Consider the following 60,948-nt stretch of genomic DNA (forward strand, 5'->3'; position numbering starts at 1 on the left):
AACCACTACCATTGGAGAATATCAACTTAGATCTGCACTGATTGGCTCCACTGTGACTCGTGGACTGAAAACTTCAGTGCAAATTAGCTTTTAATATTCATGCATTGCTGCTGTGTGTGAACATACCTTTGCAGCCAAATCACAGCTAAATTAAAGGAGAACTCCAGCAGATGTAGCATCCCAGAGAAAACGTCTTTAAAACAGTATGTCCATAAATTTGCCTGTTTGTCGTTTCCGATAAACACGAAAAGGAACTTTCACTTTCACAAATCTTTTAGGTAATGTAGAAAACACCTTCACAGTATCAGATGTAGTCAGTGGGTCCTTTGTGCGAATTTGGGCATTACAAAAATCCCTGCTCCGGAAGGTTGTGCTTCGGGGTCTTTGCTGATGCTGGAAATTTTTGTTTGTGGTAAACGATCGTTGATCTGTGCCTCTGCATTTACCATATTTTTGAGCAGAAAGTTAAATCTAAACTGAGATGAGCCTGCCCCTAACAAAAACAGAGGAACATAAAAACGTGTTACCATTATTCTTCCTTTGTGTTCCTTTTCTACTATTCATATTCTATTGTGTAAATGCAACACTGCTTTCTGCTTGACATCAACACAAGTGCAGATTATCAGCATACTTGTGATATTAATTGTTTTCCCAACACGCACAAGACAAGAGGATAGACTAATACAACTAGAGCTTACTTAATTAAAATTTAATTAAAATACAAGGAGTAGACAACTGTCAACCACAGTTGCATTTGGTGTTTTACCACAGGATGGCGATATTGGACAGATAAGTGATCTGGTTGGTTGGTTTGGTTGGTTTTAGATAACGTGCAGGACATGCATAAGGGGCTAGAGGTTTTATCATCTGATCAGCAGAATTAAATGTGGATAACCAAGTGAAAAGCAGCAAATGTCTGTTAACTTCTATTTAAATAAAACCATTGAGTTGCCCTTGATCAAGGCTCTTCAGATCAGGTCAGAGTGTGGTTGAACTGGGCAGCCTCCAGGTGTGAATGTGTCTAACTGTGGAAATGTGGTCCTAAAAAAAAGAAGAGGCCTCTTAGTGATTTTCCCTAGAAAATATACTTTAAAAAAACATACGCGGTTCCTTGAATTTGTAGAAGCAATCTACTAAGCTATTTACTAAGCATCAGTAAATATTTGAGTAAAATCAAGATCTCTGCTTGTTTGTCTGTTTCTCTAACCAGAGACCCACTGTTAGATGACAAGATGTCTGCATTTACATTTCTTTACAAACTTTACAGCTGTGGTATAGTTTTATTCACCTCCTGGAAAATGTGGCAAACATCATTTTATTTCAGCATCTTCTGACATTTATGAAAGACACCTGAACGGTTTGTCCTTTTCAAGAGATAAAATGGAAGGCATCACTCCTAGGTGTGTGTGTGTGTGTGTGTGTGTGTGTGTGTGTGTGTGTGTGTGTGCCAGGGTGGGCTGACTGTTCCAGCGGAAACTATAAATAAACAATGTGTCCAAACGCCCAGCATGGCGTTCAGGACCCAGATGAAAGAAAGTGCATCTCTGCTTCTCCTGTGGGTGCCTGCCGATCTATCTCTCCCACTTCTTGTGCATCCATGTTTCCCGGCCTGACTCTCCGCCTCGTGCGCCACAGAAACACAGCAGGGAAGGCGTGCTTGAAGGCTTTTCTGAAGTTGTTGCCCATGAAAGCATAAACCAGAGGGTTGATGGAAGAGTTGGAGTAAGACATGCAGTGACCCCAAATCTTTAGCTGTGAAGGTGAAATTTAAGACGCAGTTAGATGAACTGCATCAATCTGTGTCACAGTTGTTGAAGCAAGAGTGTCAAATGTTTCTCCCATTTCCTGATACATTCCCATTCAAATAAAATCACTGTCAATTTACAAAAATGTATTATTTTAATGTAAGTATTTCCTGGCAGTATGTAGATGTGGTCAAAAAGTGAGTCACATCATGTTGACTTTGAAAAAGGGACCAACTTTATTGACAAAACAAATATAATCTGGTTATAATGAGCAGTTATTTTAGGATAAGTATGGCTGAAAGTCTCAAGATTGAATTTAAATCTCATTTCAAATCTGTGTTTTTCAGCTATAGTCTATTTGTTGACCAGAGAATTTACCCAGATTCCCCTGAAAAGACTGTAACAAGGTGTTTATGGTGTGTGTGTTTAGATTTGCCTGAAAAGAAACAAAGAAGTAGTGAATTGCATTGCAAGGGCGGAATATTAGTGCAGAACAGTTTTGTCTGCATATCTCAATGATTTATTTGAACCTGGCAAAGGTGGTAGAGCAAACTCTATGCTCAAATGCAAGTATCTGCCTAAAAACATACTCCACTACAAGTACAAGGTGCACAATAAATTCTTTCTTCCAGTACAAAAGTATATGCTCCAAAATGTCCTTAAATACAAAGCTCTTAACATGAATGTGGAAGTCTTGTTCACTTTAATTTGACAAACTCTCAAAGATAAAAATTGATAAAAGATAAGTCATGGTAATTCGCTAAAAAATTGTACCAAAGTTACACAGCAATTTGGTGTAGAATAAAAGAGCTTCAAACAGATTTCAAGCAACTAATGTACTGACAGGTGATAAATCTATAAAAATACATTATCATTTATTAGGTAATTAGATTTTGTATTACGCATCCACACCTGCAAAAAGTAACTAGTAAATAAAGTTGTAAATTGAATATACTCAATTAAAGTATTAAAATTTTAAAAAGTACAATACTTGAAAAATGTATTTAGTTACTAGCTCTGGTAATTGGTCACATCCCTACATCAACCACCACAATCGACAGCACAGTCTCATTTAGTTAACCACCATGGAGTGTAAGTCACCTTGTATAGAACATAACTGCGGAGGCCAAAAGCTTGCAGGAGGATGCAGACTTGGATCGGGCCCCAGCAGATAAGAAAGAGGGCCACCATCACCACCACCATCCGGGAGACCCGCGCCCGCATTGATGCTGCACGCTCTGTCTGAGCCTGGAGCTGAGGTTAGGGAGACTTTGCAATGTCTTTGCAATTAGCGGAAATGTGAGCCCCCATATTCACGCTGGGGATTTAATGAGTGACAAATAACTGCTGTAAAAAGAGAAGCTACAGTATAAGTCCACATCTCACCTGGAAGCTGCTGTCAATGGGATGCACACTGGGTTGACGTATGCGCTTGAGCATGAAGGTGTAGCAGGCAGTGATGGTGAGCAGGGGCAGCAAGTAGACGGCAAGGAAGCTGTAGATGATGAAGGCTCGCCGGAGGTGGACGGAGGGAAAGACCTCACTGCAGTAAATCTGAGGTCCAAACCAGTATCCGGCCTCCAGACGCTGGTACACAGCTACAGGGACTGACAACAGCAAAGAGCCTGGAGACGGCAACATGACGCAACTGAGTGAATTGGAGCACGATGCTCATCAGTGATCTCACCTGTTGTCGCTGGATGCTGACTCACAAATTAAGTAACATGATTATTTGAACTCTCCACTTTTTTCACACAGTAACATAGAAATTCTGTGTAGTCTTAAGGTAAGTACAGGATATAGTATTAGGGAATGTTTCTGTGACTGACAGGTACCTCAGTGCATCACACTGGGTTTTGCTCTGTGCTGAGGACAGAATATGCATTGTTTGACTTCAGAAAACTCACTAAGTTGCAAAAAGAATAAAACCAAAGTCCAGAACATTATTTCAGAAACTCAGACATTACGGTTTTTTTTTCCACGGTTTTGTGGCCTCACATGATAGTGAGGCCACAAAAGCCAAGAGAGAAAGGTGTATAAAGAATAAGTACAGTAAGTTACTGAAAGAAGATCTAGTTTGATGATTAGCTTTCTGCAGTTTACCAGCTTCATTTTAATGCCACAAATAATCCAAACCATAGAGGTTACTGAAAGATTAACAGAAGCAATACGTTTTTTTTCACCTGCTCATTGCAGGTGTGTGTGCGTGTGTGTGTGTATGTCTGTGATACCTATCCAGATAGTAACAGAGATGGCCAGTGCCATGCGGGGGGTGCGGTGTCGCAGTGACTGCAGAGGACAGACAGTCACATAGCAGCGGTCGACACTCATCGCTGACAGAGTGATACATGTTGCCTGAGCTGTCACCTGAAATACACGTGGTAGGTTTGTTTCTGTTCATTTTACTGCACAAAGACAAAATTCTTTTTTTTCTTCCTACACAATATTTACTGTACATTATACTTTTAAGCTCAAAAAAAACACTTGGATAGGTTGTATTTCCTCCAGTAAGTTGCATTTCCTCCAGTATCTCTTCAGCAATTCCAGGCCAGTGTCTGTGTGCGTGCGTGCGTGCGTGCGTGCGTGCGTGTGTGTGTGTGTGCGTGTGTGTGTGTGTGTGTGTACCTGCTGAAGGTAGTTCACCAGTCTGCACATAAACTCTCCAAAGATCCAGCTGGGCAGTGGGTAAAGTGTAGCAGTGAAGGGCACACAGCAGACCAGGAACAAGATATCGGTCGTTGCCAGGTTTACTGGGGGAGGAGCATTAACTCATAAACCGGGAAATGTCATTTATAGCATGTGAATGTTCAAGAAGTGTGTGCAGTCTTGGCCTTTAAAAGGTAGTACAGCAGAGGCATAGTTCTTTAAATTGTTATAAAGGTTACATTAAATACATTAAATACATTTATTTATTTCTTTTTTCCAGTGATATAAGGACACAATAGAAAAGATGTTACCTATGTAAAAGTTAGTGACGGTCTTCATCTGCTGGTGCTTGGTGACCACATGGATGACCAGCGAGTTCCCGACCAGACCGATCAGCATGATGAGGCTGAAGAAAGTGGGGACCAGCCAGGCGTCGACCATCACCGGGGGCGTCTGTCCCTCAGCAGCCACGGACTTGTTGCATTCAGCACAGCCAAGACTCTGATTGGCTGCTGATTCCACCATCACTTTCATAAATCCAAGCCACGAGTATTTCTGTGGTGCACATACATAACATGTGTTTGTAGTGTCTGTTTCTTCAACATCATGCAGATTTAAAATTTAAAAATGTGAATTTGAATTACAACTAAATTATGCCACCAAAGAATTATTTCTGATTACCTTGGATTTCTGATTTTAGACAAAGCCAAATTAAATATTGAATTAAATGTCTCTTACCTGTGTTGTGCCTCTGCTCTAAACAAGGGATTGTGATGAGCTGTTCTCTCTTGTCTTAGAGCAATGCAACTGGAGGGGTGGAGGTGGGAGGTGGGAGGTGGAGTCAATATGCTTTGTGAGCATGTTGAGAGAGAGACTGGGACACAGAGCTTTTAAACAAAATCACCTGAAATTAACTAGAACTGGGAGCTTTGTAAAATGACAAGCTGAATGTGAAATGACCACATGGCTGCAAATCAATGTATTAGTTTTCTAAGTCAAGCAACGACATTTTGTTTGGATAAATACAGATAAATATGACTTAATTATGCATAAAGGGGATTGGGGAGAATCAGTCAGTTCAAATGACAATAAATGAACTGAAGAGGCAGCTGTGGGGTTGTGGTGACAGTACATCTTGATCGCCCAACACTTTCAGCGTAACAATGACATAACAGTTTGTTTTGGCAGTTTTGATTTGACAAATCTTCAACATGAACAACCTGAAAATGGAATTACAATGAAATAATGCTTGAGTATGCAAAAACTTTAAAGCTAAAGTATGTTGAGGTCTCTTGGCAGATCTGCATCTTTACAATGACTTCAACGGTGAATGGGCTCTAAGTCTGGATGTGTGTTAGAAATAAAATATTATTCCTGATAATCATCTGCATGCTCGGTTTCTATTCTTTTTGAACATCTGCTACCCCCTGGTGGTCTTTCCATGCCTTGCAGGTGGTCAGTCAATGATGTGTTTTCACTTTTATATAGATGGACAGAGAGATGCTTTTTACTATAAACAGTATTTCCCTGAATTGTTTGTGAAAAATCTAGCTTGTGCTTTACACTCAGGTTGCTTTACAACAGGTTGCTTCTGGAGTCACCAGTGAAAATGGTCATCCATGGTCTAAAATGGTAAATGGCCAATTATGTAGCACTTTTATCCAAAGTGCTTTACAGTGTTGATTCCCATTCCCCAAACACACACAGATGGCAGTGGCTGCCATTTAGCCAGGAGCAACTTGAGGTTCAGTGCCTTGCCCAAGGACACTTTGACATGTAGCCGGGAGCAGGGATTGATGACTGCCTCACCAACAGAGCTACAGCCGCCCCTTCACATTCATACAAGTTATGACAAGCACCTTGCCCTGGCATTTGAAAGCGTTTTGGAACTCCGTGTTTTGTTAGAGGGACCTAGAAAAAGCTTTATTTGCAGGTCTGTCAAATTCTTAAAGAAACATTCTTTGGCTGAGCCTGGTGAATGATCCATGTTCTTCAGTATTCATCATATGATCAATTGATCCCTAAAAAGATGGCCTCTCACAAAATTACTGATTATTTTGTTTGATTGTAATCTACGTTTTCGAGTTTAACATAACCAGCTGCCCTTAAAACTCTACTGTCAGAATCCTCACTCTTCTTTTGATTGTCCATGATCCCAGATGCCCTTAAAAACAAGTTGAGTGAATTAACACAGCTAAAGTAAAAAAAAAATTGTAAAACCCCTAAAAAGAGAAATGATTAACAAATCTTTCAAAATGTCTGTAGCTCACTTTCCTTATGCTTAACTACAAAACAGACAAAAAGCAATGAGTTAATTTTCTGCAGAACGTGACACAATGTAACATCGACAGAGAATGTATCTGGTTAGAAACTCAGCCATCGCTATGGTGACTGGTCATTTGACTTTTCACTTATCAACAGGTTATATAGTCAAATTGGTTCATATAAAACAGTGACCACATCGATTAGTATTACTGGATTTGTCTATTTATTATTTCATATTTACACATACATATTGCACAGGTTACAAATCTTAAGAGCTCAAAGTTTATACAAATGAAGTCCTGGCTTTGATCAAGCAAAAAAAAAAAATCAACATAAACCTCAAGTACTCTTAAATGAGGAATACATGTTTTGTGCGTTGTAATTTTTGTGCGTCTGTGCGGTTCAAGGGGAGGGAATTGCATTCTTTATATTTACAAAGATAAATATACACTTTGTAATATCTGAAAAGTTAAAAACGGATAAACCAGTCGACACTCAAACTTTTCCACCTTTGCATACTGCTGGTACACGATACTGGTTAATATGCTGTCCTACAGTGACTTTCTTAAACAGCTAATGATGCTCCTAATGTCTATGGTTTTTGGTGAATAAATTCAAACTTGAAAACAAAACGTAATAGTATCGTGCTTCAGCCTCAATGCTTTACCAACTTAAACCTCTCAGGTTAAGTTAGCATGTTCTTGGGCCATGCTCTACCATTTCCTGCAGGGTTCAATTCCTATAAGAAGTGTGTACATCGGTAAAATGGCAGCCAGTCACCAACTTAAAAACACCCTGCTTCTGGGGACCTTTTCAGATGCAGAGCTTAGAATTTAAAAGTGCAGCTGTAAATATCACAAGTATCTGAAACTAAAATATTTCTGCTGAGATGTCTTCACAACACACGTTTTATTAAAATTGGCCTGGAGGAAAAGCAGTAGTAAGAACTGAGGCACCTCCTTAGAGGTTTCCTCAGGTCTGATTTTCTCATCAACCTTCTGTCTTCTCAGTCTCTATGAATGGGATAGGGCTTGTATAGGAGCGGGGGGGGGGGGGGGAAGAGGGTCCATGATGCTCATATGTTGAAGCTCTCTCCACAGCCACACGTGCCTTTGATGTTGGGATTGTTGAAGACAAATTCACTGGACAACTTTGACTCCACAAAGTCCATCTCAGTTCCCAAAAGGGTCAGCTGAGCCTTCTTCTCTATGAACACCCTCACACCTGCAAAAGATAAAGCATCTGTACTCCCACATTCTAATCTTAATGTTAATATCCAGCCAAAATGTTGTGGTTTGGAATATGCTGCACTCCAAATACACAGACAAAAGCACATTTTATTAAATCCAAAACTGCCATTTCTTGTTCAAAATAAAAACTGTTGTTCAAACGAAAAATATGTTCAATCAAAAATAAAAATTTAAATTCAAAAAATAGATGAATACCATACAAAATGTGTGCAGTGGATCATTCTCAGAAACAAAATCGGAATTTGTTCTATTTGACTTAATAAGCGACATTCAAATTTCCTCATGGTACGGAAAACATATTAAGACATGGTTTACCATCCTGTAGTACTTCCTCATCAGACTTGTCTTTATCCTTAGTGTAGTCCAGTGTGTACGTCAGTCCGTTGCAGCCACGAGTTCTCACTCCAACCTTCAAACCAATCTGAAATAAAGCCATAGCTATGTTCACACACTTCCTTTGGACTTTTGCAATAAGCTGTTGACACACAGAATTAATGGGAGTTGAAGTTGTGTGGATATGTTTAATAATATCGCAGTTGAATTAATTAATATTATTCTTCTTATAGCAAAGTATAATTTCTGGGCTCATTGCTATAACTTCTGTGACACAGACTAATGTAGAGCACATAGATTTGTTTCTCTACAATAAAATTTTTTCAGCATTTCAAAAGGTAAAGACAGGTCACAGACTCGGCACGAAGCTGCATCGGTTTGTGCTTACTTGCTAGTTTGCCGTGTTAGGTACATAAACAATAACATTTAAACTTAAAAAAAAAATACAAATATCTAAAACAATATCTGTTTTTATTTTTTGATATAGCTGCGGTTTTTGCCATTAGATATTACACAAGATTTCTCAAACAGGATCTTTAAATTTAACTTCAACAAATGTCTTGCCCAAAACAAAGTAGCAATAATGGTGACAACCTAAACCAGAAGACAGTACCTTATTCTAAAAGCCAATTTAAAGAAATCTGGTGCCATTTGGTAGGAAAGAATAGAGAAGCCCCTGTTGTTTAATGAAATTATGTTTTAGTGAATGGTGGTAGTATCAGTTACTCACATATTCCGGCTTATCCTGCAACAACAACCTGATCTTGTTCACAGCTGCTGGAGTCTGCAGAAAGACAACAGAAGATAAAATGCTAGTAAGTAACAGCTACAATATACACTGGATTCAGATGGAATCCATGTATTCTGGAAAACGGAAAGTCTACCTAGCCGACGAGCAAAGACAAATAAGAAACAGACCACAGAGCTGGTTTGAGTTTCTGTGGTTGTTTTTATACCTTTTGCCTGATTTTAAAATCCCTGTTGCAGGGTCGAACAAGCCAACTAATCTAATAATCTGTACAGCATAATGCAACAGCCTTCACCCCCTGTCACCCCCGCTCTAACTGAATGGATGAGGGCACAAAAGTGGGATCCCATGTGAAAGACTCTGGAACACTGAGATTAACTACAACAGCCACTTGATGATAATCACTTCTGGCTTTTGTGATCATCTGAGCTGCTGATGCCAAATCCCAACTGTGCCACAGCCTGTAGCTGTTTCATAACTGAACTATCACTATACTATGAAACAGAATTTTCCATTACTTACAAATAGATCCTAAAGTGGTGTATGACAGCTAAATAATACTTGGCAACATTAATATTTATTAGTGACGTTAGCTTCTCAGATAAAGAAATTAAACACAGCAATACTCTTTAATGATACATCATTGGCAGTTGTCTCCATTTTGAGGGACGACCCACTACATTACATTTAATGCAACGCCCAAGCTTTATCAGTTCAAGGCAACATACAAACACACTATCTTGCTTTTGCAATGTCAGGAGAGCCTGTCAGGCTGATATTCACACCCATCAGACCATGACTCTGCTCTTACAATTTGGTAGCTATTATAACACATTTCTATAAATTATTTGTAATATTAAGGGGAAATCCACAAATTCTACACATTCAAACATTCGAGCAAAACTCTGCTAGTGAAAACATACACACACACATATATATGTATAGCCCAGGGGTTTAAATATGTGTTTGTAAGGAAACAACCAATAAAATGCAAAAGTATTAGTAAAGATGGGATCTGCATATAGCTTGCTAGGCACCTAAAATAGAGCTAAACTGATAAGTGGGTGCATTGATTAGTCAAAATCAATCAAAAGATGAGAGTTTCCCCTCTTGCACTTTGGTTGTCATATCATTGTAAACTCCGTTTTTTAGTTAACATTTGAAGTCACCAGGTGAGCAATATTTGTAACAATTGTTTGATGACGTCACATCAGCGTATTTAATCATTTAAATGGCCCATATCTTGAGAGTGCACAGTTCAAACGTATAATCACTTACATTAGCAATCATACATCTTGCCACATAACGTTAAGCGCTTTACCTCGCAATTTACATGCGATCAGTGGCCGCAACTGGCGAACTTAACTATCGATGACACATTGTGTCAAGCATCAGATTAGCCTAGCAGCTAACCGTTACTAACTTTAGCGTCATGCAGTTAAGCCCAGAGCTAGCGCGATCTTGCAACCTACCGCCATACTTCTAACCACCAAAGTGCGTCACACAAACACTTATAAAAGCTCATAAACAAGACGAAACGTTCAATGTTACGGGAACTTTACATAAACGCACCCGCAGTGGTGCCTAACGTTAGTCAGCTAAGTTAGCTAAAGCAAGTCCAGTTTAAGTCACTGGCCGCTGATCATCACACTTTAAATTAAGACGGAGAAGCTAGTGAGCTTAGAAGCAAGGACTGTAACTTACCAATGTCAGCGCAGCCCTTGTAGGCAGTATCTTTCTTTTGTTGACCGCTCGGACAGTAGCTCGAACTATGGAGGCAGACATGTTTTTACAGTTAACTTGACAACACTGAGCTGCGCAAGCGTAAACAAAACATTGTAACCGCCCCAAGATCAGCGGCCTGTTCAGTGATTGGCTAATATTATGACTGATGGGCGTGACAGCTAATGTAAACCTTCCGACCTTCAAGAAAGTCTGGGACCAAGTCATGCCGAAAGAAATTTCAGCGGCCAAAAGCAGGCTGAACTCAGCAGGCTGAACTCAGCAGTCTGCATTTCAATAACCGACTCATTTATTTATATCAGAATTGTAAACTCAAACTGAGTGTGTACCTGAAATAAAAAAAATGTCCACAGTCTTGTGGAAAGAAAGAATTTATGATTGAGAAGGCATTAAAAAATAGACAGGAATACCTATATAGGTGCATTGAACTTTTGGTCAAACTCACAATCAGGCCTTAAATCATAATGTAAAGGGTCAGGCCATGGGATCACCGATTATCAGGTGACAAGTCAGGTAACAGTACAAAGATGAGCACAGGATCAACAAACCACTCTGTTTCATAGCAACAGGTTGTGCCTTTCATCCTTGTCCATTCAGCCTTAGATGGCAATAAAAGTAGTCTGCCAGGATTCCATATATTAGCGGTCCACATGGGAAGTGCACCAGGACTGCACAACCAATTACGCCTCCATTGCTGAGACAGGTACTTAGATAGGGGCCTAATAGGTTCCCAAGAACACATTGGCCCCTATAATTCTCAAATGAAAAAATTTTGGCACAACCAGTCCCCCGGCCAACAGCCCTAATACTGTGTCAGGATTGTTAAATTAAATGAAATGACAAAAATACACTGTTAGAGTATTAGATAAAGTAAGGAAGTATGTTCTACTTAGTTTTCCAAGTTCCCGGTTTTATTGTCTGGAATATACACAATTTTAACATTGTTTGTACTGCCTCTAAAAACAATATATTTTGTAATTTTTATTTTATTTTGTATCCCTTTTTACAGCTGAAATATAGGCCATCATATTAGTTAAGTGTCACCTGTAAACGTCCCAAAGATTTGACGTTTGTGAAAAAAAGGCACTAGAAATCATGCTTGAAATCTCTTTTGTGAAATCAGATTTAACAAAACAACATTGACCAAAAGCAAAAAAAATTCTATAGAACACAGAAAGACTACACCCTCAACTTTCCACAACTACAATGCATCCAGAACGTACTCTCTGTGCTTAACTTTTTCCACATACACAAGAAAACAAGTATTCACCGCCTTTACTTAATACTTTGTTGGTGGAGTGCTGCAGAGATGGTTGTTCTTCTGGAAGTTTCTCCTCTCTCCACAGAGAAATGCTAGAGATCTTTCAGAGTGACGATCAGGTTCTAGGTCCCCTCCCTGATTAAGGGCCTTCTCTCCATTGCTCAGTTTGGTCGGCTGGCCCACTCTGAAGAGTCCTGGTGGTTCTAATCTGTTTAACTTTAACTGTCACTTTTTAATTTAAATTTGCAAAGATTTCAACAAACTTATTTTATGTTGTCATTATGGGCTATTGTTTGTAGAATTTTGAGGAAAATAATGAATTTGATCCATTTTGGAATTCAGGTTGTCAAATAAAATGTGGAAAAAGTTAAGTGCTGAGACTACTTTCTGGATTCATTGTAGTTGTGGAAAGGTGTACTCTTTCCATTCTCTGTGGATTTTATTTTGGTTTTCATCTCAATGTTTTCTGTGGATTTACTTGATCAGCTCAATTCTGGAGTGGACAAAAGCATCCAACAAGTCACATTATCATTGTAGAACCTTACAAGTAAGAAGCTAAAATTTCTTTTTTTTTTAAGCCAAGGTCCACCTGTAGGCTTGTCAACCAAATCTCTCATTTTCTAGACAAAAAATAAATAAATAAAAGTTTGCAGAGCTGATCAGAGTACTGCTCCCACCAACAATAAGGAACTTTTACACTGCTGTATATTGTGTTGTAAAGATATTAAAGAAATAAGAGTCAAGATGTTTTACACTGGGATTTGATTTCTATTTAATGTATTCCTGTTGACAAAATAAAATGCAAGCCAACACTTCCTGGCAGGACTGGGGTTCCTCATTAACAAAATTAAATGTCCCTTTGAGTTGAACAAATAAACAAAGCTGGCATTAAAACAAAGCTACTGTAAAATATGGGAATTCATTACAACACATTTGATATTTAGCCACATTAGAATAAACCAAGACTTCATTATTTCTTAATTTGAACAAGCAGGTCTTTGAGACATGAACTAGCAGCAACATAATTCAAGAGTTTGAACTCTCAGTGCAGCTACAAATCTGGTAGTTTAACAACAAAATTAGGTTTTGTAGCAAACACATTTCTCTCCCCACTAAGCCAACACGTTACATCCAGTTTAAGAGTAAGTGAACGCAGCATTTACAGAAGTCTATGCCATCAGTTTGATCAGCCCATTTCTTCAAACCTTAATCACAGAGTGTATGGATGCTATGTCCACTCCCACACACATAGGCCAGGGTTAGCTATGGAAGTACAGTTTTATTTTCCATTCGCACAGATAGTTGAGGGTCATTATGTATGAGAGACGGATCACCAGTCTCAAAAGTTATAATCATCATCCTGGGAAAAAAAAATAAAAATAAAATACTTACAGGGTGAATTTTAACACTGAGATGCACAGAGACATGTTGTAGGAGGAGCCAGAGAGATGGACATCAGTGCAGAGGATAAATTAAACATTTAAAAGAAATTCCTTTAAAACTGCCCTAATTCCCCCCCCCCCCCCCATTTAAATGTCAACATAACTAGAAATTCTAAAAACCTTGCAATTATAAAAAAAGGACTTAACTGATGATTGACTTTTTGGTTTCCTTTGAAATTACTGACTCTTAACCAAGTCACTTGACATAGTAGACAACTCACTACCACCATGTCCAATTCTCTTGGAGCCGTAGTAATGTTTGCAAAGACTAGATCTTACCCAACTACAAGGACAATTTTAATTTACAGACACTTCAAGTAATTACATTTCCCAATTTTACACTGAATGTGCAACAACATTGCTGGAAATATAATGAATTTAAAAGTCATCTGGCAGTGTACGTAAACACATATGAAGTGCATGCACTAATGGCTTGTCTTGTTAAAATGAAAGGTTTAAAAACCTCCTCTGAAGAGGAGAGTTTTAGGGGGAAAAGCAAACACATAAAAAGGCCCTATTTGGCTTCAAGTCAAGGCGTCCTGGCTTTGGCTTTTTACAGGCTCCAATCGGCCCAACAGTCCCATTCAAATTTAGTGGATTCTGGACTCTGGGTTGCTGTCTGCTTAGACAAGAGAAGGACACGTGGCCTGTTGCTCATTCCACTGGGCTCTTCCTGTGACCAGAGTGACCCAAATTTCGGCAGGCTAAACTACCTGAAACAAACCAGAATGCAATAGTCAAAATGTATTCCAAAGGTCAATTTCAGCTCACACCAGCAAGTCTTGTACATTAAAAATATACACATATCTGGCTGAATGAGAACATGTCAGAATACTTCCTCTTGGTAAATTGACAGCTGCCTCTGCTTTATTTATACAAAGAAAATATATAGATTCTTTCAGGTCACAATTACAGCCACTCAGAGAAACGGAAGAGCACTGTATAGTAAAATGCAGATATAAAGAGGATCAAAATGCAAAACTTTGGCCAAGACATCAAGAAGCATGCACTCTGTCCAGAGAAAGATGAATCAACCTGATCCTGCTGGTTAAATATCTTGCCCTTAATTTTTCTGCTCACAAAGCCTAAAACAAAAGAAGACAGTTGACTCAAAATACAACACAGCTAACAGTCTTTACTGAAATTCTTCAGTAATAAAATTAAACAGAGCATTTTCTCTACATATTATAAAATAATTATAGTTTAAATTAGTTGTTGATATTTGGCATATAAAAAACAAAAAAAAAACAACAAAAGTAAAACAACAATGAATATGAAATTTTATCATTTCGTGGAAAATAACTCACTTTGAATTTGATGCCAGGAACATAATCTCATAAAAAGTTGGAACAGGGGCAACAAAAGGCTGGAAAAGCAATTGCCGCAAATCAAAAACAAATGGAGGAGCATTTGACAACTAATTAGGTTATTTGGCAACAGCTCAGTAACATGACTGGGTATAAAAAGGAGCATTTCAGAGAGACAGAGCCTCTAGAATGCAAAGATGATTCAACAATCCACAAAAAACTGCGTCTAGAAATTGTGGAACAATTTTAGAAAAATGTTCCTCAACATAAAATAGTGAAGACTTTAAAGATCCCACATCTACAGAATATTATATTAAAAGGTTCTGAGAATCAGGAGGAATCTCTGTGCGCAAGGGACAAGGTCAAAGGGTCAAAACTGGATGTGCATGATCTTAGCCGAAAAGTACCTAGGAGGTTTTAGAGCAACATATGCTTCCATCCAGACATCTTTTTCCAGGGAAGGACTTGTATACTTCAGCAAGACTATGCTAAAGCACATACTGCATCCATCACAACAGCATCGGTTCACAGGAGAATAGTCCGGGTGCTGAACTGGCCTGCCTGCACTTTGACCAATAGAAAATGTTTGGCGCCCAGGACTGTTGAGCAGCTAGAATCCTGCATCAGAGAAGAATGGGACAATATTCCTCTCCTAAAACTCCAGCAACTGGTCTCGTCACGTCCCAGACATTTACAGACAGTAGTTAAAAGATAAGGGGATGTGACACAATGATGAACATCACCCCATTCCAACTTTTGCATCAAATTCAAAAGGATATATTTTCTATGAACTGGTAAAATTGCTCAGTTTCAACATCTGATATGTTGTTTTTCTTCTATTGTGAATAAAATATAGGTTGATGGGTTTGCAAATCAATGCATTTTGTTTTTATTTACATTTTCGACATCTTCCCAACTTTTGGGGAATTGGAGTTTTACTTACACAATGAACCAGGCAAGTATGAGAAAAAATTCCCTTGTGAAATTAAGAATTATCAGTTAAAGTACACAGCATTAAATCACAGCACAGCAGTAAATATACATACCTGCTTGAGGACTTAATGTCACATTTTGTTTCATTCTCTTCTTCTCCTCTTGTATAGGCAAACCCTGATAAGACAAGAGAAATGCGCCATGGATGTAGCAGTGTTCAATGCCGCTGCCACAGTAAAAACACATTTAACTGAATTTTGTTTTTTGTACGGCCACAAAACAGATTTTTATATACCTGTTTCTCTTTGTCTCTCAAATTCCTCAGGTGGACTGAAGGAAAGTTTTCCATCTTCACATTTCCTAAGGATTAAAAGATTTAAGTTACATGAACAACAATGGATAATAATTCCTTGTACATGGTATTATTAATGTAATAGAAAGCAAAAAGAGAGTGAAAGAGAAAACCTATAAAAGTTTCAAAGAAATACCTTTTTGTGGCTTTTAAAATGTACTTTAAAAAAATAAATAACACAACGTGTGAACCTGCAGGGCTTCTGTACAGATGACAGTCCTTCTTAATGTGGGCAGTTGATCCACAAAGGAAGCAGCATCGTTTCTCCAGTGTATCTCTTTTTTTCCAGTGATCACTTCGTCTGATCTGATCCTTTGAGTCCTCTATTTTGTCTCGGAGCTGATCCAGCCTTTTCTCAAAATCTCTAACGTGCTTGGACCTGACCAAAATTATCCACAAAAATACAACAAGCACATAGATTAACACATAGTCCAAATTATTCATAATTAAACATTGTGACAGATTCATACATGTATTTTCATTGTACTTACTTCTTCCGCATTGGGCAGTCTTTCATGAAGTGGCCAATCTTGCCACAGATGCGGCAGCAGCGATCATTGGGAGCCACCTCACCCTCAGTGAGCACTTCAGGATCAAAGAAATACTCCTGAACAGATCACAGAGTCAGCTCTTGGATAATGTCACCAAAAAATGCAAATGTGGTGTTTAGACAGCAAATACTAACCATATAGCTGGGGTAGACTGGAGGAAAGACTTTGACTGGGGTGCCGAACATTGTCCTGCCATTGATGAAAGCCTTTATGATGAAGTTAGTCACTGTTTTAATGGCAAAAAGACAATTTTTTTTTTCAAAAGACAGAAAAAACAATTTACAAGAAAAAAAAAGACAACCACTCAGATGGAAATTGTCATACTTTTTCGGGACAGACCAGCACCCAGGTTATGATTCAAGTCAAAGGGATCTGTAATATAATTAAACAGAAAGCACAATTTAACAATGAAAAATACTTCTAAAAAACTACATAAAGTAATTTCAACTCCGTGTAATCGACTCTGGTAAAGCAATTTCAAGTGTCCCTGTTGTTTGATAGGGGACCGATCCAACTACTCATATGTCTTATTATTGTGGTTTTTCAAACCCTAACGCCACAAGCTGACCTTCAATGACAATGTATTTGGATGTCCACTGCTTGTTGAACGTGGTGAGGCGGGCATGCTGTCGGATACAGACAACATGCTCTCTGAAATCAAATTCCTCAGTGTAAAAACGGAGCAGGCCAAGCCACAGCTCCCCCACCGTTTCAGTGTTTGTTGCATACTGTGGCCAACGACTGGGCTGCAGGTGATAGAGGACATAAATCACATGTTATTGAGGTGTGATGGAACACACATTTTCATCAAGTGTATAAGGTCACACACAGATGCTTACTAGTGTTTTTAAATCATCAAAGAAGTACACATTCCAGCCATCAACTAGCACTTCAGGCTTCTTCTTTCCATCATAAATCTGCAACAGACAAACTACAAATTTAGTCAAAAGGGATAAAAACATTTCTTGGATGGGTTAATACTAAACCCTTGAGAGGCACTTATACCTATTAAAAAATGCAAAAATTAAAAACAATGTTATTTGAATTAAAATAAAGCCCTAGTCAAACCATTTTAAACATATCACATGTACCTCTTGCAGCACAGGGATAACTGGTGGGTTTCTTTGCTGGAGGAAATAAAGCACCATAAGGGTGTAGGCATAGGACGATAAGCTGCCACGTGAAGCATCCCCAATGTCACAAATCTGTTTTAAATGTGCAGTACAGGACAAAATTATGACACAATAAAACACTTAAATATAATGACTTAATGCATTACAAAGATGCCTTGGCAGCAAATGCGTGAAGCATAATCACCTTGGCAAAAACCTTCATGACATAACAGAGGATCTTCACTCTCCTGTCAATGGCAGCATATAAAGCTAGCAGACTGGTGTTGTGTATGGCCTGAATAAAAAGCACAGCAAAACAAGTTATGTAATGTGAACAACGTGAGAAAACATAAGAGGGAAAAATTAAAACAGGTAGTAACAGAGAGCTCTACCAGTGTGTTGTAAAGGCTGATGTCTCCCTCTAAACCAGTATGAACATGGTAGAACTTCACAATGGGTACTTTTGCTGTAGTGATGGGCAAGATGTTCTTTAAACCTGGTGACATTGTGCAAATGGGGAGAATCTTTAAGGGTATACAATGACAATTTCAGTTTTCAAGAATCTCTCTCTCTTAACTGTTCTCTTTTACCAGGAATCACGGGACACTGGGGGACATTGTTTGACTATTCACTTTCATAAAATTACTTTCTGCCATTCCCTCTACACTGAAAACAAGATTGGTTGTAAGCTTACAAATAAATTGACAGTCAATGTTGGGTGGGGGGAATCCTTACCTGGGTGTTTCTTTAGCAACCTCGCTAGACTTTCAATGATATTGATGCAGTCAACATCCTGTGGAAACGAAAACAAATCTTACCAAATAAGAGATTAACCTAAACATAAATCCATCTACAGCTACATAAGTGACTAAATGCCTTCAAATTTGCACTGGCATAAAAGGATACTTACATTTATGGTCTGCTGCCCGTCCAACACCATACATATGTCTAGGTCACTCTGTCTAAACCCAAAGCCATTTTTTGAAGATCCAAACAGTTGTAACTGAGCTCCTGTGCAAAAACATCCCTTGTGAATTTCTTCCTACTCTACATATTGAATTTAGATAATAAAAACGTACCATCATAACTTATGTTTGAAAAACTACAAATGCTAAACCATAAGATGGTGGTATACTTCACCAGCAAACTGTCGTCGGACAAAGGTCTCCAGGTCTTTAAGGATGTGCTCTCTCACTCTTACTTCCAGTTCATCTGGGGCAAAGTCAGCTAAAAAGCAAACAAACCAATGGTCAACATAAGGCCAATAAGAGGATACTGTGGGTATGCAACTCTTAATCTGTGTATACTGCTTGTGTATAGTTAATGGAGAGTAAAAGTTACTTTAAGCTATTTTGTGAACAAGTCACTGGACAAGAGTGGAACAATGGTCCTAGTGATTTGTCAGCCAGTTTTGCAAAAACTGCAAATAAAAATATTTTATATTAAATATTTAAAGCTACAAAAAGGGCTATGAACAACATTTGAGACCAGTGTGGAACCAGTTTGAAATTTGAGACAAGTGAACTTGGTGCTTTTTAAGCATATCCAAGACCTGAAGATACAAAATCAACCAAACATCCCCCTACTCAGGAACAGGTGACATTCATCAAGTTGAAACACACAAGGCTGTGCAATTAAGAGAATTTGCTGAATCTGACTTGGATCATTGGGCCACTCAATTGAAAATACCTCACAGAAATAAAAACAGACATTAGGCATAAGAGCACGACAATCTTCTACTCACTATAGCACTGCTCACAGACTTTGTTAAGCACAGTGAGAAACTCCAGTGTTATTGGGGGTAAAGGATCCAGCTGCACTTTCTTGAAATCCTCTGGGCAGTCTTTCTTCAGGTGTCCATCACGCTTGCACAAGCTGCACACGACCATGTGTGACTACAAACAAATTGAAAGTTAGTTTAACTTAGATGGTGCACACAAACATATGTGCCACAATTTATTGTCTAGTTTAAACTTAGTCACCTACAATACAAATTAAGACAAAAGTAGAAAATAATTACTTAGGTTTGACATTTTTTGTAGGAATAGGAATTGGAATAGGAATTACCTTTCCTCTAGTGAAGGCTTGCCTAGTAAACTCATAAGACAACCTGCACTCTTTTGGCTTTTTATTTTCTTGACTCCCATATTTAGACGTGTCTTCTAAAAGTGGGGGTGATACACAGGCAGGCACCACCTCCACCTCTTCCTCATCCACCGAACCAGGTGTGTCCAAATCTGGACCCTCCTCATCAGACAAAAGCTCCTCCCCAGAGATCTCATCCACTGGGAATATCTCCTCCTCTTCTGTGGTGAAGCTGTCTAAATGACATCTATGTGCATCCACATCAACATCCTCGTCCTGCTCCTCCTCATCCTCAGAGAGACTGCTTTTGCCCAGGTCCACTTTTTCCTTCTCTCTCTCTTCATCTGAGTCACTGTATCCTTCAACTTCTTCCTCTTCTTCAATAATGCAGTCAGAGTCTTCTGGGCCATTTTCTACCTTTTCACCTTTACCCTGACTTGCAGGCAGTGACTCAATGCTGAGGTGGCCAAAATCTTTATTCAAGCCATCGACGTTCGCCCCTTGAAAATGTCCTTGCTGTGTATTGCGATAATGTTTTGTTGTTTTGTTGAGTGGCAGTGCAAAGTACTTGTATGTGGTTTTGAGGCAGTGGAGGATGTACTCAAATATTTGCTGGCTGTTCACGGTGCGGGCCACATTTCTTTTCACAGCAAAAGGGTCTGAAAGACATTATTACAGTGTTAAAGAAATCAGTTCTTTCATGTGTTAAGCAAAAATTTTGATTTTTGGATAGAATTAAACTCAGCTTCAAAAGCTGTATTTCATTTTAATGCTGATCATTTGTTACAATTTTGGCACTTGTGTAAGAGCACTTGTTCTGATGTATAAAAGCTTTAACGGGATTATTATAGAAACAAAAAGCAAATATTTTTAACTTGTACTACAAATGGGAAAACTTCCAACCCTCCACAGCTATGCGTTTCTTTGGCCAGTCTTTCATCTCTCGGGAGAGGACAGCACTGGTCCGCACACTGATTACGCTGTCAGCCATGTTAAACTCCAGTGAATAAAAACGGAGCATCTCAACCCAGAGAAGCCCAACTTCAACAGGTAGATGAGGGCTCTGAAATACCAGTGGAACCTGCAAGAAAACAAATAAATAGTGACATGATACACTTGATAGTACTTGTTAGAATAGTGGCTTAAAGTCTGCATGATGCATGTTCTTAAACATCAACACAATCCATGCTCCATTTTTGTCCCTTGTGGTATACTTTGAGTACTTGACTACCTACAAAAGTTAACATTGGCACCATAATAAAGCACCTATTGTATTAGCTGGTTCCACATTTCAATTTTGTCTGTGATTAAAAAAAAAAAAAAAAAAAAAAAAAAAGCTAATATAAAAGCATTTTTGATCTCTCTCTCTCTCTCTCTCTATCTCTATCTATATATATATATATATATAATATCTATATTATCTATATCTATATATAATATCTATATATCTATATATCTCTATCTATCTATATATCTATATATCTATATATCTCTATCTATCTATCTCGATAGATCTATCTATCTATCTATATCTATAAAAACATTTAAATTATCTTTCATGCTCACCTTTCCCTCTATATAAGATCCCTCTGCTGGCTGTGATGATTCTTTAGAGGAAGGGGAGTAAGCCCAGTGTACATATCCATCCTCTACACGTGTGAGACTGAAGCCCGACAGCCTGCTAAGTGAAAACATCTTAATCTAAAAGACAATTGCATGATTAGTTTAAACTGAAAACAACTACCAATGACCATATACTGTAACTAGTACTGCATTCTATTTCAGGCTCAAGAACACAAACCTCTGGGTTCAGGTAAGTAGGCAAGAGGGGCTCTTTGCGTTGTTGTAAGAAGTAGATTACCATGAGGGCAAAGACATATGGTGGCAGCCCACCTTCCTCCGTGCAGTCAATTTTACAGATCTAAGACAGAAGCAAAACTATTCATAATAAAAATAAAATGTGATGTTTAACACACAAATCAGGCCTTAAGAGCCCTGTGAGAGATTAAAGTCTGAACTGGAAACATACCTGGGCCCAGCGTCTAAGACACAAGACCAGTGGGTGGAGGAGAGGCTCCTGACTTGCTAGAGCAGAAAGATAGGACGTGGTTTGGAACGCATTTTCATTGCCTGCACTCACTTTGCAGATCAGGCCGCTGTTGAGAAAAATAAAAGCTTTAGGATTTATTTGTAGCTCTATTTCTTTTTGTACATAAAAAACATTCTGTTGGGTTAATTAGGTTCATGTTCAAGCTGACTATGATGGTTTCTCTAAAATCAGAGGGTTTAATTTATAAATAAGACATTCAAATTATGCAGTAACTGAACACTTGTCAGAGATACCCACCTCTTTTTGTCTTTGCAAATGACCACAGGCACTCTGGCATGAAAGTCAGCTTCCAGATCAACAAAGAGAGCTGAAGACAGAAAAAGTAGTGTTAAATATAAAACTTCCATGACATTTAAACTCATGATTGACTTTCCTGTTGTGGAATTTGGAAAATATTTGACTCACAGCTGACAGAGATGCTTTCCTTAACCAACACCAAGACATCTGGCTGATGCATCTGTGAATACATTTCATTTCAAAGCCTTTATACAACATAAACACAATATATAAAAAAAATAAAAAAAAGAAATGAATCTGGCATTTCCTACAAACACAACAGCCACATGTACAAAACAAAATTACTGAATAGCACCAAGAGCAGTGCATAAATATTTGCTTCTTAAACTTTTAGAGCAAAACACACCTTTCTAACCAACCAGCAAATCTAAAATTATTTCAGAATGATATTAAGTTTTGGAGCAATGTAATTTATTTTAACATCTCAACAATGTGCTGAGCATGACATCATATAGCAAAGACTGACAGAATACAACAAAAAGGTACAGGGAGCAAGCAGATTGGATTGATTTCAGGTGTCATTCTAGCACTAGCTTAAGTGCATATTGTAGCTTTGCATAATCGATTAAGGAAAACATTGTAAAACAAAAAGGTATGCCCCCTATCAAACGCACACTGGGTCTACTCACGTGAGGAGGATACTGGATGTCAATGTTGACATCAGAATCTTTAAACCCAAACTTAGTGCAAGATGATCCATATAGCCTGAGGCGAATCTCTACAGACGAGAAAGAGGAAATTATGGCATTAACATTAAAGCATAATTCACAAATGCAAAGAAACCTGACTGTCACAAAGGAAAAAAAATCTGACTAACTATGGGTCAGTTACGTGTCCTACGCAACTCACCAGGCAGGACGGATAGAAGCAAGTCTTGCATTATGGAGACCACACACTGTCTTCTCTCAACATCCTGATCATTCATCCCATTTTCCTGGACAACAGCCTCCAGTGCAGCAGTCACTGCAATGATCTGCTCTGGGTCTGGAGGCATGATCTCAATCAGCATTACCTGTTCTTGCCTCTCCTATAAACAGAAGCGCACAAAAAGAAACAGGGGTTTATTGTGGCATCATTTGTCTACACATGTTTACTATACTCCTGGAACGGCTGATATTCGAAATAAGATCATTTCTCACCCGGGCCCTTTTTTTGTGCCGTTTGTCTCGAATATGCCTGTAAGCATCAGAAACAGATTCCAGGAGAACGTCACACAGAGTGCAGGTGTAAAGTGCACTGGGGTTGCTGTGGGATTTCTGAACAAATTTTAAAGAGGAGAAATAAAAAAAACATTAGATAATAGCTACAAAACAATTATAGATTATCTTAACTTAACCTAGCTGTATTACTGACGTATCAATGCAAATATAAATTATAAATTGTTCATTTGAACCACCAATCAACAAGCTTGTACCTTTTTCAAGCAGTAGATCTCATCTCTGTTCAGCCGCCTCTCTGCCTGCTGTAGGGTGCGCTGCTCTTGGGCTGAGAGGGGGCACTCTTCATTCACAAGGCTCCTTTTCTCTTCAGCAAAAGATTTCTTCTTGTTTCTGTTTCTGCGTCTTTTCCCTTTGGAAGACCATACACACGAGGCAAAAATTACAAGTGATTATGTTTTCTTGGAAAGATTTTAAGCAGTGATCTGTACATATCAAAGGTGATGAGCACAGCCAGTTTATACAGTCTGTTCAATACAGATTTTGATAAACTATTCATCACTATGATAAGGGTAAAAGTTACACTCAATGCACAGTTTTTAAACCATGATCATTCCGACTGCAATCTGGTACAGTTGTTTTAAGGTGTGGAGATTTCCAAATTCTTACCTGATTTATGGATACTGCCATCAGTGGCTTCCCTCCACCCTTGCTCCTTGTCCTCCTTGGGGAGCTCTCCGTGGGTACTCCTCCTCCAGTTCTGTGACTGCTGCAAGCGCTCTCTCCAGTTATCTTCTCGACTCCCACTACTCTCAGGTCCCGAGAACCACTGGTGGTCATCTTTCCGCAAAGGGCTGTTACCGCCTCTGAATCCAACAGGTGAATAGCTGAGGGGCTCCTGTGCTCCCTTTTTGGGGCTGGCCATGTATGACCCACCCCCGTTCCTCATTCCCTGCTGACATCCTTCTGGTCTGGTTTTCGGTCCTCGCCCCTGGTCCTGGATCCTCCAGCTTTCTGGCTTGTCTGCTGCTGCTGCTGCTGCTGCTGCAGCTCCTCCTCTCTCCCAGCAGCGTTGCCTAGGCCGGTAAGGCCTGCCTGAGTTTTCCATGGTTCACTAATGTTAAAACTGCATAACAACATGTTCAGTTATTATGGCTATAGTTTATGCAATCTAAACATACTTATACAACCGGGAATAGGCAGGGTCATTTTCCAAATCTCTGGCATTCAACCTCAAGTTGTCTTTGTACTGTTTTACACAAACTTTCCCTGGCAGCTTCTGAGAGCTTTCATAACTTGTCATATCATTCAGACAGTAGCAGAACTTGGAATCTGAATAAAAAAGAGCCAAGACGTAAACTCGGCGCATGCTTAGGCAAGTTAAGACAGTTGGGGATAAACTGTGTCTAGTTAGCATTATAGAACACTTATGTTAAAGACTACGACAAGAAGAAGCTGAAAATCTGAACCTGGTGCTTCTCGTGTTACCAAAACTATTAAAGAAATAAGACCAGCATTAGATTAATTACAGAGACCATGCACGAACCACTGCGACGTTATAGTAAGCCAACGATTCAACGTTCCCAGTTAACTAGAACGTTATCAAACAAAGAATTACCGGAATTGAGCTAATCTAATAAAGCTTGTTATGGAATGGTGCTGCACTAACGTTAAGCTAACGTTAGCTTACTAGCTTGTGCAATCTCTATCGTCCATTCTTCTTCGGTGCCTTAACCTTATTAACGCTACATTATCATGCATGTTGCTTACTCGCCGGCAAAACCCAGCGTTAGCCACCAAATTTAACGTTAGACACCTTTTAAACTTTAGCTAACGTTGGCTATCCTGTTTAGCTAGCTGGGACATCCAACAGCTAGCTTAGCTACCCAGCTAGCAGTAGCCAGCGAAACTGCTAATGTTTCACTTTTTTTAAGTTGTTCCACCTGATGCTGCAGTAAAACGTCAGCGACAATAAGCCGTGAAGAATAGTAACGCCATTTAAATACCTTTTGTACGTATACAGAGGACATACTTGGAGCCTCGTTCAGGTCTGACTTAGGGTGATCGTTTGTCTTGCACTGGAGTTTGAAAGGTGACGTCCGGATTGTCTGTATTGTAGCCGTCAGCGTAAAAGTTCCACCCACCGCAAATAAAACCCTCAGGCCCTCTGGTGTTTAATACTACACCTACTTTACGCTACACAATGTTGTAATATTATGAAATACTTGGGAGTGGGTCGGCTGTTAAACTGTTTTTATTTGTCCAGTTTAGTTTGAGAATTAAACTGGAGTTGCCTGGTGTGAACCTTGTGTTTTTTTGTCACTGTTGTTCACTTTAATATGCTACTAGACGTATATTCATTACTAAAAGCATAATAATAATAATAATAATAATAATAATAATAATAATAATAATAATAATAATAATAATAATAATAATAATAACTATGCATAGTAATCTACAATATTTTAAGTAGTGGCAGAAATTATACCATTACAAACAATAGCTCACATTTTATATTCGATACCAACAGTCAGATGTGACAAATACAAACTCTATGCCTATAGTCGTTTGTGTAGATCAACCCGGAAGTTAGCATCTCCCAGCCAATGGCATTTGGATAATTGTGGAAAATAGACTCCGTGACAAACAGACGTTTATGATGCTTACACGATTTTTTTTACTTTGTATCTACTGCAAAACACAACTACAGTTGTCGAAGTTGTCAAATTAATGTAAACACAATTTCCATTTAGATTGCACTAATGTAAAGGTCAAAGTAACATGAAATGGAAATGCACCAATAAAGCAGCCTAAGTATATGAAATACAGTGTAACTGAGAAAATATACTTGGGCCTATTTCTAGTTACCACCTTTACAAACAGCAGTTTCGCATAGCCTATAGGCCTAATATAACAGCGACTTTCGTGAGATTGAAACATTCAAACGTTTTTTTCTCCGGAAAATTAAATGTACATGAAAATTAAATGTATTATAGCCTTGGCACTGTGAAATTCGTGTGCCCACTAAAACTGGGATACATTTCACACGATTGAATCCTTTGCATGGATATATTTTATTTATTTATTTTTCCCTTCAACATTTGAGATAATTAATCCTACGATTATCTGAAGATGTCAACTGGATTTATTTTTCTTTGTTAGACAAAGAAATCCAGTTGACATGATTCAGTCTTCGGATAACCAAACCTAGATGACTAGGTAGGCTAGCCTCGGGCAACTTGTGAGCTGCATGAGCGGGGAAGACCCCGGGAAAACTGACGTCAGCAGAAGGAACTCCCTTCAGTATCCTACAACCAACATCCAGGAGGCTGCTGCTGTGCAGGGACCTGGCCGTTTGTGAACGGTGACAGCAGCTCCAAAACAGACGGAGACTGTCACAAACGAAGGCGGATGGACGGCACATCTCCTCCAACGGAAACACATACACCAGCTCAGCGTCGGCAGACAGCCAGGCAAAGAAAACAAACACTCATGTCCAAACTGGGCGACTCCGGTTTCGAGGACGATTTGGGATTCTCGTCGAAGTCCTCCCCCGGGGGGATAGATGCGTCCTCGTTCCGTTCAGAGGGGCAGCGTCCAGCCGACTACCTGTCCAACTGGTACCTCCAGTACGGAGACATCGGTTACAAGATCCAGAGAGAGAAAGAGGCGCAGTACCATCCCTGCAAGTGCTTGGCACGCCAGCCACATGTAGGAGAAGATAGAAATAGAAAGAGTTTTAAATTGAATGCATTTAAAAATATCAAGCACTTTGAGTAACTCACTAAAATAATGGTTTTCCAATTTGTAAATCTAAGCATTACTTTAATATACTATTTATACTGATGGGTTCTGTATTTTTCTGGCAGTTGACTGCAGAAGCGAGGTGTAAGCTCGTCAGCTGGCTTATCCCTGTACACAAACATTTAGAACTGTCCTTCGAGTGCTGCTGCCTGGCAGTGAACATTATGGACAGGTTCCTGGCATCTACACCGGTGGCTGCAGACTGCTTCCAGCTCCTGGGTGTCACTGCACTCCTCCTGGCCAGTAAACAGGTCAGCTGCTGGATGTGGTATATGCTTAATCAACAGATGAGTTTAAATCTTTGGATTTCAGTGAGTATAATTCACTCTTTTTGTCTGTCTCAGGTGGAGGTTTGCTCACCGCGGATCAGCCATCTCTTGTCGTTGTGCTGTGATGCCTTTACTAGAGAGCAACTCTGCAACCTGGAATGTCTCATCCTCCTCCGGCTTAACTTCTGCCTTGCTGCACCCACCCTGGCCTTTTTCCTGGACTATTATACCAATTGCATGGAGGCTGCCCGCCTTGTGACTGAGAAAACAGGGCATAACAGGTTGGCAAGAATAATTCCAGACACAAAGACGCCCAGGCAGTGCAGCAACCTTGCACAGAAAGTGTGCGAATTGAGTCTAGCAGACTATGCTTTCAACAAATACCCACCATCACTGACTGCTAGCTGTGCACTGAGGCTCGCTAGTGAGTTGCTGGAAAATGAACAAGGGCTCATTGACCATGCAATCATCCAGTCACAGGAAGAGAAATTGAACTGTTTTGTGCACAAACCATGTAGCCAGCCACCTTCCACCAAATCATCTATGAACCCTAAGATTTCTGAGGGCTGCTCTCTGATACTGAAGCAACACTTGATGCCTGCAGATCAGGAAAGCTGTACCCACAATCTGGCTCAGGAATGCAAGGACAACCTGAAGCTGTTGGTGTCATTAAACCAGGAGACAATGGAAGTGACGACTACTATGTGACAATAGTATGCCTCATGCTTCCATTTTGGCAATAAAATTCTTTGAACTGATTAATTTGAGGATAATATGTATTAATATGTGTTACAATTTGCATTTACATTTACAAGATTAAGGTAATGTTCTGAAGTAATGTCTGGTGTTCATGCAGTCTGTCTAAAAAACCTCTTGGACAATTCGTCTTGCACTGATTGTTTTACAACTTAGCAATACTTTTGCATATTTATTGATGGAAGGTAAAACATAGGTATGTGTTATCCTTATTTTTATTAATTCTAAGTAGTTATGTTCATTGTTTATTGAGTTGTTTTGCTGCTGCAATCCTTTAATGCATGACTTGGGAATTGTGCTGTAGTGAATTTATTGCTATAATAAAATAAATGAGGAGCAATTAATTTGTGTTCTTTTACGATTGCCTGAATTGATGGAATATGATCTTTGAAATTGGTCTGTCAGTATTCAGGACGTCTTAATGATATTAATAAAGAATCATGATATTTGACAAACAGCAGTTAAATGGTCCTTTTATTGGAATTGAATTCACAAATGGGAAATAGATTTTTATTAACCTTTTTTAGTCTAATAAATATCTGCAATGCAGTATTTTGAGTTATTTGCATATTATGGAAAAAGAAACAATAAAAACAAACAAAAACTGTTCTCTTAAGATATACTTAAACCCTTTTACATGCAGTGGCGTCAAAAATAAAAAGCCCAGCAATTTCACAAAGCTTCAGAAGTCCTCTGAAAAAGTGTGATGCTGCAAATGCCTGGCAAAGGTGCATACACAGAGTATGGAAATGAAAGTCCTCTTAGGGGATGTTCTCAAAGTATAACTGATTATTGAAGCTTACGAACGTATGCAGCTTTTAATTGCCTCGATCAGGCTCTGAATGATAAATAGCCATGCACACAGTAGTAAGCTATATAATTAAATAATTATATAAATTATATATTGACAGGTAATGTATTTTCTTATACACTATGGCAGGCTCTACATGCGCCTCTTTCAGAGAATATTTGGCTGCAGGCGTGTGAGGTGCAATTCTAATGCAGAGAGCACCTGCTGTAATGGCGCCGTTACGCGCGGTTCCACTTTACAGTTCAGAGCAGAAAAACCGTTAGCGTGCACCGATTTAATCTCCGAGGACGCCGTTACTCCCTGGAGACCAATTTGATTGGGCCAAAAGTATGAAACCGCGGCACAGAGAAACACAAACCGGGAGAATGTCGACTATATGAGCTCCAAATCAAATCATGTCCACTCAGTTCTACAGTCACACCTAAACTGATGGATCCGCAAATAGACGGGAGTGCGTTTGGTGCCATGTGCACAAAGCAAAGGGGACAACAGGGGTGGAGAGCTGCGGTATACAATAAGGTTTGAATTGCGCTGTTCAATACAGTGCACAATGCAACAGTTGAAATTATAGTACTGAAAGTATTAAAGCACGTTCTTCCTGCAGGATAAAGTGTTGGTGCCACGGAGCAGCAGCCCGGTCGAAGTGTACGTGGATTTCCCGCGTGTCATTGAACAAGGTATGAGCGTCTCTGACGCGACTCTCGTGTTCTGCCGGCAGGAAGCATTTGTAAACTAGTTCATCACCGGGGTTAAACCACCTTGTGACCCCATTCTTGTGTTACAGCTTTTTCAACAATTGCATGGGATGATTTGGAAGACTGCACCTCTGTTGTCAGACGGGAGAGCGACTCCCTCGTCTCTCAGGTCAGGAAAACGTTTTCAGTGGCCTGCGATAAGTTACTGTGCTATTGTTCTTTTAAAGCTGCTGATTTGGGGGAAAATCAAAAAGATTTCCTGCATAATGCAAAATTCATTTCGTGATGTGGTGGGCTGGAATCCTGCACCGATATCACTGGAGTTAACTCGTTTAATTCCCCGACAGGTGAATGAATCTGATGCAGATGAGCCAAACTTCGGAGATTATGCGCTGGATTTCATGGCAGGTACGAAAACTGTATATTATCTCAGAGGCTACACTTAAAATCTAGAGCTTAATGTGTGTGTATGTTCTGAATCCTTGGTTGTGCCCTCTGTCAGATTCTCCTTCCGCACTGGAGAGCAGTCTCTCTTCAGCTGAACTGGTACCATTGCAGGGGTGTGTCATACCTCCCTTCACCCCTCAGCTGCACTTCTCTCAGGAGGAGAGTCTGATTAACACATCCTCTACAGACGCAGGTTACCCATCTGTACAGGATGGAGCTCCCTGGCAGGGTATTGCCCAGTATCATGGCAGGGCACTGGAGCAGTCTTTGCTAGTCAACAATCAGGTAAATCTGAGTGCCTCTGACACAAATAGCTATGCAGTCTAAACATAAATATATACATAATTTGGTAAATGGTAAATATTTACATAATTTAGTTATGAAGTCAAACAAAAAGGATTCACACTTACATGTGTCCTTATCGGCATCAATTAACAGTTTTAATATGTGCCTCTGCAGCTCCATGAGACCCTTCACAGACGACAGGAAGAAATTGACTCCCTTCAGGAGAAAAATCTTCACCTCAGGCAGCTGGCTAATCGAGCCAAGCACCTGGCCTCCGTGCTTGAAGTGAGTACATAACTGAGATGAGCATAGACAAAAAGTTTAATTTCGAATACGTAACCTTTTGTATTAGTAAGTTATTTATAACCCTTAAAAACCTTATTTCTGTCGGCCTTGTTCAGAAACTGATGACGGTCAGGGACAAAAATGAGAGAGAATCGATGCCACGTGCTGAGAAAGCTTCACTTAGCCCCTGTAAGCGTCTGCGAATGGATGAAGGATATGAAACTGAGTCCTCTGATTCAGTGGAGGACATGCTGAGAGACGTCAGCACACGCTGCAATGCTGTCCTGCACGGCTCTGGATCCAAACTACAGAAGGACTCACAGACTATACAGATGTTTGGCTCATTCGCAGGGCTACAGACTTGTATTTCCAAAGATACAAGCACAAGGACTGATAGAGCCGAGGCCGAAGAGAGCATCACTTCTTTCAGAACTTCTGTTAGAGAACACTGCACCATAAGGACTCAGGTGTTTCCTCATGGACGTGCCTTTACCTCAAGGACTCAGCAGGGAGAATTCCGCTTTCGATGGGTTCCCAACCACAGCTAAAGCCAGGGTTAGCAAGTGTTGAATTGGCTCCAAGTGGTGCTTAATGTTTTTAATTTCAAGGTGCTATAAGTCTCTTCAAGACTGGAGGGATGAGTGGGCAGCAACTGTTAATACTTACCTGATGATAAATGAATGAATGATGTCTGTCTCAGTCAAAGGCTCCACGAAGGAAAACACACTGCCTCAGCTTTTGTTTACACTCTGTTTACATGCCTCAATTCTGTTTTTTTTTACATGTGATTTGATGGAAAACAGCATGATTTTACACGTTTCAAAATAAAAACTTTATTTTATGATCTGCCATTGCACTGAAGCTAGAATTCGTGTTTATGTCATTCTCTTTGGAAAGTGAAATACATTTTTAATGTGATTTCACAACTTTTTGTTCTTCTAAACCATGCAGAGGTTTTTGTGGAAGAATATTCTAGTTGTCACATTTAAAACATTTCTGATAGCTTTTAAAACCTATAGGAAATTTAAAAAGAATGGGAAATCAGAATACATCCGAATATATCTGTATATCCGTCTTCCTTTAAAGTCACTGGTGAGGGCTTTAGCTGTTTAATGTTCATCAATGTCAAACATCAAGCACCTGTTTACAGTGGAGAAGGCAGCTCAAACACTGGTTTAGATGTAAATTAATTTAGGGCCTGAGATGGAAGGCTGATTAACACATTTCACTGGAACATCACAGAAATCTACAACACAGAGAATGGCTACAATAACAGATAAATAATGGAATTTTATAACTATGACTCTTTACACACTGATGGAGACCTGCTGACATTTTTTGCCTGAGCAATGTTTTTAGGTTTTTTTTCTCTTGTGTGATTTTTTTAATCTTCAAGAGCATCTTATAGGCCTTTTTTTTAACTGTACTTATACTTTTTTTATTATTAATTTTAATTTGGTAAGATACGAGAAAACGAGGCATTAATTGAGGCTATAAAAGGTGAAACATATGATATTACATCAGATGTAAGTTGCTTAAATAAAAGTGGCAAATGACTACTTCAAAATGTAAAATATCCATAATTATTCACCTGTCTGTCCATAGTAAAGTACTGTGATTGTTCAAACTGTAACACTGGTTCTGAACAGGTCCAAACAGGCGCCCAGTAGGTCAGGGGTTCAACCACAAAACCAGTAAGAGTTACTTTGTGTGTCTTTCATTCTGTGTGGCGGGGAGACTGTTAGGTGAGAGGGAAGATTTAGAATCAGCCTATAAGCCAGTTACAGTGTGTCAGAAAATTAGACACACCTTACTGACCGAAGACATGGTCACCGCTAAACTCGCACTGCCAACATAAGCAAACAGGACGCTTGTTGTCAAACCTCAGCCCCTAATGTAACAACACAAACCTTCACGTCCGCTTTGCTCGACGCCCAGCCGCGTCTTGAGCCACTTTCACTGCAAACAAATCCGCTTGTCAGTGACCAGCAGCGCGGCAGAAAGGGGCGAAGCTTTGTCTAAGCTGTTTGAGACACATTTGACCGGTAAAGCTACCGCCAAACGGAGGGGGACAATGCGGGAAAGGAAAAGAAAAAACAGACACAGTGAGTTTCTAAGGTGACTAAAAAGCCAAACCTGGAGGGAGGCTGCAAAGCAGGGTTAAGAAAAAAAAACATAATTATAATAACTGTGCAGGGACGCTGAGCAGGAAGACAGAACTGTAGGCAAATATCCTTTTTTTGTACTGATGTGTACTCATGTGTGACAATTTAAAGCAAGCCAAAATATTACATTATGTATATACTAAATTCACAATTTATATTAAATGAAAATTGAAATATTATATATATGAAATATATATAGAAATGACCTATAAACTAAGGAAAACAGGAGACATATAATTAAGACAAAACTGCTACAAGCGCAAAGACCAAAATCAAATGATCTTTATTGAATTATTAACTTTTTCTTCGATTTTGTGACTCAAAATGTCGGATGATGATGATGTGTCAACCGGTCACGCCAACATAGAGGGCAGACGGTCAGACGTCCAACCTGTTGCTGTTTGATCCATCGATCAGTGACTGGAGTCGGCTGGAGGTATTAGACATGGCTGCCTAGTGCCGATGGAGGCGTGACGCACCTGTCGCGCAGTTCCAGGCTCGAGCTCACTGTGTGAGCGCATATGGAAGCGGCAGGTGGCGAGAACGTGCGCTGCTCGCGCCGTTGAAGCCATTTAGCGCCACAGCAGCTCGTCATTAAACGGTGTAGCCCGCGGATACACGGCGCAAAACACGGAAGAGCGTTTATTGTATTATAGAGACAGTTTGTCTTCAGAATAGTTAAATCAAGCTGGTTCCATTTAATTGATGCAGACTAGGTTGGATGATTTGTAATTGCGAAAATCTACAAAAATTGGGCTATTTTATATTTAACTATTTTAAGTAAAAAACTACATTTCTTCATATCCCACATTAGCCAATATAAAATACAACATTTTGCATGAAATCTGGTGTTCTTCCAGTTTATATATCTATTTATAGCTGTTGTTAGGTTGATTAATATAATAATAATAATAATAATAATAATAATAATAATAATAATAATAATAATAATAATAATAATAATAATTCCAGATTCAAACTTTATTGATCCCATAGAGAAATTGTGTTGCCTTGTTACAGCTTCTCTCCACGTCAAAAGTAGAAAAGAAAGGAAAAACCTTACAACTTATACAAGTATAATCTACTGATCAATAAGTAAGAAAAAACCCAGCTAGAGGAGTAAACATAAATGAAATACTATTTGTCCATTTTGACCATTTAGTCCCCCTCCTTTTTACAGAGAGGGGATGAGTTGAACAGTTTAATGGCCACTGGGAGAAAGGATCTCCTGTGGCGTTCTTTGGAGCACTGGACCTGTCCAGGATTGAGAGGAGTATGGACAACATTCTCCTCTCAGCCACAACATGCAGAGGGTCCAGCTTCTGCCCCAGAACCAGGCCTCCTTGTTAGTTTGCCTTTGCTACCCTTGCGCCTTTACGCTGTGTTTATTTGTTTCCACTAGAAACTAGGACGCGGAGGGAATCCCTGCACAGGAGCACTTAATAGAAAAAAGAAAAAAAAAAAACTCGTCCTTGCCGCCAATAGCAGCGCAGAGGACGGCACTTCCCGCTCCACCATCCGCCCAGGGACAGTATTTAGCAGGGGATCTTGTCCAGGAGAGGGGACAACAGGTGCACCAGGAATGGCCGGGTGAGTCTTCTCAAACAGGCTTAGAAGGAAATAGAAGGAATAGATAGGGAAGGAAATAAACTTATGGCGACTGAAGATGAACCTCACAACGGAAGAATCAAATGAACGGGTAAGAATTTATCACATTAATACAGTAGTATTTCCATGCTATCATCAATGACCCGCTGCTGGTGCCAGGCAACTACTTCAAACTCTAAACACATGACTGCTCCTCTTTGATTCAACACTACTTTAAACTTCTATAGCATCTATTAAAACATAGTAACTTAATATTTGTGCTAAAGGCTGATGAAATAACCTTTGCTGTTCATCCTCAACTTTAACAATATAGAAATTCCAAGTTCCAAGTTCCAAGTTCAACTTTGGAAAGTTGAAGGCCGTCATCTTGAGTAAATCTTTTTGGGTTTTTTTCTGATTAGGACAATGTGGGGGAAATGTTCAGAGATTCTGTAGGAAAGAGGAGAAGCTTCCCATTCAAGGTAAGAAAAAAAAAGCATCACAGTATTGACTTTACGTTCTGACTTTACATTATCCCTGCTGACACATGTCACTTCATTTATCTGTAACACAGAAAGCAAAACAAAGCCAATCTTTAAATTCCACATTTAAACAAAGATAAACATCAGTTCAACATAGTCAAATACTTACATTTGCATTTACAGCAGGCTCTTGAGATGTGGCTGGTTGGGAGGCAGTGTAATGTTAGCTGACGTTTCTCTGGCCAGCTCACACTGCTCTGCTGCCCTAACGGTTACTCTTGACTTCATGGCTTTTTAACTCATTCCCAGTGACACTTTGACAAACATCAAACAGGCTCTTGACATATTGAAAGCAGGAGAAAGTTAGGTTTAAGAAGCTGGTCTGGTGTCACAAAGGGCTAAAAAAGAACAACCTTTACTTGTCATTTGTCTTTTATTGTGGGTGGCTGGTAGGCAGTGTCTTGTTAGCTGGTTGATACTGTGTGTGCCAGCTTACTCGATACTGCCCTCCAACTGTCCATTTAAATCCACGGGGGACATCTGCATTCAACCTTAACTTCTGTCAGTCACAAACAGCTGGTTTGGGTTTCAGAGCTCTGGTGGTATGTGAGATGAACAAAGCAATTTTTGTTGTGCAACAATTCATGGATATTAAAATATTATGGTAAATAGTCGCTTATATAGCACTTTTACCCAAAGCGCTTTACAATGTTGCTTCCCATTCACACACACACTCACACACCGATGGCTTTGGCTGCCATGCAAGGTGCTCACCTGACCCACCGGGAGCAACTTGGGGTTCAGTGTCTTGCCCAAGGACACTTTGACTGTAGCCCAGAGTGGGGATTGAACCACTGACCCTGTAGTCCATGGTCAACTGCCTTACCAACTGAGCTACAGCCGCCGCTATTATATAATTCAAATAACAAAATAAATATATAAAAAGGTTTACAATGTGGAAGCAGTTAATGAAGAAGTCCAAAGCATTATTGTCCTCAAAGTAAAAACCCTGGACAAACCATCCGGAGCACAGTAGGTAATCAAATAAATCATTTTATTATTAAAGTGGTGCTTCACAATTTGCTAAGCTCATGGCAATATCAATGTACTTAAATCGTATGCTTAAATCGTAACTGATGAAGGCTAAAAGGAGTGGTCATTTTAAGAATTGTTCATCACGACTGTCCTGTTTTGTGACAGTGACACACAGACAAACTCTCAGAAATACACACGCATTTTCTAGTCTTGGCTAGATTTTCATAGCCTCTGTGTTTAAACTAGCGGATCATTTCATCCATGTATGTTTCTGGAGAGAATTACCACCCAACACGATCACTGTCATAGTTCATTTGTTATTCCAGTATGTGAAAACACAGGCATAACACAGCAGTGTGTCCAGTTTCCATCAACAGGCTCCATCATAGCTCCACCCGTTTCTTTAGGATGATTTCTCGCACCAGTGCCGTGGCCTCTTGCCTAATGCTCTCAATGGGCTCGTCGGTTCGCCAGAACCGTACAACTTTCCCCTCTGGATTCACCAGAAATTTCCAGAAGTTCCACTTTGGAATTTTCTGCACAGAATCTGAAAAAAATTGCATTAACTTAGTTAATAATGAAACAGTTCACACCTTGTGTTCAACTCCCAAACAGGCAGAATTACATTCGGTGGACACTGTAGCAAACACGGAAACACGGTCTTTAACCCCAACTGCTGCTGTGGTTGAACTGGGCAGCTTGCAGGTGTGAAACTGTGTGAATGTAATCAGTAAAGAAGGAGGTCTCCCAGTGATATTTTCCTTAACAATAATAAAATACTTGTAATAAACCAGCTTAGCATTTCACATGTTTGTGTAAGTTGGTAAAATTATCAAACCTCAACAGAAGCCAAAGGGATGTCTTCAATGTCTTGTTTTGTCTGACTGAATAAGGAGGCCAAATATTAGAAGCATTTCTTAATATAATGTTTTTTAATACAGTATACTGCAAATCAAGATATTACTTTGGAAGTTACACAAAAAGGATGTAAACATCCGAATGGGGCTGCTACACTAATGGTTTTCACGTTAAAAAGTGGATAAGTTGGATCTGCTGCAAATAAAAATTCAATAATAATAATAATATCAATTCAATAATATTTTTTCAACAGGAAATGGAAAATGTAAACATTACGTTCTAACTTCATCCAGTCACATCATCTTGCGCAGATAAATGCGGTTTCATGTTTTTCTACCAACCTGTGAGGAATTTGAAGGCCGGGTCAACTTCAGAGCCCATTATTTTGATCTTGCTGAAGAATGGGAAGGTAACGCCGTAGTTAGACTTGGCGAAAGCCTCGATGTCCCGGTTGGTCCCGGTCTCTGTGTCCCCGAACTGTCCACAGGGGAAAGCCAGGACGTTGAAGTGAGAGGTGCCCAGCTCCCGGTGGAGCTCCTGCAGAGACCTGTAGTTCGCATCCGTCTCTTTGCTGTGACTCGCCACGTTTACAACCAAAGACGCCTGCACAAAGGGGGAAACAGAGTTTATTTATTACAAATCATTTGCCTTCAAGAAATACATAATGTGAACGAGGAGTCTTTCCTCAGCGAGCCACGCATAACTTGGACAAATCCTGCACAGATTTCTGCTCAGACTGAGAGGACTGGTGATGATGTGGACATACTTTTCCTCGGTACTTCTCCAGGGAAACCGTCCTCCCCCGCGCGTCTTTCACCTCAAAAGAGTAAAAATCATTCGGTTTTCTCGGTTTGGCCAACTGAGTCTGCAGGAGGAACAGACAACCCACCGCCACTGTCATGCTCAGCAGCACTCCCAGTTTCTTAGCTTTTGGGTTGGAGGACTTGGAAGGGTAGCCCCCTAAAGCCTCCATCTTGAAGGGGGAAGAACGAACAGCGGGCGCAAAGAATTGAGGCCGACCAGAGTAGAGAGGTGTGGCTGGAAAACCTAAACAGGAAGTTGGAAGCTAATTGTTTTAAAAATAAAAGCAACATGGTGCGAACCTCACAATAGCATCAAGTAGAGCAACTTGATGTCTGACGTTTGATGTTAAAATTAATAAGTTAAGCAGTACAGAATTTTAGTATTATATAACATTACATACAACAGAGATAAGATCAATACCACACAGTGACAATAATAATATAACAAACTACTGACCAAATTGAAAAATTTTTTTATTCATGCTAAAGAATTAATTTGTTAGCACTACAACACATTGAGTGAGCTATGTGTACCACGGTAAGACTAGTGTAATTAGCCTCTAATAAGTTACCTTTATTCCGTTCACAAAATCACTTTAAAACCAAAACTAATAAAACTAATAAAAAAATATTTAAAGAGAAAGCATATCTATAAAACGTCAGGTTGTTGATCCAATCAGATGAGAGCCAGGTGTTTCCCGCCATTCCCGGAGATTTTGAACTAGGAGAGCATCTGCGGCACCCGGGTCTAAAAACGCCTTGATTATACAAATTTCTAGAAAAAAAGGCGTTAGTAGAAGCAATAAGCCATTTCAGGGCGAGGTTCAAAGTTTTTACTCTTATGCTGTCTGATCTTTGTCTGCTGCCAGGTGTTTTCAGAATTAGCTCTTATTTTCCAATGGTTTGACCGGAAGTCCTGCTCTTCATGTCTTCTGCTTGATAACAGTGAAGTTATGTGGCATGAATTATATAAGACCAGTTTTGTCAGCTTTCAGTACTTTGAGACCATCGTGGCCCAACCTATTAGTTTAGTTTTAAATGCTTACTATTTTTATTTGTCTTCACCAGGGACCAAACGATGCTCATCACGTGTCATACAAACGCTTCAGGAGGCGGATCATCCACGGGGGAGGCAAAGACGGTCCTGCAGCAAGCACCCCTCTAACCACCGGGTGGCGGTGTGAGTCAAGCTTTGAGCTTGACACGATCTGTCAGAGACTTGATTTGGATTCTCCACCGAGACACCGTGAGCCAGCTCAGAGAGCACAGTCAGGGAACCTCCGGGGTACTATTTTAGAAACCCACTGCATCATATAGGAATGCAGTGAGGCGTACATGGATCTCATGCACAAAACATCCAAAAGACAGCAATCTGCACAGAATCCCTCCTACTCAGCTTTGCAGTCAGTTTTGAAGAACAGTGAAGCAAATGATACAGAATAGAACAAATTTAACCAAATGTACTTCATGAATTATTTGCCAAAGAGTTACAGTAAAAACACAAACTGTCTGCTCCGAGTTTCCTAATTTGTCATACAAAATTTTAAATGGCACGTTGTAATATTTAGGTGTGTTTAATTACAACTTTAAATATGACTTAGCTGACATACAACTTAAAAAAAAGCAATAATATTACAAAACCATTTAGGTAACTTTATGTGTCAGTGCAGTGCATGCTCTGCAGCATGCTCCCTTTAACGTGACTGTAACCATACTGTGGGTAACACCTACGCTTGCAGTGTAGCACATAACAACTGAGCAGTTTTGTTTTATTGAGAGAATTCATAGAATTATTAAGATCTACTCCATTACTGAACAGGTTCTGACCATAGCTACAACTCCTCTCAGATGCCTTCTTATCTGGTCTTCACTGTTACATCCAACTGCCGCACCATACACGCAAATGAAACATGAGAGTTTAGCTTGGAGGACTTGTTAGAAATGTACTTCACAACTGTTTATAATGATGGGCATTATCATTTTTTCCGTTATATATTTTCTGATGTAATCTGAGACAGCTTTGACGGGAGGTGTTTCACACCATGGGGTTGTTCCATCTGCAAATGCACCACGCATGACTACAGGCAAGGGACAGCTTGACATGGAACATTCTCCACAACGGGTTCGTTTAAGGAGATTAGTCATGAGTCAAAAGACTAAAATGGCAAAGTAAAGTGTTTTTTATATGTGTGGTTTCTTTACACAAGATTAGTCGAAGTAAAAAAAGATGAAAGCTCACATCTAAAAACATACCCACATGAATCTTAAATAAAAGGACACTTGTTCTTGTTAAGAAAGTGTCATTATACCACAAAATGTACACCACAAAGTTGGCAATGCAAACTTTTGATGACATTTACATAAAAGATGTGTTAGAATGAATAAAAGGCTGAAAATAACTAATAATTTTTCTTGCAGGGATTTGCGTGGAGGGCTGAAGTTCCCGAACATGACTATGCACAACAGACTGGTACAGCATGGATCTTTATTTCTTTCACTTGATGCCCACAGCATGTTAGGACATAAGCTAGATTGGCAAACTGATTATCTAGATGGTCTGTTAGGGGTACTGCATGATGTCATTGCAGGAAATGAGAGCAATTGGCTCAGACAATCTGTGAAGACAGTAAGCAACAGAAACCTCTGGATGAGTGTGTTTATTTGATCTGTATTTATGTTTGATGATATGATTGTATCTTTAACTGATTAAAGTCTTTGGAGTAATTTAGAACAGAGGCCATGACAATTGAACAGCATAGGATATACAGATCGGGATCTCAGTTCAACGTAACTTTTCCGTCTGTGTTTCTAAGTACCAGTGTTGAAGAACTGTAAATGTTTCAACGAGTTTTGTTTCAATGGAATCAACATAATCAACTATGTTGTAACTATTTTATTTCCATTACAGGTTCTGATGTGGGAACGCACAGTTTGCCCTTTGCCGTGTTGGACAAAGCCACTGAGGGTCTGCAGGGAAAGTCGTTGATGAAACTGGGGGCACCATCTCTGCTGAATGACTATTGTAAGATACGATACAAATCCTGTATTATACCTTGTTAAATGGTCTGTAGTCACTGTCTATAGCTCTTTTAACCTTATTGATACCAAAGTTGCTTTACCATGTTGCCTCTAATTCAGCCGTTCACGCACACACCTGCACACCGATGACAGTGGGGCTTTCCTGACCTGGGAGCAACTTTGGGTTCAGTGTCTTACCCAAAGACACATTGACATAAATATATTTGTGCAAACATGGGTCACATAGTTTCATTATTGTTTCTTTCATGCATGGTGTACACATTTGTTTACAGTTTAAAACATGCAAACTCCGCTTAGAAAGACCACCACCAATCTGCCTATATTGCTTTACAATAAAACCTCTTTGATTGCTGACCCTCTTTATCCAATATGGCCGACAGTGGTAGTCACGCACAAAATGCCTCAGGCTTAGTTAATTCTCGTAAAAAACTAGAATTACATCTCGTAGTTTCATGCTTCTACCATTGAGTCAACAAGCTGCACATTCCATGCATGTAATGCCTGTCCTCATCTAATATATGTAGTGAAGACTTTGAAGCAATTTAGCAAAAGATATTAAGTGAATTCTCCAGAGAAACAGAAGGTATCACTATGTTCACATCTATGTGTAACTCTATTAAATAACTGTTAGTGAGAAACAGGTTGGCAGTAAAGGGTTTGAGTTGTTGGCGCTGCTGCATCACAGCTAGAAGGTCCCCAGTTAGAATCAACCTGCCAGCTATTTCGGGTTCCACTCACAGTCCAAAGACATGGACGTTAGGTTAATTGGTGACTCTAAATTACCAAGAGGGCTCCAGCCTCCTGCCCCCCTGAACAGGATAAAGGATGAATGGATGGTTAAACAGGTTGTTTCTTCAGGCACATTATAGTCTCTGTACTCGTCTCTCTTTTCTATCTCTTCCCTTTCAGACACTCATCTTCTCGACTGCAGTTGTAACGGTATCATTGCATTAGCTTTGGGCTGTTCTGTTTACCTTTGGAATTCAGAAACCCGTGTTCTGCTGGGATATTTGGGCCCGAATCCACAATCGGGAGGACACCACCATCAGACACAATCGGTCTCGTCTCTGAGCTGGAGCAGAGACGGCAGAGCTCTCTGCATTGGGACCAGGCGAGGGGAGATACAGGTGAAGTTTTTCAGAGATTAAAGTGAATGAGCATATAGGGGATGGAAACTGATTTGTGGTGTTTCATTGTCTCCTTCTCAGTTGTGGGATGTGGAACAGAAGCAGAGTATGATGTCGCTGCCATCCCACCTGTCTGTAGTCAGAGCGCTTTCCTGGAAACAGCAGTTACTCAGCAGGTTACTGTTGTGTGTGTGTGTGTGTGTGTGTGTGTGTGTGTGTGTGTGTGTGTGTGGTCAATATATCGTCAGTATCATACAAAAAAGGTTCTTTAAAAAATATCCTTTTTTAAAAAGGTGAACATTCGAGAAATAGCACAAAAAGACCTCAGCTGGTTAAGGACAATGGTGGAATCTACACTTAATTGTTTTAATGAATAAGTTTAAAAAGGCAGAAAAGTTACTACAAAGTAAACAAAGTATCTACAGTATTAAATGAGGTAATATTTGCTGGTGAATAACAATTTCACCAATCTAACAGTGGCTCTGCTCTTGGACGTATCCATCACCTCGATGTTCGGGCGTCTACCCCTCTGGTAGGCGTAGCTGTTCAGACGGAGGGGGTCTGCAGCCTTCAGTGGTCAGCAGGAGGCGACTGGCTGGCCAGCGGCTCCACAGACGGCCTCCTTCATATGTGGGATAGTGACGTTGCGGGGCTCACAAGGTCACTTCAGCCAATCACAACAATGAAACAGCCCAGCGCTGTTAAGGTCAGTGTCCTTAAAATGTGGCTTTAAATTAAATAGTGTGTGTCTGTGTGTGTGTGCGTGTGTGCATCAGTGTTTTGAGAACCTAAACCAAATGCCATTACAATCCACCCAGTATCAGTGATTTCATTCAATTGTTTTACTTAAATTAAAGAAAACACCTACATCACTGACATGAGATATTTGGTGGTTTTTAGAATCAACACAACCACAATTATATTTTGCAAGCAACTGAATGATCTTGTGAGTAATAATAATGAGTAATCTTGGTTCGTGCATGGTGCTGGTAGGTGTGTGTAAGGATTTAGTTGCTGTTGAACGGAGGGTTGGAAAATAATATGACAATGCACCTATTCACTGTGTTTGTGTGTTTAGGCAATGGGGTGGTGCCCATGGCAGAGAAAGATGATCGCTACAGGAGGTGGGTGGGAAGATGGACAGCTCAGAATCTGGGACACGCATACAGGAACTTGCGTGACTTCTGCTAACACAAACTCACAGGTGTTTAAGGCATAAAGTCCTGTATGGTTGCTTTATAAGAATTTCGTTAATCCATCATTAAGACAACTCCTAATCACCTCGATCGCAGATCTGTTCTCTACGATGGCCTGAAAAGGGGGAGTATCTAGTCACAGGTCACGGCCTTCCTCATCACCAAGTCCGGATGTGGGCGTTTCCCTCCCTCAGCCTGAGCAATCAGTTCACAGGTTAGAGCACATGAAATAGGATTAATGTTTGACCACCTTCCAAATTCAACAGCGTCATAGGAATTAAGGCAGTGCACCATTACGCATTGTGAGTAATATTATTAGAGCAGCATTAGTGTGACAGTTGGAGCGCTGCTGCAACACTATGACTGATATTTAGCAGCCGTTATCTGCTGACTCATTCAAGTCCTGAGCTTTCACTGACTGTGAAACTGTGAATGAAGCATAAGGAAAAATCATTACATTTGATATGAGATGCCAAAGTTTCGTGACATATTGTTTTCAGCAGTAGGGGACAGAAGGAGAGCATTCCTCTTCTTCTGTCCTGTGACTGACTCAGTTGTTTTTCCAGCCAAAGAAACAATGAGCACAGAACCAAACCTAAATATATCTAAATCCCGTAAATATCAGGGATGAAGTCTGGAACAAGGCTGGAGATTAATGTGCTTTTATGTGCCTGTAATACTGTATTACTAAACAAACAGCCATACAAGTATTAAGTGATATTATTGATAAGAAAAGATCTTTTTGATTTTGGTTTCGTCGCATCCTGAAGTTTTTCATTTCTCTTTTATTTCTCTAAATTTATGGCTTGTGTGAAGTTTGCATGCTATTAACTCAGTTGTGGTAAAACCCATTGTAAGCTTTTTGATTTGACACCAAAACTGCCAAATAATAACAAACATAGTGTGTAATTTGGCTTTTTTGTTGTTGTTATTGTCTAATTTTGCTCTTTGTTTGGTCTGAAGATGATCTGTGCATTTTTAGGCCCACTCAGTAATGCATCCATGGTTCTTCCCCATTATATACTTGTAATATTGTAATAGAAAGGTAAGAATGAAGCCATTCTTGTTTTATAAAAGGTGAAAGATATACATTTACAAATGTATTTACAATTCTGTTGTTTTTCAGGTCATTCTAATCGTGTTCTGCACTTGGCCTTAAACCCGGACAGCACTCACATTTTCTCTGCTGCAGCAGACCAGCGCTTTCACATCTGGGAACTCTGATCAGAACTGTGATAAATAAACTTTTCACCTACATACTGGCTTGCTTGTTTGATAATGCCACACTGTCGAGCATTCAGCATTCAGCATGTCGAGCATTTCCCCATCTCTGTTCTGAATTAACCACATAACCAAGCCAGCTAACCACAAAGTCCAACCAATTGTTGCTCCACAATTCACCACACAGTATGTTATTTTTTGCCCCTCTCGCTTTTTAGGGTAAACTAACAATATTAAAATAGTAATAATATTTAGTGCTTTTTTAAAAAAATTATTTGTTTAGTACATCCACTGCTGTGGGACAACATAAAAGCACTAATGACACATCAAAGCTGTGTTATGTTAATAAACACATGATCAAGCAGTGAAAGTAGACCACTCAAGACTGTACGGGGTTGGATAACTTATGGATATGGATAATTTATCCATTTAGTCTGAGAGTCACTTATTTATCTTGCAGGTACCTTCAGCTTCCGATATCTGTAAGCATTTTTCTATGTCGTTCAAGTTTTACTTGACATTTGACATTTAACAATCGGAAAGTTAAGGCTTCTACATTTAAATTAACTTACAGAAGACAGAGTGAATATGTGCTAGTAAAAAAAAAGTGTCACTTGCAAGTATGTGAGCAGTCTAACCATGAAAGAACACTTCGTGCAAAAGTTTCTGTGGTGAAGACCCTCTAATGTGATCCATGTAGTGCAATATGACTTATGGTTAACATGTTCATCAGCACTAAGGTGTAGATGAGATGTGCAGCATGTGAGGTTTAGACTTCACCTCAGATGCCTGTTTCTCAAAACACTACACCACAGCGCATCAAGATGCAGACTGATTGTCGTCATTTTGCTGATTCAGTAGCCACAGCAGTTAATTCTATTTGTGATCCATCCAGCAGTTATATAACTAAAAAGCGAGATCGAAAAAAATAAATCTAATTGGGATGCTTCAAGGCTACTTTGTGATTTTTTTCACAAAGTAGCCTTGTGGTACTTTTGTGGTAAAACCTTCATTTTTACTGTAGCAATTTGTCCAATAAGTGAAAGTGGAACGTTAGTCCAGTGTCTGGGATCGTCTTCTATTTTTTTTTTTCAATATAGAGGTATAGTTGAGATTGAAAAGCTCTGACAGCTTAGACAAATATTAATGCCTAAATATTTAATGTTGCCAATATGAAATGGAAGGAGGGATTCTTGGACTGCAGAATCCCAGGCTTCTTTAGAGAGCTGAAGTATAGTTTGTTTATTCCAATGTATCGTGTAATTTGATATTACGGAAAATTCATTAATAATATGAAATATTTCCTTTAGTGAGCTGTAGGGGTCATTTAAGTGTAACAATATGCTATCTGCATAAAGACGAATTCTATGGTTTGAATTTGTGTCCTGGATTCCTTTAATTCAGACATTCTATTGTATGGCTGCTGCTAGCGGTTCTATAAAGATGGCAAATAAAGACGGAGATTGGGCGTCCTTGTCTGGTTCCTCAGTGAAGTGTAAAAGTCTCTGAGGGGACCCCAATTTGTGATTACAGTGGCCCTGGGTGCAGTGTATAGTGTTTTTATTCAATGGATGAACGACTCTCCAAAACCAAACTTGTGAAGGATGCTGAAAAGAAATGTCCAGTGAAGTTTATTAAATCAGCTTTTTCCACATCTAATGATACAATTATGGTTTTTATTTGATTTTCATGTGAAAGGTTTTGGTCTGGGTGGACTAGCGTTGGGGTGACTGTCTCTATTCTAGTAGCTAGTGCTTTGGTAATGATCTTTAACTGGAAGGATGTGTTGGGTTTTTGTTGGGTTTTAGTAGAAGGGTCATGTTGGCTGCATTCTTGTGTGCTGGTGTTGTTGAGGTTGTTTTTATTTCCATGGTTACTTTATAAAATAATGGTGACCAAATTTGCCAAAAGTGTTTTTAGAATTCAGCTGGAAATCCATCAGGATAAAAGATGGATCATCATTGTTTGTGTCATAGACGTTTGTGTGTTGTTATCCATGCTGCAGTGGTAGTAGTAGCTGTCTTAGTGGGTTTTTTTTGTTGTTGTTGTTGTTTTTCAAATCTAGTGGTAAAAGTCCATTGTTTCAAAAAAGAATAGGAAAGTCAAAGTTTGTTTTGGATTCACTGACTGGACGTTCCCATGTCACTCTCGGCAAACTGTACTACTGTAATGATATTCACAACAAATGCTTATAACTAAACAACTTCAGCATGCAAGTCCTTGCAAACACAGTGCAATGGGGTCAACCACACTTACTGACTGAGGTAAAGGTTTGTGTCCCTCCCTTGCCCAGTGCGGCTCTGAGAAGTTTCCAGTAAGTTAGAACTCTTAGCTTGAAAATATTTGTCAAAATGTTTGTTCGGCCCCAGACACTTTAGCCTTTCTTAATTTTTGGAGAAACTCAGATGACGGGAAAATTATTGTAAAAAAAAAAGCACAAAAAAAAAAGCATTGCAAGTTGCTATATGCAGTTTGGTCACATTTATGGATGCCTTCAACCACCATGGTGCCAAAATTGTGGTGAAAAAAGAACGATGCAATTATAAATGGACAATTTGTAGAAACGAGCAAAACTTAAATTGCAACAGAAAAAGAACATAAAGCTTCAGCTTCAAAGTGTTTATCATCTCATGTCATCTGCTGTAACAACACCCACAGAAACCCACCACCTGTTCCCCTTATATAAGGCTGATATAAAAATAAAAATGACATGTTTGTAACTACAAATCTTGTTTCACGCACCTCAGGCATCAGGTTTCAGTTTTTACGATTTGTGGTACATTTAGAATCTTGTATAACATTTTGTTTCTGCTGTTACAGAATATTTTATTTGGTAATACAAGTATAATATTAGTAAAGTGTTGCTTTTTGGTCATCTGAGTAAATAAATACTGAAAGATAACTACCATGCTGACTTTTTTTATGATTTGAAGACAATTAAAGAATTTAGGAAATACACTTTTTTACACACGCTTTTTGAAAGTGAGTTGATCATGAAGATTGATAACACTCGTGTGTATGATGAATATGAAGCTAAATCAGCACCTCTAACTCATGATTACATCATATGTTACTGTTTTATCCTTGCAATGAACTAACTCATTTAGCTGTTTATATCTATTTCTTGATTCTGAGCAGTGTCAGTGATGCTCTGCTCCTGGAGGTGATTAAAGTAATGAAGTACAGGCTCCTGTAAAACTCTACAGGTATTTGTGTGTAAAAACTATTCAGCCACTTCTTCAAGTTCATATTAAATTTAAAATCCTGCTCTTCCAGAAAACTCTTCTAGAAACATTTGTCATCCGTAGCCTGGTTTCACATTAGATATTTTATCAGTCTCACGTAGTTTCATTTCTTAACCGCTCTTTGAATTATTAAGAATTGCTGAAGGCTCAAAATAAGCATCGTTTTTTAGCTGTTAGTGGGCCCACCCTTACCGTGAGAGTGTGAGCCGCTTCACGTCAAAGTCAGCCATCACCACACAGCATGTAAATAAAATGGTTATGATGACTGGGAAGTGACAGCAGCAGTTGACCACAGACTTATGTATGAAATTCATACACATCGATGTTTGTGTCATGCGTCCATTTTGCTGAGTCATGCATTGCCATGGTCGGACCACATCCTTTGCTTTGAGATGAGCACATAAAGACAAGTGAGTGCATCGAGGTGGGTTTCAGTGCATTACACACATCACATCAAAGACAGTAATAAGAAGAAATGACCTGCCCCAGAGGTTTTATCGTTGTGATCTCTTGTATGGTCCTCCACAGTGTCCAGACAAGTGAGTATTATGTCTATATATTGTTCATTGCGGCAAATTACTTTGTGATACCCAGCTTATTCATTCATGCAGACATGAAGATTGAAAAGTGATTATACTGCTCTCTTTCAATTTTACAGTGCAGTCAGTGCAAAGCATTACTTTTTATAAGTGTGAACAGTCATACAACTTTTTTTTTTCTAAATGAAATGTCTGAATATTTTTTGCCTCAGGTTATGGATCAGAGATTATTGGTGGGAAAGAAGTGGAGCCCCACTCAATGCCTTACATGGCTCTGCTGGAGACAAACACACCAGCCTGTGGAGGGACATTGATCAATCCATCATGGGTGCTGACTGCTGCCCACTGTAAAAAGTAAGAACAATATGTTTATATTATATTATATTGTAAAATTTGATTTATTTTTACAAAAACAAACAAAATGTGGTGTCATTTAACATTTTTATTTTCAAAATATTGTATTAATATACAACAGAATTCAGACTGCATTATTTTTCTTTTAAAATGTGTTTGTGGCTGTGAAGTTGTTATATATTATACAAATTAAAAGGCGGTTAAATATTTTATCTCATAAAGTTATCATATAAAGTGTCTCAATAACTTTATCTGTGACACCATCAAGACATGTAACTGGGGCTGCTTTGCACAAGGGTATTTAAATGGCCTCATTTGTGTTTAGAGGTAATTTTAGTTTCACTCACTTCAAGAAACCACAAAACACTACGGGCTTGAGACAGGATATGTTCTTGAGCCTTCTGATATTTTTATGAACACATAAAGTAAAGTACTTCTCTGTACATAAGTACAGAGTACTAAGAAACGTTAAATAATAAAGTAAAGAGTAAATAAAGTTTACATATTTGTTTATATAGTAACGTCCCCAAATATTAATAAACAAGATAAAGAACTACATTTGTCTACTGTTAACCAGTTGCCACATCTGAGTTAGAAAGTCAATTTCACACTTTCAACAACTGTCATTAATGAAGTGTTAGCACGTATTGATATCAGGCAAACCATGCAGCAAATTGTCCTCAGTGCGTGTGTCATAACGCACATACGGTGTAATTGGACATGGCACACTAACACAGAGTATTTGAACCGTAATCCAACACCTTGGTGTTTTTGTTCCTTCAGCATTACGAAGGTGTTGTTGGGGGTGCACTCTATCAACGAAACAAAAAGCAAGTCCAGGCAGGTCCTAAAGGTTAAAAAAGCCTATCCTCATCCATGCTATGATGAAGCGGAGAAGGTCAATGATCTCATGTTGCTAAAGGTAAGAAGACATTAGAAGACATGTGTGCCCGCACATGTGTTTGTGTGTGTGTCTGTTTTACAAACTTTATAAAAGCAACATATGAACATAATCAATAAGGAGTGTTCCTTTTTTGTTAAACTGCAGCTTGACAAAAAAGTGAAGAAAACCCAGACGGTGAAAAGTTTCCCGTTAGGTGCCCCTGTCAAACATCTTAAAGCTGGAACCCGCTGTTTAGTGGCTGGATGGGGGAAAACAAACAACATTATGAAAACAGGCTCAAAAGTCTTGATGGCGGTGAATGTGACTGTGATCGACAGAGTGAAATGCAACTCTCGTGATTTTTACAACTTCGACCCTGTTATCACCAACAACATGATATGTGCTGGTTCGGTTAATAAAAATGCGGCTGACACCTGTCAGGTGAGGCTTTCAATTTTTTGTTTCTGTGAGAAATAAACACGCAACTCTCATTCACATGAGCCCTCAAAACGCCTAGAAATTACTGTCATGTCGTTCTTCTCTCTGTAGGGGGATTCAGGAGGCCCACTGCTGTGCAACGGAGCATTGGTTGGAGTCACTTCGTTTGGAAGAGGATGTGGCATCATTAAGAAACCTGGAGTGTATTCTTTTCTTTCAGAAAAGCAGCTCAACTGGATCAAAACTAAAATGAAGAAGAATGGAATATGACTAATATGAGCACTCACTGTTAATTACTATGTACAATATTTCGAACAATGTTGATCACTTTTTCTGTTTTTGGACTGTTTTGTGTTGCATTCACTATAAAATGAAATAAAGCCAAAGGGATTTTAACATGAAAGTCACCAAAGTGACATTTTGCAACCACATTACTGATCAAAGCTAAAACTGAAACTTCAGCTCAAATTTTCTGTCATTCTGGTTTGTTCCTAAACATGCTTCATCAAATAAGACTTCCTGTCTCTCTTTCTCAGTTTTTTTTATTTTGCTTTCATTTAATAAATGAACCCTTATTCCTGCAGCTCCCAGTTTGACATTTCTATGGTCTCACAAGTTTGTGTTTCGCTCTCTAATTTCAGGTTTGTGTGAAGTTAAAAACGGAACATTTTCTGTGTTGTGCTCTCATTCCTCCCCCTCTTCAGGCAGCTAAAGATGATGGAAACATAAAGTTATGAAATTAAACGAAAAAGGCCTGTGTGGTTGTGAAGTGACTCAGACAAGACCACAACAGTCAAATTCCCACAGACTATCTCAAGACCCCATACAGAAAAATGTTGCAGTGTTGAAAAAGTGCCTTTTTTCAAGTAGTGACAGAGACATTTCCAGTAAATACAAACATGTCTGTTCCAGAAAGAGGAAAATGTTTGCTTTCACAGTTTATCATATTACACTTTAGGAAGGGTTATTAATCAGTTTCTTTGTCTCCCTTATCTTAAACATTCCTGCGAGCTGACAGCAGCCTATTTATCTACCTGCAATATTTGCTTATATTTCTCAAGACTGTGTCACTTAGCAAACTCATTCTGTCTTTGCACCAGTCGCTCAAACCTTGGCCCTTTTGTGATGTGATGCGGTTTCTGCACAGCAGCACTAGGTGGTGCTCTCTGCTGGTGCAGTAATTTATAGAAAAGATATTTCACTGAGCAGCAGCCTGGATGATTTTCACTCATTAAATGATTTGACATGTAGATAAATAAATAAAACTCTGTTCAATTGCTTGCTCATTTTGAAAACATCTAGTACACAAACATACTATATCAGTGGTTTCCAATATGTAGCGGAAAGGAACTTTTAAGAGGTTACAATTATGATCAAATCAACCAAAGAAAGTTTCTATTGTAGTTTTACTACAAATTCATATTGATGCCTGCAGATTCAAATGAATAATTCACATTAAAAAGCAAGATTGAAGGAAATAGAAATATAAAAATCATCATTTTGGTTGAACAATGTTTTCATCTTGATGCAGGACATGAAGTGTATATGTATCTTATTACCACTGGTGTGTAAACATTACAGTACATACTGTGGGTGACACGCTGTCATCTGTATCATCAAGGAAATTCCCTTTAAACTACATTCAGGTTGAGGTCCAGGGGCCTCCGCAGTCCTTGGACCTGTTCACCTGTAGCTGTTAGACCATCCGTAAACGAGAGGAAAGGTTAAAAGATCACAAATGCTATGAGAAGAATATGACTGCTCATACCAAATGTGATGCCTATCAATCCATTGCTTATTCAGACATTTAATTCAAAACTACGAACATTAATTAATGGTGGAGCTAAATGATAAGTGGTGTGTGTATACAAAATGTCACAGCTATTCAGTCAATACATGTTGATTATTTAAGTCTGGAACAAAGTTGTGAATTTGTCATTAACAGATTCATGCCACTTACATGAAATCAAAAAACATGTGTTGTATATAGGTCTGTGTGGGAAATTTTTATAATAATTTTATTAAAAGTTTAACTTGGCAACCAACCTGCTCCCTTGTAAAGGAGAAGAGAAAAAAGTTACCACGCCCAGGAAAATTCCATCATGTCCTTTATATGAGTGAATTATCACTGACCACCCATCTGCCTTTGTGTTTACGCTGTTTCCATGGTCACCCACAAAAGCTCAGGGGCCCACCTTGGTGCCACCGAAACGATCAACGCTCACCACACCCACATCCACTTGTTATGCCAAATGGATGAATGCATAAGCGTTTACGAATGTTTTTGGTGTGTCTGTATTGCCATTTCTGCCATAGAGGCCACACACACACACACACACATATGAACGCACACACAGGAACACACACGAGTAAACATTTACCTGAACTTGCATCACCTGTGTGTGCTAGATGAGTTGACCCCCTCGCCATTTCCTCACTAGTGACGCAACATACGCACACACACACACACACACACACATACACAGTAGCGTGAGACTTTGTTTAATAAAGGTAACAGGAAACTGTCGTATCCTGGGAGGTGAGTCAGACGCTTTATAAACTCATTGGTCAATTCACTTTGTGTACCTGTACAATCTAATGAAATCCAAAACAGCTGCTCTGCCAAGAATTCAACTTACAAAAGGAAATAACTTCTCAGTTTTTATTAGTTTCCTCATTCAATTTAAAAAAGTGAACCAAAACATTATAACCACCTATTAAAATAATAACCTCAATAATAAAAACACGTAGAATGAAAAACTAAGAAATGGTCACCTTCTTGTGAAAGTAGAATTTATGGCAGAGCTTTTAAAGTAGATGCTTAACATTTTGTGAAACACACTTCTGCACGGAGAGCTCGATAAGATGATGGAGTTTATGTTAAATATTCAACTTCAACTATCGTTAGTGTGGCTCACAAAGACAGGAAACAAGGACAACGGTAGCCTTATCCTGCGGAGAGAAACGAACTAACTTTGCCTCCATCCAGATATTCTGCCACATTGGGTAAATGCAAATAAAACACAAACTGATGCTTTTACAATTGTTTTTTATGGGTTAAACAAACACGATAGCACAAGCTGAACAGTTAATGGCAACAGTTAATGGATCCTTTCCACTGGATGAACGTTGCCTCTTCTTTCAGTCCTAAGCAAACTGGCTGATGGTAACTTCACATTTACTGTGCAGTGATTAGAGAAGCATTTATTTCATTTGCTTTTTACTTAAACTAACTGCACATCTGGTTCTAAAATTGGAGAGGCTATTAATAGCTATTTATGAGATCAGCAGAGGAAGTTATAGCCAGGAAAAATGAAACATTTCTGAGCATTAAGTAATTGAAATCTCATTTATGAAAATAAATCTGAGTGTTGAGTTCAAAGAAACAACAAACTATTTTGACTTTAAATTATAACATCTTTATGTAAAACAAAAAAATCTGACTTTAGTGTCACTTGACTTAAATATGTTCCTCTGATTTTGAGGTTAGGGTTAAACCGTGGCTTATTATTACACTGTGATTTACTAAATTTAAAGCTTTGTGTGTAGAAATCAAAAGGGAAACAGAAGAAAGACTAATTCTGCCACCAAACACATAGTACACAAGCAACAATTTCCAAATTATGTAAAATATGCATCGTTGTGTCTGCTTGTTAACATAATGGACTGATGACTTAATATACCATGTAGTGACGCCTGCCACCTGTCTCTGATGATGAATGTCTCTCTGCTAATCCCTCCCATACTGTTCCAGGAATAGAGCCATGCCTTCAAACGGTGCCATTAAAAGTGCACAACTTCAAAGTGAACTGTAAGATTGACATCCGGCTTTGTTTAACTAGTTGTTATGACAGTGACGTTTCGGGTACATTTTTCCCCTTTATACCACCGTCTCCTGCAAATTGTTATAAAGCTTTGCTTGTGAAACTGCCTCCACATCTGAGGATCCTTTATCCTCAACTGTATAATTATGTTCAAGTCTTTGTTTGCACTTTGTGTTAGGTGAGAACTGCAAGTTACCTGGACAGTTCCAAAATAGCTCCTCCCAGACACACCCCTGCTTCTTTTTCCAGCCCACCTGTGCCACAGTATGCCGTCCTCCCATTTACAAAGCTTCAGACGTCACTCCACATCGAAACCGATGCAGCACCATAGCAACGCAATGATTGGCGTGTTGTGCGAGTGTGGCTTATTGCCAGCGAGCAGTACATAATTTAATGTTTTCTTTCCAATGAAAGTGCATTACCTAGTAAGTCTCCTGCAGTGAATGAGCTAAAAATGTGGGGCAATGGTCCAGCTCATCACAAACACACCTAAAAAGACTTTCTAGTCTCCCATGCTTTTGCGTTGCCCTCTTGATTCTCTGAATTCCTCAGTGATGTCAGAAAGCTTTCACTGCTCTTCTCTCAGGGTTATTCTTGTCTACTGAATCTGTGTTTGGCTAAAAGGCCCAGGTATTTGTGTGAGCAGGCCGCTGAAGTATGGGATGCATCCACAGATGGGAATGTAAACACAAAAGTCAGACAGAGACACATGAACAAATAACACTTTCACATAACACTGAGACACTTTATTGGTGATCAAATTCCATCCCTTTTCCAGAGTGAGATGAAGAGCATTTTCTCTGACCTATAACAGCAATGCAATAAATAACACTCAACCTCAAGGTATTGAATGCTCAGCATTCACACACAATATTATAACAATAATCCAACATAAAAACGGTTTTCAGCAATAAATAATCACTCACTAAATAAATTACATTCTAACAAGAACTGGACAGCTGTTTCTTTACACATCTAAGGAAGCAGTCTACTCGTGCTACTTCTTCATTTCTTTTTTTCGGGATCCTCTGACTCATTCGGTCTCCTTTGTGGTTGCCTGAGGAAAGAGAAAAAGGAAATTTCAAGAACATGCAGAAACAAATAGATATCAACCTCTAAAAATGAGAGGAAATTTCTCCAAAAGACCTGTCAATTAAAGCACGTCTCTCCTGCTTTTGCAGAGCTTATTTAGGGTATATGTCGATTTTTGTGTCACTTTTTTTAATGATTTTAAATGATGTTTAAAGCATAATAAGATTCTGTTGCACAAAAAAGTAACAATCCCATTTAAATTGGGGTTTTGTGTATTGTGTTGTAGTAAAAATAAGATTTAAAAATGTGAAAATCAAAGAATAGCAATATAATCAAATTTTAACTCTGCAAACTAATAAAAGATGTTTACGGCCTGCAGTGCTATTTAACAGACAACAGATTTTCACTAACTTTTTCAGTATCTACTATGTGTGTGAGCCAGACAGGGCTTTTCTCAGGGTGGACAGTGAGTGACACACAGACAATGAGGAGAATGCTGCACAGCCGCATTGTTTGTCTTTCGGCTAAAATGTCTGTGTCTGTCTGAACATGTCGACTTTGCATGGGTGCGAGTGTCTTACTCGGTGAGATCTGACCACATGTAAGTGGAGTAATTACGGCGAGCTCTTCATGTGGACAGTCAGTCTGTCACTACTGTCATTGTTTGGACACACGTAGGTGAATGACTACAGCCCAGCACATGGTTTTTCTTTCTGCTGGTACGAAGCGCTGACATGAGACAAGCTAAGATTCCCCCAACTAATCCAGACTAATTCCTCTAGTGGGGATTCCTCTTTTGCATGATGCAACCTGTTGTGTTCAAAAACAACAACAGGCGTGCAGGCTCTTCTGTCACTCTCTGAGCCCACTCTTTCCTGTTAGACTTAAGAACCACGTGAACAAAAAGCAGCAACCGCCCTCTGAGAACTTGAGCAAGACGATACACACCACCGGAAATACAGGAGTGCCTGATTACATGCCTTTTATGCAGCACCACAATACTGCAGCAAAGTTAATGTTTAGAAGAGAAACATTTTCTAGGGGGAGGATGAACAAGTTTTGGCAGCGGTTCCTGCAATGTCACCCTTAAGTACATGCTGATATTTACATCCTACTCTTAGATTTGAGAGATGAGAGACTTTGATGTTTGAACTTGAAGGGCTGGGGGTCGAATAACTAACCCTGCAGCTACCTGCTCCAGTACCTGAGCCAGAAATGATGTGACACACGGTGAACTCGCGGTTTTAAACAGGTACTGTGAGCTCCTGATTGTGTGAAAGTTTTTTTCACATAAGAAGGTCAGAAGGTCATCACATTGACACCTACCTCATCATACCTCCGTAACTTTCACACCACAACGTCACTGGCAGGTTTCTGTAGCTTCTCTTGCTCTGTCGCACTTCCCAGGTAGGACGCCATTAAGGTTTTATGTGACCTGTAACTACGAAACACAGCGTGAGCACAAAAGCCGAGTATAGTGTAGCTCTTTGTGATCATCAGATGATCAGGGTAAAGTTAGTTTGAAAGTGCAGAATCAGTTACAAGGAAGAGGTTGGCTTTTGTTTATTTTTGGCAGTAGTTTCTATGGATTTGAGTCAATGAAACACCCTGATGATTAAAGTTGACCTTTGTCATAGATTCCATTATTTTTAGCTATCTGATAAGAAATGAAATTAGACACAGTTTCTCTCTCAAAGTAATAAATTGTACTTTCCCTCCACCTCCCCAACTCTCTCTCTAACGTGTAGCTGTAAAGCCTTAATTACGCTGCTGCTGGTTATGTTTGCACTCTCTTGGACTATTGACTTTGTCCCACATTTAAATAGTACCTGTGATTTTGTTTAAACATTGATAAAGACGTGCAATTATACAGTAAAGGAATTGGGTTGCTATCATACTAAGGACTATGATTTAAAATAAATCATGAGTGATACATGCATTCTTTGACATGACACATTCTCTGATCAAACTGCAACTTTTACTATAAAATCTACAATAAAGGTAGTGAGACATAAAAGCTGCAGGAGTCATTGAGCCCATCTTGTCAAGGTGGTGAGCAATACCTTTATGGTGTGGGTGCGTTCGGGTGTGTTATGTGCCTTTTGATGTGTCAGTGTGTCTAGATGCCAAGAAGTCTCTCTGGGCAGGATGTGTGGATTGTAATGTGTGTTAAGTTGGGATTTGCCAGGGTGTGGATTGTTGCCCTGATGCATATTCACTTAAAGCTTCTTTAATCTGCCCTACAACTGCTCTGAGGAAGAAAGAAGAATAAGAGGGCCTAAACCACTGGCATCACGTCTTTTGTATCACGTCAAGTGATACAAAAGAGAGAGAGAGACTCATACTCATACTCATACTCAGTTTGTTGTGAGCTGGTACATCATCGGTGTTGTGAGTTCAACTCACAACTGACAACTTCTGCAAAAAGTTTAGCTGGGTGGGTCACCCAACAAACATATGATGTGAAATTCAGCTTTTTAAGGCCAAATTTTTCACAATCAATCAGTGTGCGTGTGTGTGTGTGTGTGTGTGTGTGCGTGTGTGAAAAACTCACTGAGCACAGGTCATGAGCAGGATGGCGGTGCAGCTGATGACTGACAGGACCACAGCAATGATCACTAGCACCATCTGCAGCAACTCAGTATTGCTCTTGCTTGACTGGTTTTTACTTGTCTCCAGAGTTTGGATCCCACAGCGCTCTCCATCGTAGCCCTTCATACATCTGGAAAGTTAACAGTTAACAGATCAAGTTGATGAGCCTGCTGTTTGCCTGTTCTGCAAATAAATAATGCATATTTGCTTTGCTTTAACCATGGAGGTGATTTTTACAAATACACAACTTATTATACAATGCTGCACTCACATGCACACTGGCTCTTGTAGACCATCCATGTGCTTGCAGTAACCATGAATACAGTAGCCCAGGTGGGTGGTGGTGCAGGGATCATCTGTGGTGCTGAGGGTCGACGTGTATCCATTAGTGGAGTCTGTGTGCTCAGGGTTGAAAGGAGTTGTGCTTTTGCTCTTGTTTCTGTTCTTCCTCTTGCTTCTACCTTTGCTCCTCTTCCCATCATCTTTACTGGGATTTAACTCTGTAGCAGGAGAAAGTTTAACCGACCATTAAAACTGTAACCAAGCGTTATGGTATCATTTAGGTTTAAACGTAGACAGGTTTACTGATGTGTACATGACACATGGTTTTATGCTTGGAGATACAAGCCTTGCATAAACTCTCTAAACAAAAGCTAATATTGAAAGTGCAGTACTGTATGGCTGGATATTTCTAGAAGGCAGTAAAAGCAGTTCCATGATATGATTATCACATTCTAACTTCATTGTTATCACTAAATATGGGGAGGTGAAGTCTGACCTTTGTCATACTACTCAGTGTTTCACATCCTCCCAATCTATTACGTACAGTACTTCCTAAACAAAGACTGGGATATTAATGGATATTACTGTTGAGGTTCAACAGTCCCACTAGGATATTTTCACAAAAAAGCAGAGTAATGCATGTATTTCTACAAATGTTTACAATTTGACACTTTTCAAAAATATTCCTGACGAAGCTCCATCAACTAGACAAAATTTCAAGTGGCTAGAAATATCATCAGTCAATTTAGGTTGTACACTTCTGTGGTATAGCGAATACATTTACATTTAACCTTTCAGTTAACTGAATGAGATTCAAGCAAAAATTGCCCAGAATTCAAAGTGGAAATAAGAAAGGTCAAGAAGTAAAGAGCAGGTTTTGGGTGTATTACCACTGTCTCCTCCTGAAAGCTCCTCATCTATTTCCAGCTCGTCATCGTAGTTCTGTGATAATTGGAGGCCCTCCCCGGAGGCCGGACCCCCAGTCACTCTGTCTACTTCACTGGAGAACCTGGCCTCAGATCCCTGAGTACCTAGAGCGCTGCAGACTACTGTAAAACCAATGGGACACAAACACACACAATTTATCAAGTGAGACGTCAAAATAAAATCACTGCAAGTGATGTTCAACAGTGTTCATTACAAGTGTTTTCAAGTAGGAATTTTACTTTTCGCTAAAGAAAAAAACATAACAAAGACCAAGAGTACAATAAATCTGGAATGTGGCATAGTGGCAATGTGTCTTTGTTTTTTTTTCTACAGTCACAGATAACTTAAGGTCGCTAAGCTACTTTCTATTGCCATTGTATTCAGAAATCTTGGCCCATTTACATCTGACTCATCCATTCATCTTAAAATATTACAGGCAATCTGAGCTCACAAAATAGACTCTAGTCGTATTAGCGCTGAAACCAGTACAACCAGTCCACATCCAAAGCTGTCATGTACCTAAATGCTTCCTTCACATCAGACAGCAGCTATGATGAATAGGACTCAGTAAAAGGCTTATGAAGTATTTAAAATATGTTGACCTTTTGCAGCTTCTGATGCTATTGTTTTGACACAAAATCTTTTTTTAAAGCACCTGAATATCTCTGTCCTGCCTATCCTGACAAGTCCCCACCTGCAGAGACCTTGCTTTCTTCCTCACCATCTTCTTCTGTCCTCTAATAAATCTAACTTTCTCCTCTTTTCATTTCATTGATTTACAGGCTCTACACCCCCCCCACCCCCACCCCCCCCCACACACACACACAAACTCAGAACATACAAGTCCAGACTTACCCAAGCAAAGGAGACAGGTGAGAATGAGAGGGTTCATATCCCAGGAAGAGAGTATTTTGTGGATGACAGTCCTGCGTTAATGTGTATCTAAGTGTGTATTGGAGTTCGTGTTTGTCCCCCGCTGACAGAGATTGTTCTTTGTTCTCTTTACCTTCAATGGGTGCAGCTTTTATAGACCAACGCCTGCTTCTCAACTCCAAGGAGGTGCAAAAGAGAGAGAGAGCGAGCAACCAATGCAGTTCGTGTAATTGTGTGTGTGTGTGTGTGTGTGTGTGTGTGTGTGGGCGGGTGTGTGTGTGAGAGCCTCGGGCAATGCATTTTGTTTTACAATGATTAGTCTGAGTGAGAATGGCACACAAAGCAGTTTGATGTATTCTGACTTGTTTCTTGTCACCGTTAACACACACAGAAAGAGCTATTTTTGTTTTTTTAACTGTTATTGTTTCCGCTCATCTGTGTCTCCGGTCACGATTAAGCTCATAATAAAGCTTCAAGCCATTAGTGACACACTCATAACACCGGGATGTAGAAATTTTTACATGGGGTGGCTAAGGGAAGGTAAGAGGTTTTTATCAAGTTTAAGTTCAAATTCATTAAATGTAAAATAAAATGAAAACAAAATCAAAACTGTGTAGATTATTTAATCAGGTAGATGCCATTGAAGTTAGCAAAATCCAAATGCTACAGGTCCTTAGAAAATGTCTTAAATACACTTTTACATATAAAATACACTTTAAAAGTAGTAAATTATGTGTCATTACTGCAAGGATTTCTCTGATCTGTCAGAAGAAGATGATTTATTATTTCTAGTAAGGTGCCAGCCTGCTGCCTCATTAGCTGACAGAAATACATTGAAAACATTGAGAACAAAACTTACTAGCTGTTGTTTTTGCCAGTGAACGTAAATGACAGTTTCATAATTGGGACAGTAGGGATCAAGGTGGTGGAGATTTTTTGTTTTTGTTGTGTATTTTCATCTTTCATCTTCATGTTCATTTAAAAGGGCAATTAAGACGTCTCTAACGGGCTAAAATATAACTTGTTTATAACTGTACACACTATGAATTGGGGCATGGGGTGGCAGCTGGGGGGCAGCTGGGGGGCAAATCCTACAATAGAGGGTGCAGCTCCACCCCAGCATAACACTGTTAACAGGAAAGATCATTTCAAATCTGTAATTAATTTTGTATCGTGAGAGTTATGGGAGGGTCACTTGACCTTGAAGTTCAAATGACTAATTTTTGACAGATGCCAAATTGTAACTTACTTGTAATGATGTATAATGAAACAGACTTGTTTGTTTTAAGACATTACATGTCACAGCTGCACTTCACTCAAGGTACAAAGATGCATGATAAAAGACATTACATGAAGGTGACATCAATAATGAGCCATAAAGTGTTTATGACTGTGGGTGACTCACTGAATATGGGCTGTTAGGGGTTCAGTGTTTTGCCCAGAAACACTTCGACAAACAGCCGAGACCGGGGATCGAACCACTCACCCTGTGGTCCGTGGCCGTGCCTTAACAACTGAGCTACAGCCGCCTCAATGGGCTACAGCTGCCCCTCAAGCTACAGCCGCTGCTAATCACTGATAATGACAAATAGGAGCAAGTGAAAAGAATTAGGTCTAAAATGATAATGTGATGTGTTGTAATGTGGGATCGTAACAAATTCACCTGTTTTGGTGAGCAATAAATCTTCTACTGTTACGTTTTGATTCATTTCTATCTTTGTTCTGTCTGTTGCCATAATTTTTAATTCAGTGTT

General features: G+C 39.4%; 9 protein-coding genes across 13 annotated transcripts; 4 read left to right on the top strand and 5 right to left on the bottom strand.

The window, feature by feature from the left end:
* Positions 1 to 587: 587 nt before the first annotated feature.
* kiss1rb (KISS1 receptor b) lies at positions 588 to 6,755 on the bottom strand. The gene is made up of 7 exons (XM_067522067.1): positions 5,130 to 6,755; positions 4,703 to 4,946; positions 4,371 to 4,495; positions 3,977 to 4,112; positions 3,132 to 3,370; positions 2,847 to 2,999; positions 588 to 1,752 (listed from the first exon to the last, which is right to left on the bottom strand). Exons 2-7 carry the CDS (start codon positions 4,923 to 4,925, stop codon positions 1,516 to 1,518), a joined length of 1,113 nt encoding a protein of 370 aa, XP_067378168.1. The 5' UTR covers positions 4,926 to 4,946; positions 5,130 to 6,755; the 3' UTR covers positions 588 to 1,515.
* Positions 6,756 to 6,856: 101 nt separating this feature from the next.
* Positions 6,857 to 10,850, bottom strand: isca1 (iron-sulfur cluster assembly 1). Its single transcript, XM_067522066.1, has 4 exons — positions 10,692 to 10,850; positions 8,970 to 9,023; positions 8,222 to 8,327; positions 6,857 to 7,880 (listed from the first exon to the last, which is right to left on the bottom strand). Exons 1-4 carry the CDS (start codon positions 10,770 to 10,772, stop codon positions 7,732 to 7,734), a joined length of 390 nt encoding a protein of 129 aa, XP_067378167.1. The 5' UTR covers positions 10,773 to 10,850; the 3' UTR covers positions 6,857 to 7,731.
* A 1,896-nt stretch (positions 10,851 to 12,746) lies between these two features.
* Positions 12,747 to 25,496, bottom strand: tut7 (terminal uridylyl transferase 7). Of its 3 annotated transcripts, XM_067521288.1 has the most exons (30): positions 25,344 to 25,496; positions 24,007 to 24,463; positions 23,595 to 23,749; positions 23,320 to 23,436; positions 23,030 to 23,207; positions 22,810 to 22,898; positions 22,289 to 22,340; positions 22,121 to 22,190; positions 21,803 to 21,929; positions 21,575 to 21,694; positions 21,340 to 21,474; positions 20,677 to 20,854; positions 19,756 to 20,432; positions 19,433 to 19,583; positions 18,829 to 18,915; positions 18,599 to 18,699; positions 18,424 to 18,481; positions 18,081 to 18,184; positions 17,894 to 17,983; positions 17,668 to 17,781; positions 17,416 to 17,493; positions 17,145 to 17,322; positions 16,901 to 16,948; positions 16,711 to 16,802; positions 16,517 to 16,632; positions 16,217 to 16,404; positions 15,969 to 16,033; positions 15,787 to 15,850; positions 14,469 to 14,518; positions 12,747 to 14,146 (listed from the first exon to the last, which is right to left on the bottom strand). In XM_067521288.1, exons 2-30 carry the CDS (start codon positions 24,443 to 24,445, stop codon positions 14,138 to 14,140), a joined length of 3,930 nt encoding a protein of 1,309 aa, XP_067377389.1. In that variant the 5' UTR covers positions 24,446 to 24,463; positions 25,344 to 25,496; the 3' UTR covers positions 12,747 to 14,137. The 3 variants fall into 3 exon arrangements, with proteins under 3 accessions (XP_067377389.1, XP_067377388.1, XP_067377387.1); XM_067521287.1 differs by lacking the exon at positions 14,469 to 14,518; XM_067521286.1 differs by having other exon boundaries at positions 12,747 to 14,518.
* A 1,095-nt stretch (positions 25,497 to 26,591) lies between these two features.
* Positions 26,592 to 28,500, top strand: LOC137136453 (cyclin-O). The gene is made up of 3 exons (XM_067521826.1): positions 26,592 to 27,051; positions 27,210 to 27,395; positions 27,489 to 28,500. Exons 1-3 carry the CDS (start codon positions 26,752 to 26,754, stop codon positions 28,119 to 28,121), a joined length of 1,119 nt encoding a protein of 372 aa, XP_067377927.1. The 5' UTR covers positions 26,592 to 26,751; the 3' UTR covers positions 28,122 to 28,500.
* A 945-nt stretch (positions 28,501 to 29,445) lies between these two features.
* Positions 29,446 to 31,444, top strand: mcidas (multiciliate differentiation and DNA synthesis associated cell cycle protein). The gene is made up of 7 exons (XM_067521332.1): positions 29,446 to 29,487; positions 29,585 to 29,657; positions 29,765 to 29,844; positions 30,023 to 30,083; positions 30,178 to 30,407; positions 30,582 to 30,692; positions 30,809 to 31,444. The coding sequence occupies exons 1-7, from the start codon at positions 29,446 to 29,448 to the stop codon at positions 31,238 to 31,240; spliced, it is 1,029 nt and encodes a 342-aa protein (XP_067377433.1). The 3' UTR covers positions 31,241 to 31,444.
* A 2,830-nt stretch (positions 31,445 to 34,274) lies between these two features.
* Positions 34,275 to 44,241, top strand: LOC137136584 (cell division cycle protein 20 homolog B-like). 2 transcript variants are annotated; one of them, XM_067522088.1, is made up of 12 exons: positions 34,275 to 34,556; positions 34,867 to 34,926; positions 38,691 to 38,907; positions 39,641 to 39,744; positions 40,041 to 40,092; positions 40,531 to 40,644; positions 41,571 to 41,788; positions 41,870 to 41,964; positions 42,266 to 42,494; positions 42,867 to 42,992; positions 43,081 to 43,198; positions 44,111 to 44,241. In XM_067522088.1, the coding sequence occupies exons 1-12, from the start codon at positions 34,524 to 34,526 to the stop codon at positions 44,206 to 44,208; spliced, it is 1,464 nt and encodes a 487-aa protein (XP_067378189.1). In that variant the 5' UTR covers positions 34,275 to 34,523; the 3' UTR covers positions 44,209 to 44,241. The 2 variants fall into 2 exon arrangements, with proteins under 2 accessions (XP_067378189.1, XP_067378190.1); XM_067522089.1 differs by having other exon boundaries at positions 38,691 to 38,868.
* gpx8 (glutathione peroxidase 8 (putative)) lies at positions 35,964 to 37,844 on the bottom strand. 2 transcript variants are annotated; one of them, XM_067522092.1, is made up of 4 exons: positions 37,586 to 37,844; positions 37,161 to 37,422; positions 36,800 to 36,845; positions 35,964 to 36,508 (listed from the first exon to the last, which is right to left on the bottom strand). In XM_067522092.1, the coding sequence occupies exons 1-4, from the start codon at positions 37,790 to 37,792 to the stop codon at positions 36,412 to 36,414; spliced, it is 612 nt and encodes a 203-aa protein (XP_067378193.1). In that variant the 5' UTR covers positions 37,793 to 37,844; the 3' UTR covers positions 35,964 to 36,411. The 2 variants fall into 2 exon arrangements, with proteins under 2 accessions (XP_067378193.1, XP_067378192.1); XM_067522091.1 differs by lacking the exon at positions 36,800 to 36,845 and having other exon boundaries at positions 37,586 to 37,841.
* A 3,588-nt stretch (positions 44,242 to 47,829) lies between the features above and the next one.
* Positions 47,830 to 50,733, top strand: LOC137136585 (granzyme A-like). Its single transcript, XM_067522090.1, has 5 exons — positions 47,830 to 47,989; positions 48,202 to 48,343; positions 49,127 to 49,265; positions 49,392 to 49,667; positions 49,776 to 50,733. Exons 1-5 carry the CDS (start codon positions 47,926 to 47,928, stop codon positions 49,932 to 49,934), a joined length of 780 nt encoding a protein of 259 aa, XP_067378191.1. The 5' UTR covers positions 47,830 to 47,925; the 3' UTR covers positions 49,935 to 50,733.
* Positions 50,734 to 54,209: 3,476 nt separating this feature from the next.
* Positions 54,210 to 59,336, bottom strand: areg (amphiregulin). Its single transcript, XM_067522518.1, has 6 exons — positions 59,177 to 59,336; positions 58,285 to 58,443; positions 57,384 to 57,612; positions 57,075 to 57,242; positions 55,847 to 55,961; positions 54,210 to 54,545 (listed from the first exon to the last, which is right to left on the bottom strand). The coding sequence occupies exons 1-5, from the start codon at positions 59,211 to 59,213 to the stop codon at positions 55,868 to 55,870; spliced, it is 687 nt and encodes a 228-aa protein (XP_067378619.1). The 5' UTR covers positions 59,214 to 59,336; the 3' UTR covers positions 54,210 to 54,545; positions 55,847 to 55,867.
* Positions 59,337 to 60,948: the final 1,612 nt, after the last annotated feature.

The sequence above is a fragment of the Channa argus genome, chromosome 11 (assembly GCF_033026475.1).
Source record: "Channa argus isolate prfri chromosome 11, Channa argus male v1.0, whole genome shotgun sequence".
NCBI lineage: Eukaryota > Metazoa > Chordata > Actinopteri > Anabantiformes > Channidae > Channa > Channa argus.

Coding starts and splice junctions, on each gene's coding strand:
- kiss1rb (XM_067522067.1), bottom strand. CDS start 4,925: ATGAAAGTGATGGTGGAATCAGCAGCCAATCAGAGTCTTGGCTGTGCT. Junction 4,496..4,702: donor CGTCACTAACTTTTACATAG/GTAACATCTTTT, acceptor CTCCTCCCCCAG/TAAACCTGGCAACGACCGAT. Junction 3,000..3,131: donor CCATTGACAGCAGCTTCCAG/GTGAGATGTGGA, acceptor CCCTAACCTCAG/CTCCAGGCTCAGACAGAGCG.
- isca1 (XM_067522066.1), bottom strand. CDS start 10,772: ATGTCTGCCTCCATAGTTCGAGCTACTGTCCGAGCGGTCAACAAAAGA. Junction 9,024..10,691: donor CAAGGGCTGCGCTGACATTG/GTAAGTTACAGT, acceptor GTCTTTCTGCAG/ACTCCAGCAGCTGTGAACAA. Junction 7,881..8,221: donor TGAGGAAGTACTACAGGATG/GTAAACCATGTC, acceptor TATCTTTTGCAG/GTGTGAGGGTGTTCATAGAG.
- tut7 (XM_067521286.1), bottom strand. CDS start 24,445: ATGGAAAACTCAGGCAGGCCTTACCGGCCTAGGCAACGCTGCTGGGAG. Junction 22,191..22,288: donor GGAAAGCATCTCTGTCAGCT/GTGAGTCAAATA, acceptor TTCTGTCTTCAG/CTCTCTTTGTTGATCTGGAA. Junction 16,949..17,144: donor CAAATACATTGTCATTGAAG/GTCAGCTTGTGG, acceptor ATTATATTACAG/ATCCCTTTGACTTGAATCAT.
- LOC137136453 (XM_067521826.1), top strand. CDS start 26,752: ATGGACGGCACATCTCCTCCAACGGAAACACATACACCAGCTCAGCGT. Junction 27,052..27,209: donor GCTTGGCACGCCAGCCACAT/GTAGGAGAAGAT, acceptor TTTTTCTGGCAG/TTGACTGCAGAAGCGAGGTG. Junction 27,396..27,488: donor TCCTCCTGGCCAGTAAACAG/GTCAGCTGCTGG, acceptor TGTCTGTCTCAG/GTGGAGGTTTGCTCACCGCG.
- mcidas (XM_067521332.1), top strand. CDS start 29,446: ATGTGCACAAAGCAAAGGGGACAACAGGGGTGGAGAGCTGCG. Junction 29,845..30,022: donor GCGACTCCCTCGTCTCTCAG/GTCAGGAAAACG, acceptor ATTCCCCGACAG/GTGAATGAATCTGATGCAGA. Junction 30,084..30,177: donor TGCGCTGGATTTCATGGCAG/GTACGAAAACTG, acceptor GCCCTCTGTCAG/ATTCTCCTTCCGCACTGGAG.
- LOC137136584 (XM_067522088.1), top strand. CDS start 34,524: ATGAACCTCACAACGGAAGAATCAAATGAACGG. Junction 41,789..41,869: donor CCAGGCGAGGGGAGATACAG/GTGAAGTTTTTC, acceptor TCTCCTTCTCAG/TTGTGGGATGTGGAACAGAA. Junction 43,199..44,110: donor CCTGAGCAATCAGTTCACAG/GTTAGAGCACAT, acceptor GTTGTTTTTCAG/GTCATTCTAATCGTGTTCTG.
- gpx8 (XM_067522091.1), bottom strand. CDS start 37,792: ATGGAGGCTTTAGGGGGCTACCCTTCCAAGTCCTCCAACCCAAAAGCT. Junction 37,423..37,585: donor TGGAGAAGTACCGAGGAAAA/GTATGTCCACAT, acceptor CCCTTTGTGCAG/GCGTCTTTGGTTGTAAACGT. Junction 36,509..37,160: donor GGCCTTCAAATTCCTCACAG/GTTGGTAGAAAA, acceptor AATTTTTTTCAG/ATTCTGTGCAGAAAATTCCA.
- LOC137136585 (XM_067522090.1), top strand. CDS start 47,926: ATGACCTGCCCCAGAGGTTTTATCGTTGTGATCTCTTGTATGGTCCTC. Junction 47,990..48,201: donor CCTCCACAGTGTCCAGACAA/GTGAGTATTATG, acceptor TTTTTGCCTCAG/GTTATGGATCAGAGATTATT. Junction 49,668..49,775: donor ATGCGGCTGACACCTGTCAG/GTGAGGCTTTCA, acceptor TTCTCTCTGTAG/GGGGATTCAGGAGGCCCACT.
- areg (XM_067522518.1), bottom strand. CDS start 59,213: ATGAACCCTCTCATTCTCACCTGTCTCCTTTGCTTGG. Junction 58,444..59,176: donor CACCTGTCTCCTTTGCTTGG/GTAAGTCTGGAC, acceptor TTGGTTTTACAG/TAGTCTGCAGCGCTCTAGGT. Junction 57,613..58,284: donor GCTTTCAGGAGGAGACAGTG/GTAATACACCCA, acceptor CTCCTGCTACAG/AGTTAAATCCCAGTAAAGAT.